Raw genomic sequence first — 61,895 nt, forward strand, 5'->3', positions numbered from 1 at the left:
AAAAACTCATAGACACAGACAATAGTTTAGTGGTTACCAGAGGGTCAGGGGAAGGAGGGTGGTATATGAAGGTAAAGGGGATCAAATATATGGTGATGGACAGAGAATTGGCTCTGGGTGGTGAACACACAATGTGAAATATATAGATGATGTAATACAGAATTGAACACCTAAAATCTATGTAACTTTACTAACAATTGTCATCCCCCCAAAAAAATCTCATTATCAATAAGGAAGTTGCATTTTTGTGCATTAAGAACAAATAAAGTTTCACACAAAAAGTAAAAAAGAAAAAAAAATTGTTATATGATATGTCCAAAATAAGCAAATCTATAGAGACAGAAAGTAGAATCATGGCTCACAGGGTTGTAGGGGCAGTGGAGGAGAGATGGAAAGTGATAGCTAATGGATCCACAGTTTCTTTTGGGGGTAATAAAACTGTTTAAAATTGACTGTGGTGTTGAGTGTACAACACTCTGAATATATTAAAAATATTGAATTGTGCAATTTAAATAGGTGAGTTGTTTACTATGTGAATTATCTCTCAATAAAGCTGTTATTTTTTTAATCTTGAAAAAAGCAAAACATTAAAAAGCTAAGCATCCAAGTTAAGAAGTTAGAAAAAGACCAACAGAATAAACCTCACAGTCGAATAATGAAAAATACAAGAGCTGAAATAGATAAAATAGAAAGCAAAAATACATTAGACATTATCAACACAGCCAAAAGTTGTTCCTTTAAATGGTATCATAAAAAAGGCAAACCTGTGGTGAGACTAATCAAGAAGAAACATTGTAAATAGACAATATTAGCAATGAACAAAAAGACATAATAATCAATATGCAGAGGTTTTAAAAGATAGAACACTATAATTAACTTTATAACAATGAATTTGAAAACATGGATGAGATGGATGGATTCCTTGAAAAATAGAACTTACCAAAACTGACTCAAAAAAGAAAAACTGACCAGAAAATCCAAAGGGTCGTGTCATGACTGAGGAAATTAAATCAGTAGTTTAAAAGTCCCTCTGCCCCACGAAACAGGCCCAGATTGAATAGATAATTCCAATCTTATACAAACTCTTCCAGAGAACAGAAAGAAGTAATATTATTTGATGCATTTTATGAGACTAGTACTACCCCTTTATAGCAAAACCAGACAAAGTCATTGTTGTTTTGTACACCTGAAACTAATTTTAAAATAGGGTTAAATTTTTAAAAATGTTTAATATAACAAGAAAGTACACATTCTCTTCCAAATCAAGTTGTTAGTATTGTATTCTTCTCCATTTTAATAAAGTTTATGGTCATCTCTTGGGAAAAAATTATACATAAGTCTCACTTATAAGCATAGATGTGAAAAATTTAAACAAACTACCAGCAAGTAGAATCCAGCAATGTATAAAAATAATGTCATGATCATGTGATGGAATGCAAAATTGCCTTAACATTTAAAAAAATCTATCAAAGCTTAACTCATACATTCTATTAGGTTGGTGCAAAAGTAATTGTGATTTAAAAGGTTAAAAATAATTGCAAAAACCACAATTACTTTTGCTCCAGCCTAATAACATTTATATGGGAGTATTAAGATTCAAAAAGAGCTGCATCAATCTTGAAAAATAAGAATAAAGAAGGGAGACTTATTCTACCAGATAATAACATATACTACAAAACCACATATATTAATCAGGATAACATTAGGCTATGCTGCAGTACCAAATGCACCCAAAATCTCAGTGAAATAAACCAAGTTTTATTTCTTGTTTCCACAAAATTTAATGATGGTTGAGCAGCTCTCCAGTCCTACATGCAGTTACTCAGTAATTCAGACTTCTTCCATCTTGTGGTTCCGCCATCTCAATATGTGGCCTTTTAAACTACCTTGGCCCAGAAGTCATTCACATTACTTTTCCTTACAGTACCTTGTCCAAATTTAGTCATATGGCCCCAATGTAAATGCAAGGCCAGCTGGGGAAGTAGAGAAATACAAAGATCATTTGGTGAGTACTAGCTTACCCTGCCATATTATAGTAATAAAAGTAATATGGAAGAGATAAATATATAAATGGAAAGGCTTAGATACAGACTTTACTAAGTAAAGAAACTTAATATACTATAAAATTCGCACCACAAATCAATGGAAAAAGAATGGACTATTTATTATATGGTATAGGGAAGACTGGCTCACTATTTGAAGACAAATAAAACTGCACCCCTGCTTAGCACCAAATATAAATCTGGACCCTGGAAAATGAAAGACCTAAATATGAAAGCTAAAGTTATAAAGTTAATAAAAGATAATGTAGGCGAATATCTTTGTGGCTTAGAATTGGACAATAATTTCTTAAGCAAAATCTCAGAAGTACATACCTAAGGCAAAAAAGATTAATAGATTTGATTACATAAAAAATTAAAATTTCTATTAGATAAAAGGCACTATGAACAAAGTTAATAGATGACAGAAAAAAGATATTTGCAATATCTTAAACTAACAAAGTATTGATATCTAACATATGCACAGTACTCCTGCAAATCCAAAAGAATAGGACAGGGACACATCACCCTATATTGGCAAGATATGTGGAAAGCATACTCAGAGAAGAAAACCAAAATGTTTAGAAATACATGAAGAAATGTTCAAACTCATTATTAATCAGATAATTACTAATTAAAACATAATTATAAGTGTATTTATACCTATTTGTCAATTAGAAAGCGGGGACATGCCAATTGTTAGTGAGGGTGCAAGGATATAGGAACTCTAATACACACAGATGATTACATTTTAGACTGAAGCTGCTATTCCAAAAAACAACCTGACAGTACTTAATCAAAGTAATTATACATATGCCTTATGACCAAACAATCCCATTTATTTTAAATACATTCCAGAACACTTCTCACGCAGGGTCCATAAGGGGACATGTATTAGGACTTTCAACACAGTGTTTGAAGTAGTAGGGAGTTGGAAGCAGTCTAGATTCCATTTCTAGGATAACAAAAAAGTAAATTTGAGTGGATGAACACTGTGGTACAACAGTTAGGAGATATAGGCTAGATGTACACTGAATAACATGTAACTTAAAAAAAAATACTGCTGAATGTGGGGAAAAAAAAGAGAACCACAGCACTATATCACTATCTAAATTAAAAATCCATGCATAAAAATAATGTAAATTTTAAAAGAACTCAGACAAACAAAAATATACATATCAAATATATTAGAATAGTTGCCTGTCGGGAGAAGGATAGAAGTGAGGAATAGCGATAAAAGGAAATAACGTAGTAAATGAACGAATAAAGAAAAGAGGAAAATATTTTGGTTTGACCAATGCAGATGGTATGATATGAAGAAATGAACATAGTTAGTATAATCCTCATCATTGCATAACAGGCTAAAACTGTTGTAACAAAAGACTCAAAAACAGTATAACGTTTTTTAAAGAATTCTTTCTCACTCACAAAAGAGTCTCCAGTTAATGTTCCAGGTCAACAGGTAGGTTCTGCTGCACATGACCATTGAGGGTCCCAGGTTCATTCCACCTTGCACTGAATTCTCTTCTAGGTATTCAAGAGATCCTGCATTCAGCTGGTGGATGGGAAAAAGAGTACACAGATCAGGCATGGAGATGTTTTATGAGGGAAAATCTGGAAGTGATATACATCATTTCTGACACAATTCACTGGCCAACACTCAGTCTTATGGCCACACTCATTCATAAGGGACACTGACCACTGACAAGGCACTCATCTAGTTGAGTGCCCAGAAGGAAGCTGACAGTATGGATATTGGAGAGCACTAACGGACTCTGCCACAATGGACAAAAGCTTTGTGGAGGAAATTATAAAATATTGTTAAAAGACATTAACCATCTAGTATGCTGGTCTCAGTACCTGACTATGAGCAACAATTTTCAAATGTTTTTATCCCCATTAATACCTTTCTCGGGGCTGCTTCCTTCCTCCACCTTTAATCCCACAGGCAGTAATATCTCCCATTTTCCCTGAAGCAATGCCCAAAAGGAGGAGGGGTAAGGCAGGGACTGAAGTAAGAGAGTGGGCAGGAGGTCAGTAATAGAGGCAGGGAGTAAACATGAGATTTGTACTCACTGCCTCATTTTCTGGTACTATTGCAGCCTTAAAAAATAAGCATCAGCATGCAATCATTTTTACCATCAGAAAAAAAAATGAAGTTATTTCACTGAAAAATTAACAAGGAATAAATTTAAAGAAAAATCTATCCTCTATCATAAAAATGTTTCCAACTTAAGAGGAAGGCTTCATTTCATGCAAGTGCATTAGTCCAGTTAAGTTTTATAATTGTATTTTTTTCTACATGAGAAGTGTTTATAAGCATGCTAAGGTATTTGATACGTTTTTAGACTGAATCTTTCTAAACAATGAGATTCAACTCTCAGCAAACGGAAAAGTTGTGAGGCCAAGGCAGCTGAGAGTGTGAGGGATGCAGAAATGGTTTCATCCTTCCTGTCCTGTCAAGAGGAAGGGAAGGTGGTGTCTCCTGATCCCCTCCTATATTCCAGAGCCTCTCATTCTTTGCATTTATGCACTTAAGTCTGTTGCTCACTCCAAAAATATGCACAAACGAGTGACTAAGGCAATGACCTGAGTAAATGCCTTTGGCCTCTTACATTCCTTTCCCAAATCCCAGTAGAGATAACTCAGCTCTAGCATAGAGCTCTGTTCTCACCAATGGAAACCAGAATGGGATCCCTCCTATACCCTGCAGCTGAGAATTTCCATGAAGCCTGTAGAAATGATTGCTGGGAGGGGAGAGTCCCCCAGACCTGCTTCTTATCTGTTTTTATTCATAGTGCCTGAGTAGAAGCATCCCTGGACCATGCTTGCTGCTTCCCACTTAGTCTGGGTGCAGACTGATGGGTCTCTCATCCCCAATCCCCAGGGAACCCAGGAGGAGCCTAGCCTGGCTGCAGGGTTACTGCCTGTGAGTCCACCCCCTCCCTGGTGGCCCCTCAGCCAGGCTTAGGCCAGTGTCCAAGGGAGTTTCACTCACTGACCATACTGATTAACCTAGAACAGGTGTTCTCTGGCCAAGTCTATAAATACCTGAAAAGTATATGTAAAGTTGTGTGTTGGAAGAAAAGGGAGGGTATATGTGGATTTTTTAGGAGAGAGAGGCTATAATTACCAATACATTCTTAATGGGAATGTGACACTCAAAGATATTAGGAGTCACTGGCCCAGAAAGTCTGTATTCTATTTGCTTTAAATAGGATGATTTTTATTCTTTTAATAATGAAATTAATATAGTCATTGTAAAAATATTCAAACAATGCAGAAATGTATTCATTTATTTATTTAATTAAGTCTTTATTGAGTGCTTATGCAAGGTACTAAGAATACAATTATGAGAAAACAGACTATGTCTTCACATTCATGAAGCACAGTGACTAGTAAGGGATATATATTAATCAAATAATCACACAAATGAATGTATAATTGTAATTCAAGTACAAAAAAGGAATGGAACACAGGTATAAAATAGTAGATAGCAGATTGTCAAGACACACTATGAGGGGATAGATAGAGGACAGGAAAAAATTCCCTAAGGAAGTGAAATTTGTGCTGAAATAAGGAAAAGTACAGCTAACTGGGCAAAGAAGACAAGGTAAGTATCTTGTAATCTCACTGCTACAGAATGCTATTGTGGTACATCCTTCCAGCTGTTTTATTATACATATACAAACATGTATGTGTGTATATATGTATGTATTTATGTGTAATTAGAATAATCTCAGTCCACAAACTCAAGTGTGTAGGACATCTAACTTTTATTTTCTATAGCATACTTCTAATTTCTATTTTGTCTTTTCATTCCATGGGGGTGTCTGAAACAGTATCTGTTTAAGATCTACTGCTTTCTCTATGGTTGTGTCTAAATTCAAGGATGCTTACAGAATGACTTAGAGCTGTTAGACGGAAGGAGTCTGTATTATTCTAGTATCATCGTTTTACATAATTCGCCCCTCTCATTCTTTCCTTGTGGCCCCTTCAGACATGGTGGCTCCCTATTTGCTTTTGTGTTATCCTTGAATAATCAAGATTTTTTTTCTGCTGCTTCCCTGTCATTGCTATGCTGGGATACAGAAAGCTTGGTAAGACCCCATACTGTCTGGCTGGAAGTAATATAAAACAGCCATCCTCCCAGATATCTCGTAAGAGGCATGACACAAGTCTCCTGCACAATCCAAAAAACCTATCTGAAGAACTTCCAGTCAATAACAGACTGAATTGACTTGGAAAGTTTCCCTCTTCCCAATTGAAACTCACAGAAATGGTAGAATGTGTACCCCCTGTAAAAATAGTGATATAGCTCATAATCATGTAATGGAAATCCCCAAGAAACAAAAAGGGAATGAACAACATTCTTTGAGCAGGAGATAAAGACAAACAGATAGATATTGGCTTTAGGGCTAGCGACCAAGATTTTAACTCAACGTGGAGGCAGGAGGCAATCCCTCTAGCAGTGGAAGATGGGAAGCTGGTACTGAGCTCCTGTCTAAATCCAGATCCCACAGAAGCATAACCAGTACATGAAACAATGACTAGACAACCCTTTCTCACAGCAAAGATACATGATGAGAAAACTTGTTTTTTATGTGAGATGGGTAGATACAGAGCCCTCTGGGAGCAATCAGAACACAGGCCAGCACCACCCATCGTTGTGAGGTCGAATTCACAGTTCTTACATGATAGAGAACCCAAAGGACATACAAGTTCTGACAATTAAGTTTGCGAACTTGTTGCAATGATGTTACTAACCTCTTTTGATATCAGAGGAATTATTCATTATAAATTTGTACCAACTGGACAGTTAACCATGTTTACTATTTGGAAGTGCTGAAAAGGCTGCATGAAAAAGTTAGACAACCTGAACTTTTCGCCAACAATTCGTGGCTCTTGCCTCATGATAATGCACCAGCTCATATGGCACTATCTGTGAGGGAGTTTTTAGCCAGTAAACAAATAACTGTATTGGAACACCCTCCCTACTCACCTGATCTGGGCCCAAATGACTTCTTTCTTTACCCAAAGATAAAGGAAATATTGAAAGAAAGACATTTTGATGGCATTCAGGACATCAAGGGTAATATGACAACAGCTCTGATAACCATTCCAGAAAAAGAGTTCCAAAATTGCTTTGAAGGGTGGACTAGTTGCTGGCATCAGTGCATAGCTTCCCAAGGGTAGAACTTCGAAGGTGACCATAGTGATATTCAGCAATGAGGTATGTAGCACTTTTTCTAGGATGAGTTTGCAAACTTAATTGTGTGACCTTGTAAACTAACATGAAAATTAATCTGGAACTGGTGAAGTGTGTATGGCCCTAGCAGAGGTAAACTCAAAGCAAGGAGATATGATATTCAAAGACAGATCTCAAAAACTCACCCAGAATGCAGCACAAAAAGATGAACTGCTACAAAATATGAATGAGAAGTTAGAAGACATGGCAGAAAGAGTGAAAACTATCAAAATATGCCTGGAAGAAGTTCTATAAACAGAGCCTAGAGAGAATGAGGAAAAGTAAATATTTGAAGAGATTGTGGCACAGAATTTTCAACTGAAACAAGACATGAATCCTCATATCAAACACACTGAATACCATAACTAGATGTATCTTAATGTAGAGCATCAACCATACCTAGTATGATATTTTCATGTGCTTGGTCTTTGGGAAGTCACAAAGTCCTTCCATGAACCTTTACTGAAGAAAAGAATGGGGACTTTGATAGATGATTGGATAAAGAAGATGTGGTATATATACACAGTGGAATACTATTCCGCCATAAGAAAAGATGAAATAGTGCCATTTGTGACAATATGGATGGATCTTGAGATTATAATGCTAAGCAAAATGAGTCAGACAGAAAAAGTAGAGAACGATATGATTTCACTGATATGTGGTATATAAACCGAAAACAACACAAAAGAACAAGACAAACAACTGAAAGAACAAAAACTCATAGACATATACAATAGTTTGGGGGTTACCAGTGGGTAAGGGGAGGAGCGGGGCTCTAGAAGAGGGTAAATAGGGTCTAACACATGGTGATGGAAAGAGAACTGACTCTGGGTGGTGAACACACAATGTATTACAGAATTGTACACCTGAAATCTATGTAACTTTACTAACAATTGTCGCCCCGATAAACTTTAATTTAAAGAAAAAAATATTAATAAATGTGAAGATCAAAAGAAAATATTAACAAATTATAAAACATATAAACAAATAGGACCCAGAAATTTGGCAAGAAAAAGCTATACCATGACCTAGTAGGGACTGATCCACAAAAACAAAAAATAGTCAAAATCAGGAATTCCACCAATATAATTCATTTTATAAAAACATTTAAGGAGAAAAGTACATTTCTGTCAATAGATACTGAAGAGCCATTAAGAAAAAATCAGCAGCTACCCCTAATAGATACCAACAGGAATAGAAGAGAATGACTTAAATATTGAAAGGGCTTTTTACCAACAGTCAACAGCAATCCTCATTCTAATCATGAAATGCCAAAGTCATTTCCACTAAAACCAGGAAAAAGTCAAAGTCATCCATGATCTCCATTTTTATTCAACAGCATTTTTGGAGATTCAAGCTCTTGCAGTGAGATATTAAATAAGCAAATAAACAAACAAATAAATAAATAAATAGTGTAAATGGGGAAAACTTAAAACTAAGTTCTATTTACAATTGATATGATTGTATTTGTATAAGGCACAAAGAACTATTTAAAAATTACAAAGTCAATAAGAAAATTAGAAGAGGTGGTAAGAAATAAGATAAACACAAAAATTTAATAGCTCTCCTTTATCTGAATTTTAGGGAGAATTACACTGTAAAAACTATATGCTAACATTCTTTTCTCTTTTTTTGCTTAAAAGGACATATATTACTGGTGAAAGGAGTATCATCTGTCATACTCATCTATGGAATGTTTTCATCAATTGCTACTTCAAGCAATTGTCACAGTCTCAATGTTCTGCTGGTATTTATTTCATTTTTTCCATTACATTATTTTATTTATTTGTACCCAAGTTTGTTTTATAAATTTAAATCTATATCTCTTCCAGATTTTTGATAAGAATATTACTTTATCCTGCAATTGTCCACCAAAATATCTTAATTCATAGTGCTCAAGCCTTCTATATCTGACAGTTCATTGCATGTTTCAAAAAGATCAGTTTCTTAACTTTGTTTCCAAGACACATATTACAATATATATTAATTCTACTGCTTGGAAGATTGAATTATCTAGCAGATTTTCAAACTCTCAAATACACTAATTAGTTCATTCATTGCTGTGTGTCCCAGAACAACATTAAGATCATTTTGAATGAAGGGCTGTCACACTCACTAAGTCACCTGCTAGACTGACTACCTTTTACAAATCGTGGCATTTTCAAAGCCCAAAGTGCATCATATTTATCCTTTTGATGCTTTAAATGTCTTCATAATAGACCCATAACACAATGAATTACTAGTATCACAATCCAATACTATTAATTATATCTTAAATAAAACAGGTTCTGTGACAACAATCCTCAGTGCATCATACCTCAAAGATAGCAAAAAAAGCAATAATGTTCCCATTTATACTGAAGAATAACATTTTGTACATAACCTATGACTAATATAATAATATATGAAAAGTTCTGGCAAAAAGTGGAGGAAAAGATGGCTTATTCAATTATTGGGGCTGGGGAAAAGAAGTAAAATTACATCTCTACTTCATAGCACACACAAAAGTATATACCAGAAGGATTACAGAGAGAGAGAGAAGGAGAGAGAGAGAGAGAGGGAGAGAGCTATTTTTAAAAGCTTGATGAAAATAATCTTGAAACCTTGGGGTAGAAAAAGCCTGCCTCAGCATGAACCAAAACCTAGAAGACCTAAAGAGAAAGGCTGAGTGATATGACTACCTAAAAATATAGATAATCTACAGGAAAAGATACAATGCCCAAAGTTCAATGAGGTAAGACATACATGGAAAGATTCACATGACATATTTTAAGTGAAAGAAAAGTTGTAAAACAGAACAATATATGGATTGTAAGTTCATTTTCTGATAAAAATATGAATATCATTTATGTTTGTACGAGGTGTGATCAAACAATATGATGAATGTTTAAATAAAAAAAATTATTACAGTAAAAGACACATTGACATTAATCCCCCTCAAAATACTCCCTCTCACTTGGAACACACTTATCCCATCGTTCTTGCCACTTTCTGAAACATTTCTGGAAGTCCTCTTTCGTGAGTGTCTTTAGTTGCACTGTTGTGGTTGCCTCGATGTTCTGAATCGTTTTGACTTTAGGGACACCCAGAAGTCACATGGTGCCAGATCCAGTGAATAAGGTGGATGAGGACACACCGTAATGTTTTTATTTGACATAAATTGCTGTATACCAGAAGTGATGTGTGACACGGAGCATTGTCATGATGGAGGATGATTTACAGCACACTTTGAAACATACCTTCTCTCAACCGTAGTTCACACCGACTGACTGCACTGAACAAGTTGAAACTTGTCACACACTGTTACTAAGGTTCGATGCACCGCTTCCTGTCTTGAAGATCCCTGCCTTTCCGTTGGATGGCACTCGGTAGCAGCATTCACCGTATTTTGTGATCACAATGGAAAGACTCCATGTCACACATCACTTCTGGTATGGCAATTTCTGTCAAATAAAAACATTATGGTGTGTCCTCATCCACCTCATTCACCAGATGTATCTGGCACCATGCAACGTCTGGCTCTTCCCTAGAGTCGAAATGACCATGAAAAGTAAACTTTTTGAATCAATTTAAGACACTAAGGCAGCCACAACAGCGCAACTAGACACTCATGAAAGAGGACTTCCACAGCTGTTTCAGAAAGTGGCAAAAATGCTGGGATAAGTGTGCTCTAAGTGAGGGGGAATATTTTGAAGAGGATTAATGGCGATGTGTCTTTTACTGTAATAATTTTTTTTTTAATTTAAACACTCACCGTATTTTTTTATCACACCTCATATATGCACATAACACATAACACTGGTGATAGTAGGTAACTGTAAAGATGGATGAAAAGAGAGCAGTTTTATGTTTTAATTTATATGTTCATCTGTTTTAATCTTTAATAGTCTTGAGCTACTTCTATGGCTTAAGAAAATACAATTAAAAAGATTAAAATAACTTCTCAAAGTACTGGTAACTCCCAAATCCATCTCAGATTGGTAGTTAAATGCCCAGTTGGATGCATAATCCTGTCCACGAATGCACAGGCTAAAATATGGCCTTCTTCTCCAGACACTAACTTTTCTCCTTTCTAAGTTGAAGCAAATATGTCTGGGACTGCTATCAGTTGTTTAAAAATAGGTGAAGAACAATACCAGGATGTTTCTAGTATCTTAATACTTTCTCAATTATAACCACATCCACCTAAACAAATGTGATTATATATGTGTACCAAATATATATAGACATTCCTAAGATATGACATTTATAACATAAAGGTTTAACCTTTATATAAGCATAAAATCAGCAATTAGATCTGGTCAAGATGGCAGAGTAGGTAAATGCTGTGCTTACCTCCTGTCATGACCATATCAAAATTACAACTAAACTACAGAACAACCATCATTGAGAATTGCCTGAAGTCTAGCTGAACCAAAGCACTACAACTAGGGACATATACAGAAGAAGCCACCTTGAACTGGTAGAAGGAGCAGACCTGGAACGGGCTGTTGCTACAACCACGTGTGACCATTAAAAATCAAGGGGAAGGTGGACGGTTTGCTCAGTGGTTAGAGCGCAGTGCTCATAACACCAAGGTCACTGGTTCAATTCCCACATAGGTCCATGAGCTGTGCCCTCCACAACTAAATTCAAAACAAAGACTTGACTTGGAGCTGAGCTGTGCCCCCCACAACTAGATTGAAAACAGTGACTTGACATGGAGCTGATGGGTCCTGGAAAAACACACAGCTCCCCAATATTCCCCAACAACAAACAAAAAATCAAGAGGAACATCTCAGTTGTGGAGGTCGCCCCACAGGAGCGAGGGGTCCCAGCCCCACACCAGGCTCCCCAGCCCAGGGTTTCAGTGACAGGAAGAGAAGTCCTTATAACTTCTGACTATGAAAACCAGTGGAGATTGTGATTGAGTGAGACTAGGGTGGCTGCAGTTCCAGGCGCTCCTCTTAAAGGGCTGGGGTTGGGCATGAACTTACTAATGGACTCACTTGCTCTGAGTTCTAGTGCTGGGCAGCAGCTTGAAACACACCAGGAACATACAGGGAAGAATTGAGTTGTCTGGCTCAGGGCAAGGGCTAGAGGGGGAGCTTTCTCTTGGACGGAGGAGCTAGAGGAAGCCATTGTTTCTTTGTTGTGTTCTCCCCCCTCCCTGCATACAGATGCAGGTGGCCACCATACCTGAGTCTCCATCAACCTGGTTAACACTGTTCAATCACCCTGATTCCCTAAGACCCTGCCGCACCCAACTTTCAGACCCAACCAAGCCACTTCCATTGGCTTTTCCATGTAAACAGCCTGTTTTGGCTCAAGCTGAGGATTTTCCTGCAATCTCTCAAAGGTTCACAAAACCCAAACAAGCAGCAGTTGGCTTCAGCATGTTCCATACCTCGGGCTGAGCAGCCCATAAGCCCGGCACCAGTGGCAGACAGCCTCGGTTTGTGGTTTGGCCTCTTGAGCCACCTCCAAGCCCAGCTTTGTGCCACATGCCAGATGTTGCTAGGCAGAGAACAGGCTGCAGCTGAACATGACCTGTAGTAAGGCCCCTCCAAGGAAGCCTTAAGACTAGCACACCCACTGACCAGCTATGGACTCAGCTGGTGCATCACCTGATCATCTCCAGAGAAGCCACATTCAAAGGGCACACTGGGCAGGCACCAGAGCCCTGATAAAGGGAATCCTGCTCTGTAGGGTCAGCCCCTGCCCAACAGCTCCTCCATGGTAGTCATGGCCAGTTCTCACAACCAATCAGTCTGAGGATCAATCCCTCCCATTGTTGTGCAAACAGCAACAAAGGCTCAACTACAAAAGGAGGGCACACACAACCTACACAAGAGACACACATAGAGTATATGGCTCAGGTGACCAGGAAGACTGTGCCACTGAGCCCCACAGCACAACTACTACATAGGGCCAATCTGCTAAGACCGGGAGGCATAGCAGCCCTACCTAATACATAGAAGCAAACACAGGGATGCAGCCAAAATGCAGAGACAACGAAACATGACCCAAATAAAAAAATAGAACAAAGTTCCAGAAAAAGAAATAAACAATGGAGACAAGCAATCTACCAGACGCAGAGTTCCAAACACTGGTTATAAGGATGCTCAATTATCTCAGGGAGAACTTCAACAAAGAGATAGGAAACATAAAAATAGAGATAGAAAACATGAAAAAGAACCTGTCAGAAATAAAGACTACAGTAACTGAAATGAAGAATACACTAGAAGGAATCAACAGTAGATTAGATGAAGCAGAGAATTGAATCAGCGATTTCAAGGATAAGGTAATAGAAAACAGCCAAACAGAACAGCAAGAAAAAAAAGAAAGAGAGAATCCAAAAAACGAGGATAGTTTAAGGGGTCTTGGGGACAATCAAGCATACCAACATTTGCATCATAGGAGTACCAGAAGGAGAAGAGAGAGCAAGGAATTAAAAACATATTTGAAAAAAATAATGACGGAAAACCTCCCTAACCTAGTGAAGGAAATAAATATAGAAGGCCAGGAAATGCAGATAGTCCCAAACAGGATGAATCCAAAGAGGCCCACACTAAGACACATCATAATCAAAGTACCAAAAGTGAAAGACAAAGAGAGAATCTAAAAGCAGCAAGAGAAAAGCACTTAGTTACCTACAAGGGCACTCCCATAAGACTGTCAGCTGATTGGTTTCTCAACAGAAACTTTGCAGGCCAGAAGGGATTGGCAGGAAATATTCAAAGTGATGAAAAGCAAGGACCTACAACTAAGATCACTTTACCCAGCGAAGCTATCATTTAAAATTGAAGGACAGATAAAGAGCTTCCCAGAAAAAAAAAAAAAAGTAAAGGAATTCATCTATACCAAACCAGTACTAAAAGGAATCTTAGAGGGACTTCTTTAAGGAAAAAAAAATCAAAAATATGAATAATAAAATGGCAATAACTACATATCTATCAACAATTACTTTCAATGTATATGGATTAAATGCCAATCAAAAGATAGGCTCGCTGAATGCATAAAAAAACAAGACCCTTACATATGCTACCTATAAGAGACTCACTTCAGATTGAAAGACACACACAGACTGAAAGTTAAAGAGATGGGAAAAAGATATTTCATGAAAATGGAAACAACAAAAAAGCTGTGGTAGCAAGACTTATACCAGACTAAATAGACTTTAAAAGAAAGGCTATAAGAAGAAACAAAGAAGGACCCAGTAATCCCACTTCAGGGTGTTTATCTGAAGAACCCCAAACACTACTTCGACGGGATGTGTGCATCCATGTGTTCATTGCAGCATTGTTTACAATGGCCAAGATGTGGTGGCAGCCTGGGTGTCTGTCAATGAAAGAATGGATAAAGAGGAGGTGGTACATATATGCAATGGAATATTTCTTGCCATGGATGGAAATCGTTTCTTGCCATCTGCAGTGGCATGGATGGACCTGAGGGTGTTGTGCTGAGTGGAGTATGTCAGATAAAGACTGATGCAGTATGATTTTGCTTATATGTGGAATCTAGAGAACAAAATGAACAAATGAAACAGAAACAAACTCATAGATACAGAGAACATTTTGATGGTTGCCAGACAGGAGGGCGTTTGGGTGGGTGGGCGACAAAGGGAAAGAGATTAAGAAGTAGAAATTGGTTGTTACAAAGTAGTCATGGGGATGTAGGGAGAGCATAAGGAATATAGTCAATAATATTGTAATAACTGTGGTGTTACATGGGTACTAGATTTATTAGGGTGATAGGTGGGAGGGAAGTTGGGGGGCAGGGTGAAAAAGGTGAAGGCATTAGGTACAAACTGATAATTACAAAATAGTCATGGGGATGTAAAGTAAAGCACAGGGAATATAGTCAATAATATGGTAATAACTATGTATAGCGTCAGGTGGTTACTAGACTAGTCAAGGGGATCCCTTCTTAAATTGTATAAATTGTCTAACCACTATACTGTACACCTGAAATGAATATAAATATTAAATATAAAAAATAAAAATAAGTGCAATTATCGTCTAAAAAAATTAAATCAACCAGAATTTATTGAACTTTCATAAATGACATGATACAGTTTTAATACTTCCAATTTTTGATTACAGATTACATGGACCAGCTTAACAAGAAGTGATGATTGATGAGATTTTATGATAACTGATAAAGAATCATTCTCTCAAACTCTATATGAAAGCTAATTGATAATACATCTTAATAGTCATAAAACAACCATACACTGATGCTCTGCCTCTGGCAAACGGGCAACTAGGCACACAAATGTATATTTGTGTCCAAGGAGAAATGTGCTCTAGCTCTTGAATACTAGTATTTTATTTCAGCAACAAGTCAATCCCCACAGCAAACATGGATGCACCAGGCTCTCCTACTTTGGTGGCACCAACATCTAGCTAAGTCAGATTGCCCTGAATTCCCAAGCAGTAAATGAACAACCTTCTGGTGATAATTTGGTTTCTCATGTAGACTGATCTTAGGGAGAGTGTTCTGAGCAGCCAACACTAAGACTCTGGTCTACACGATAATTATGTTTCTTATAATAACTTAAATTATCATTCTAGGTTTTTTGGTTTTCTTTCAAAAAAAAAGTACACCCATTTGATAGCATGTTATGTCCTCTGAGAACTTAGAAATGCTCAATAAATAGAAGGCTCTATGCTCAAACAAAGATTCTTGTATTACACCTACGCTTTCATTTCTAAAAATGTAAGTGGTCAACAGGGCCAGAGAGTTACACTTAGCCCACTCTCAATAGTGAATTGAATTACATTTGCATGAACCTGCCAGGATAAAGTTACCCCTCCAATATTGCTTCCTTCTCTCCTCCTCCCTTCTCTCCCCACCCCAGCCCTGTCCCCAAACACAACATTGCCCAGCCCTTAACACAATGGAGAGGGTCAAGTGTAGAGGTGTACCATTCTGAAAGTAAATATCCATTACTCTGCTTAATACCACTCTCAAGGCAGGGCAGACCAAAGTTCAGTGTCCTAGTTCAGCAGCCCAGGATGGCATCAAGATGGTCTGGTGTATAGGCAAGAAAGAGCCACAGTTTAAACAGAGAAAACGGGAAACTTTCATCTTGGGGTGTGATGTAAAGTGAAGGTTAAAATATAGCACTGAAAGTAGTCATAATCATTCTAAGAAAAGCCATTCTCAAGGAAACTTAGCAGAGAAATTAACCGGAGGCATATACAAAAATTTGCCTGAACCACATCAATTTGTTAAACCTACACTTGGATTTGTTTTTTAAGGCAAGTAAACTATGAATTAAAAAAAAAAGAAAAGAAAACCAGTTTCCTGAGTTTTGCAATAGTGTGTTTTGGGTGAGAACTATAAGAGAACTATACTTCATCTTTGTAAAATCGGCTTTGAATACATTTGACTGAAATAGACCCAGTTAAATTCCTATAACCATTAGATGAAAACAAGATCAAAATAGCAAGATATTCTCTGAGTTTCTTATTTCCTGGATTTCTCAGGAGCAGCCACCCTCTCTAAAGAGAGGACACTGCCTCTTCCCTCCTCCCATGAGCCTGCCACAGTCATGGCCACGATCCTAGAACGGTGCCTTCCCAAAATGATTGAGAGTGGCAACCTCCAATGTGAAAGCATCAGGATATCATAGTGTGGCTTGGCTGTCCTTGTGGCCTACATAAGCCAGGCAGTCACACATTTGTCTCACACAGCACTTCCCAAGTTCAGGTGATTTGGTTTTGAATAATACCAGTATGGGACATCAAAAGTGTGTGCTCATAGGGCTGTGCCATGCTCAGACTAGTTCCTTCTCAGTCTCTGTTCAACAAAAGTTCCAAAAAATCTTGGCATCCAGTCAGACCCAGGGACTGTATTACCAAGCAATCACAATTACTATTCTGTATTAAATTCCCACTGGCACATGACCTAGTGTCTTGGGAATGAAATGGTCACCCCAAAAGACAGAAATACAAAGAGACTACTGCCAATTATCTCCCAGAAGGAAGAAATAAAGACAGAAATGCGAGAGAGGGAGAGGGAACTAGAATGGGAAAGAAGGAAGGGAGGAGACGAGACCTGCAAGAGCAGGTAGATGCTGATCAGGCCTGTCCCCTGCCTCGTGGTGGCTTTTTATTACTCACCCCATGTATAAAGTCACCCCATGTATAAAGTCACTCAGCACCCCAAGTTCAACATAGCTTGATCTGAATATTTCTTGGATGTTCAAGCTACATATCTGTGTCAGGGAACAAGTTTGTTCTCATTGTCTCTGTTTTCTCAAGCATCTGCAATGAATATTATTTAGGAGAAAAATAGAAAAAATTTAAATCAGGCTCTGAAAATGTATCTACAATGTTGTCCAATTTTATGTATAGAATATATAAGTATATATAGTAAAAGTAACTGGAAGTGTATATACTGTTTCAATACTGTGCTTCTCTATCCAGCTGCCACAGTCCCTTACAGTTCTTTTTGCAGCCCTCCACTTAAACACTGCACCTTCTCTCTGGGGATCACATCCACTCCCATGTGCTCAGTTATCATTCATCCTCCGATGGCTCCCAAATCTTTATTTGCAGCCTTGTCTTCTCTGAGCCCCAGGTTGATACACATGATAACGGGGTGTCTCCATCTGGATGTCACACAGGTACCTCAAACTCAATTTGAAATGGATTAGCCTTCCTCTCCCAAATCTTTTTCTCCTAGTAATAGAGCAAGAAAAATGTTAGTTCCCTTTCCCCTCATCCCACCTTTAAAACTGGTGTCAAATGAGTCCCCAAATGTGCATGATTCAGTAGGGTCATCATACCTAACAACTTTAAGCCAACCAGTCCCTGGTTTGTTTGTTTGTTTTCTACTATAGAGAACATTAGAGTAAGTATATGGAAGCCTGGAGCTAAAACCACATCATAACTAAACAAAGGATTTTACACTTTCCTGGTCTCATATATGAAGCAGGACAGCACCTCCAAATGGACTTGGCGTATGTTGTGGGGCTGATGAGATAATCTCTGAGGAAATACTTTGAGTCCTTAGAAATAAGAAAACCTTATTCCTTTGAGAAATTATTTTAACAGTTGCCTTGCAAGAATGACAGAACTCTACACAGTAGTCAATTAATAAATGCTAACTTTTATTGTTATGATTTATTAAATTACACTGACACATGGCAGAATGCCCCAGGCAAAATGAAGTCAACCAAAAATACCATAAACCCTGCATTCTAGGGAATTAAGGGTGTTCACTTTTCTTAATTAACTGCTATGTGCCAGAACATTCTAACTATTTTGCATGTATTACTTCACTTAATCCTCTCGACAAGCCTCATCTTCACTCATCTATCATTTCAGAGAGGAAACTTCAACCCATCTCATTTTTAATCCATTTTTTTCTACTCAGTACATGCTCCAATCAATCATCTGCTTCATTCCCAACACTTTCTTTTTTAAGAAATTTTTCAAAAATCAATATTCATTTTAGATAAATAAGAACACATTGATGAATAAAAAATAAACATGTAAAGATCACTAATTATCCATCCACCCAAAGATAATCACTGTTACTATTTGGGTGTCTGTAATTCAGTTTTTAGTGTCTACTTAAATATATGCTTTATTATTAAAAAATAAATAAATAAAATGGAATCATACTATGAGCACCACTATCTAACTTACCTTTCTCATTTAACAATGCATGATGAGTATCTTTTCTGGGCAACATGGATTTGAATCAACATATTTGTCATATACTGTGTGAACATTTCTTAATTTTTTTAACCAATCCAGTGTGCTAGACACTTGTTTCCAATTTTCACTACTTTAGACAGTGCTGGGATGAACAGCCTTATAGATGGCCCTCCACAAAACTTGTGCTTCCAACAAGGCTTGAAAGGGTCCACTTTGCCACACTCTCATGGACACTGCACAGTAGGTAAGAGGGAATTTTATGTGAATTCCAAGTATTCTTTCCAGTCAAAAACATTCAGTGGCTCTTGGTGTTCAGTGGGATAATATTCAAACAGCTCTCCACAAACCGGTTTCACGCAGCTCTCCAAATTTATTTATTTCCATTCTTTACACTCTCCACTCTAAGCAGACAAGCCTCCTCAGTGTCATAGGAAGAAAGTTCCTACCTCCATGCCTTTCTACACCAGCCACGCCTCACTCCTTTCTCATGGAACTCCCTAATTCAGGACTCCTTTTAAATGGCCACTTCCTCCATGAATCTGTAGCTGACTACAGTATCCCAGAGAAGCCTTTGTTTCCTGTGCTCTGAGAAGGACCTTTTGACAATGAGCATACGTTCCAGATATCCTCAGTTATTTTGTTTGTATTGTTTCTTATCTCTCCAACTAGATTATAAACAGAAGGACAAGGATGGTTTCTTTCTTTCTTCTTTCTTTTTTTCCCAGCATTAACACACAACTTTATTAATGATACACAAATGAAATCAATGCAAATGACAGGAGGGAGCTTACTTAGGACCAATTGGTTCACTGTCACTTATGCAGAAGAAATAGTAAAAATATTTCAATCCAGATAGCGAGATAAAAAGCAACAAACATGTTTTCAGAACAGGTGGTGATATTCATTCATCCAGCTTAGACCTGAAGACCAACTCAGATAAATATCAGCATTGATGATACAATATGATATTCATTACTCAAGATTGGCAGCTGAAAGGATTCCTTTACCATATAAACAAGGTGGAGAAAAGGAATAGTTTACAATGTTGCTTCTAAACTACAAAATCAAGAAGTTATTCCTGGCTCTTTGGAAACATATGCTCAGCCACTTTGGCCATGAATTTTCCAACTTTTACTTTGACCAAAAAATCATGGTGACTTTCTATCCCCAGAATCTTATCAGCACACACTTGAAATTCTTTTAAAAAGGAAAAAAGTGAACCTTCGCTGAATTGATTCTGAATAGGCTCATTTTCTTCCCATTTAAAATTGTCATTTATGTTCTCAAATATGACCAGAAGTTTCAGAATAACCTCTTTGTTCTCCTTCTTATTAAAGAGAGAACCCAGTGAAGATGGTACTTGGGCCCTGAGCAGTTCTCTAGTCATGGCTGGATTTTCAGCCAAATTTGAAAGGAGTTTCAAAACCTGAAATTTGGTTTCTTCATTTCCCGCTGAAAATAAACGAAAAAAGTCTGAAATGGAATTAGCAAGCATGTGCTGATACTCATTAGTAACAGTCATATTCGTAAGCAATCTTAGTCCAGCCAGCTGCACAGATGAGTTCAAGCGAGAAGTAATTGTGTCATCACACACTTGATTCATGTATATTTTAAGCCTGCGCTGATTTTCAGCATTCACACTCAGGTTATTCAGGACAATTAAAGCCTTTTCCTTAACAATGGGATCCCGAGTATTGAGAATCTTTGCAACAATTGGGAGACCACCCAGATCACGAATAATATCTCTGTTAAATGCATAAGCAGCATTGTTACCCAGAGCAATTAAAGCTGCTTCAAGAATATAAGGCTTTTCAGACATCTCAACCAAGCAAAGAACTTTTTGCAGCTCTTGGGGGGACAAAATAGTATCATCTGAGTTGGGGGAAGCCCGTTTCTGAACAGCCCGACGAGCCCGGGTAGCCCTGGCCCTTGCCCTGGCCCTAGCTCTGGTCCCAGCTTCAGTCCCAATCCGGGCCCAAGGTGGGTACCATACTATACCCTTGTTCTCACTGTTGTCATCATCATCATCAGACCAGTCATTGTACCTGGCCCCAGGACAGCCTCCGACATCATCCACATCCCCAGGCCCACCCTCAGCCATTTTCTCTTTGTTCTGTTTTCTTCCCCAGGTCAGTCTATAAATGCAGTAGCAGGCACCAGCCCCAATCACCAGTCCCGCAGTCACCCAGCCTACTTTCCTGGCGTAGCCCATGCAATCGTCCCTGACAATAGCAGGGACCAAGGAACCGAGTAGTCACTCAGGCTAGGGAAGAGCTATGGGCCTGGGTGCAGGCCTGTGGAGGGTAATCGTCTTCAGCAGCTTCAAGGTCACAATAGCTGATACTGGAGGTGAACCTAGGGGTGGAGGAAGGAAATGGGGTTTGAGTTTCTCTTCTCTTTGTGTTGCCCCACGCAGGGAGTTGCACAGAGAGATAGGAGAGTAGTAAATGAGTACTTGATAGAAAATGTAGATTGTTGACAAACTCTATCCCCCTCATTCCACCCTCCACCTACCCTCTCCAGCCCACCCCCTCCCCAAGCCTAGATAAAGGCAATGGAGTCCATAGTCTCTACTGGGGCCTCAGCCAATCCAACCTTGGGTGTCCCCCTTGCACTAGGTGGCAACCTTGCACTAACTTCTTCCAGACAGGCAGTTTGCCCCTTCTTCCCTCCCCTGGAGGTTTGCCACACCCAACAATCCTTGTGATCTGCAGAGACCAGAGCCAGCGAGAACTGAGGGCTTGATAGACTGACTGTTCATTCCTTGCTTTCCTGATTCCCCATCTAGGTTGTTAGATTTTTTTCTTAATAACCTCTTTATGCCATCCAAAATATGCACAGGCCTGCCCCTTCCCTGTTAGGGAAATAAGGTAGGATTGGGTGAACCTGTCCAATCGCAGTGGATTTCCAACCCCTCCCCCATTCCAGGCAGCCCCCACGCCCACACCTACCTCTACTGGTCCCAGGAAACTTCCTCCCTTGCTTCAAGTGGTGCCACCTGCTACAGCAGACCTGCAGGATGACAGATCGAAAACATGAAGACTAAATACTTTTGAGAGAGAAGGATTATGAACAAACTACCTGATAGGTTTCCCTTCTGTCATTCTCCCCCACCCCCGTTCCCCCTACACACACACACACACACACACACACACACACACCCCGCACGCCATTTCGCCTCAGTCCCAAGAGTAAGATAAACACACTCAGACTCAGACCTAACCTATATTATTGTCATCTCTGGTTTCTCCCCACCCCCACCATCGCCCCTCTTAGGGTCCCCAGATGGTCTTACCCTCAAATCGACCTTCACTGATCAGGGTTAATTTCCTTCCTCTTCACTTGACTGGCGTAGTGTCGCAAACTATGGAAACACTGGCAACTGGGAGAGGATCGGACCCACTAAACACAGAGCCACGGTCAGGAAGACACAGCCACAGTCAGAAAGACTGGAAACAGCCGCTACCGAATGCTTGGTGGACGGACCGGTCCCCAGAACATGAAACTCTTTCCTAATTCGGAGGCCTAGCTGTCAAAGGTTTCCCACCCTTATTACCCTTCTCAGGGCTCTGCTGACACATCACGTTGCACGCCCCCTCCCCCATGTCCAGGCTTTCCCCGCCAGCAGTGCCCTAGAGGACTGGGGGCCAACACCCAGGCCACATCTCCCTTTCCGGATTACGGCCTCAGCTCGTAACAGATTCCCACCTCCCGGTTTCTGGGCTGCTCCCCAAACACCCCCTGCTCACCATTTCGCAGCATCAGAATGGGCTGCAGGCGGGACAGATGTCTTGTAAAGCCGGTGGCGAGTGGGAGAGACGACGGAGGCGCCTCAGGACCCGCGACGGTCTCCGCCCTACGCCCTCGAACACCCCCACCTTAAGGAATCTCCCAGGCACTGACCTGCAGGGATCCGGGACAGTTTCCTTCTCCTCCTCCTTCTTCCCTCTGCCTCAGGCTCGCTCGCCCTCAGGGCAATGGGGAGCTGGTACTCAGACGGGAACAACGACCAGAACAAGAAGGACTTCTGCACACGTCAGCTCTTGGTCACGTGAGAGCTACGTCATCCACCAACTCTGGTCCCCAATTTCCCCTCCCACCAGCAGTGCGGCAGAAGAGGACCCGCCCCCCTACATTCCCTCCCCCATACCAGGCCCTGTTACTCTTTCTTTGCTAATTCCATCAACCAGTTAGTTGTGTTTGCCTTCCTCCGATTACCGGAAAGGGAGAGAATCTTCCCTGGGGTTACTGGTCACTTGCACTTTTTGAAAAATTGCCTCTTCCTTCCCTAGGCTTCTGGGACCTCAACCTCTCCTTCCACCTCCCCTCCTCCCAGCTATTAATGTCTACCATTTCCTCTGAAATCTAGTCCCAGATTTGAAACGAGAAGGAAAAAAAAAGAAAGAAAGAAACATCAGAAAAGGAGACTTGGAGTATGAGTGTGGTTTTTACTTTTTAAATACTTTTTTTTGTTATTTTTGTTCTGCCGTCTCCTGCCCCCAGCCTGCATTCTTTTTATGAGAAAAGAAATTACTATAAAGTTGTTTTCATTTGAGAAAAAAAAAAGTTGGAATTGAAGAGTTAATTTGGGTGGATGGCCTCCAAAAGTCCCACATTTTCTCATTTATGGGGAATATTACATGCTTCGCTCAAAGCAATCTTAATGTCTTTTTGGGCCTAGCCCATAACACAACCCTGAATGAGCTAATCAGTGTGTCTGACAATGCATAGATCTAATTTAGGCCAGTCTTCTGAACAGGGAAGTCACAGACTTCTACTTACCTCAGTTAGCAAGGAAGAGGCATGGAGCCCTCAGAAACCAGTTACACACAAAAGGTTGAGTAGAAACCACAACTACATAGTGGATATCTGTTGGATAAGAAAGCATACATACTGACACAGTGAGTGGCATACAAAGAACATTATGAAATATATTTGGGTACAAATAGAAAACATTATCTTTAAATGAAATAGTTGTTAGAGAAACACTGAGACCAAGATAAAATTGGCTGAATTCGCATCTAGCAATTTAGTGCCAAACCATTTCACCAACAGTTTTGATGAACTCAGTGATTCACCTGTCAGCCACAACTGAACTTTTTTATAGAGGGAAAAGTAATAAAATAATGTCAAAACATGAGGTCTACAGTGGGACATTCCCTAACAGCTTGGATATAAGTTTATTATCTGAGTATAACTTTTTAAATCCTGAGACAATGTGGGAGCTAATTAAGAGACTTGACAATTTGGGAACAGACAAAACTCCAGTTAAATTCATAGCAATATAATTTCTGGGAGGCAGTACTTAGAAATGACTGAAATTTAGTAAACAGAAACCACATCAACTATATGATTCTGTGTTTAGAGAAAGAGCATGTGCAGTCAAGGGGGCTTATTTTAGCATGGGAATATCTGAAAAAGAAAGTCAGAGGAAAGTTTTGGTAGTTCCACCCAAGCACTGTCTGGAGGAGAGGGAATGGAACATTTAGCTTTTCTTGGCAAAGCCATCGTCATGATGTATAAGAGTACTTCAAGCTTCCTTAGCTGAAAGTCACTTCTTAAGGTGAACCAACGTCCTTGCTCTGATTGCAGGCTCACCAAGCAACTTTCTGAAGTCCTGACTTCCAAAGTAGTAGCTTGCCTACAGGAAAAGAATGGACTGGTAAAACTGACAGAAACCTCCAGTACCCCTGACAGATGTATTTCTCAGTGTAAATTATTCAGTTGTAACTCCTGTTAAGAGTTAGCTTCCCTTGTGGCCTACTTACAGGGAGAGAATTCAGAGATCCATGGGTTTGGGCATCCAGATCTAGATTTATGTACACATCTCTGTGAATGGGGGGGTCTTTCCTTGACAGAGGCATCTGCCCTCAGCTTAAGACAAAATCGGGGGTTGATCATGCAGCAAGAAGACAAGACCCTGAACTGTAGATGCAACTTTGTGGAATTCTGTCAGGGGTCCCAGGTAGCTTTTGCTTAGAAAACAACCTTGTGCATCACCTTTTCAAAACTATACCTCTCTAATGTTTAATTAATTTAAAAATTACAACTAAGATATGCTGTGGCAAATAGGCTCCCAGAAACTCAGTCACAGCTGGACAGTGGGTTAATATCCAAGCTAAAGGGCTCCTGCAAATCATCAACAACATCTGAAACAGTTTAAATTCTCTCTGGGAAACAAAAGGAAGCCCACTTTACATTTTATGTAACCCTGTCATCTTCCCCAGCAAGAGTGAGCATCGTACCCAAAATAAACCAACTCAATACTCTCTTACTAAAATTCAAATCTCAAACAGTGATTTAAAAACAGACCTGAAAATCAATAGAATTATGGCATCCTGAAGAGACTATCAATTCCTCCTACCTAGAGCCCTTTGAGCTGACCCTGGTCTTCAGGATCCCTTCATTGTTTAAGTTAACCAGGTTTGGTTTCTGTTGCTTGCAACCAAGCAAAATCAATTAATACGCAATACAAAAACAAATAACAAAGTACAAAAAATAATACAGCTTTTTAAGATAACAATCTTCTATGGTTTATTTTTTCTCACCCTCTACAATTCCATCAGTGTTAGCATCTGCTGGTCCTTTTTTGTTTTCAAATACTTTATAAATTACACATCACATATGACCACATACTGATTTAAGTCAAAAGGTTCCTTTTGATAGTGGCTTCCCATAGTCTTTTGCATACTCAGGAACTTTTAACAGGCTTGTCTGAGTAATTGCTTAAGGATTTTCCTTTTTTGCTTTTGAAATGGTATATCAGGCAAATAACATAACCTTAAATAAATATTTGTTGGTGAATGTATAATGGAGAGCAAAGTGGATTTTAAATGCTAATCCCCAGTGTCCTTGGTAAGAACTGTAGATCAAAAAGACAAAAAAAAAAAAAAAATAAGAGATTTGAAAGGGTAATCATTCCCACGGGGTTTAGGAAGTTTTAGAGAGAAAGAGAGTGGATTCAAACAGGAAAGGTCTGAAATACTGGAAAATGGTGGTCAGGGGTTATACATTGGACCAATAATTATAGAAAATATACCAAAGGGGGGAGGTTATTTTATACCAGCAAAGAGAGGTTAAGAGTGGAGTTTTTGTCCTTGCTTTGTTAAGCTTTACATACTCCTTAGTTCTTTTTCATGCGTATATTCAAAACAAAAGCCACTGATATAAGTACTTATCAGCCAGAAATTGAATGATGGAAAGTTGAATCATCAAGTTCTGTTAGTACGGCTTCATAAATAGGATTCACTTATCTAAGATAATAAAATAAAGGGTGAGAAAAAGAACAGCATAAGGCAATGATGGTGAAACAAATGAGGTAGGGGTTTAGAGAGATGGGGTATGATGGTTGAGTGAGTTTGGCCTATAAAAGTTTGAGGGAGACCAGAAAGTTGTAACATGTTCTTGACAAGGCACTCTGGGATCCCTGGCTCACCTCTTGAAAGGGCCTCCTTCCCACAGGGGCCTCTCACACCAGGAGATTTCTGCTGGGGTATCATATTTCAATGTTCTAAGAAAGAGGCCGCCTGGTCTCTATTTAGAATATGACTCCCCAGCAGGGACAGCTGGATGTCTGGGGACTAACTTCTTCATACTTTGTCCCTGAGTTCTGGGATTATTCTGAGGGGCTTGTATGGGTGGTGCAGTGAAATTGTAACAGAAGGCAGGGAATAAGGAGGACTCTTTCTACTGGCAACTGCTTGGGATCCTGTAAACTGCTTTTTGTGAGGAAAAAATGACATGGATCTCAGGGGTGTTGCAGTGATTTCCAGACACCCACACTCTTTCACCACTGTCTCCACTAGAAGATGCTGAACACTAGTTGCTGTTATGGTGACACAGCACATGAATGACAGAGACCGGAGATATCACACCAAGGTCATAATTAAATGAAAAGTCCATCTATTTAGTCTCATTTTCATCAATGGGATAATAGGGAATTCTCTAATTTCTAGATGATTTATGGGTTACACCATGAAACTTCAGAATAGATTTTAAATAAAGACCTTTGAATGAAAAGCAGGCTGATCTGTGAGGTTACTAATTTGTTAAGTGCATCTGAAGATGCATGACTCATCTGAATTTGGGGTCGGCATAAAGCCTGTGCTTTGAAGCCAGAATGAAAGCCATCCAGTAGTCTTCTGTGAAGACCTCAGCCTAATACTATGAGTTCAGCCAGGAAAAAGAAAGGGATAGTGGTTCACTTATCTAAAATGGTCATAATTAAAACACTGACCACCTCACTATAGATTCATGTTATCCATCAATTTATAAACCATATTGAAAGCACTCTGGTTTTGTTTGTAATGATATGTCTTTAAATTTTAATATGCTGTTTGAAAGCTGCTATTTCCTGTGCAGTCAGAAGAAAGCATTTTCAATGAAGCACAAATTAACTTAACCAAATCAATGAGGCCTCCTTATTAACTGGGAAATCTTGATAGATAGATAGATAGATAGATAGATAGATAGATAGATAGATAGATAGATGATAGATAGATAGATAGATAGATAGATAGATAGATAGATAGATGATAGATATAGATGTAGATATACATGAATTATTTTTTTCTCCCAGTGACATAGCTGTATTGTATTTTTTTTATTACAAAATAATGTTGCTTTAGTAAATAAAAAATGAAGGAAGGGAGAAATAGAACATAAATGTATCAAAAATATTAATGAAAACCTCACTACTACTTGGGCTTCCTTTTCCGCCCCCCCCACCAGCAATTTTGATACAGAGACTGGATGTGGGAAGGGGTCAGTTTCAGAGCCAAGGAAAGGATAAGACATTTTTCCAAGAAGTATAAGTAAACGGTAGACCCAGAAAAAGATACTGCCCCTTCCTGTAATTAGAGAAAGGCAAATTCAAACACAAGAGAGCCATGACCACTTCTTGTTTCTGCTATTGTTACAGAGGAAAAGAGTGACAGGGCCCAGTGTGATGGGGGGTGGGGGAGACCGGAGGTACGGGGCAGGCTGGCGCCTGCCGCACTGCTTATAGGAGTAGAAATTGGGGGCCAGAGCTCACTGGTGACGTCGTCGTCACGTGACCAAGAGCTGCCTAGAGCTGAAGTCCTGCTAGTCGCCTCTGTCTGGGTACCAGCCCCCTATTACTCTGCAGGCGTGTGAAGGAAGGAGAAAAGTAGCCCGGGACCGTGCAGGTCGGTGGGAGCGTGGGCTCTGCTTGGAGAGAGGTGGGGGTGGGAGAGGGCCAAGAGCGCCACGATCCAGGTTCAGGCCAACTGGGGCTGTGTCCCTTCTCACCTACTTTATAAATACCTCCCCCCCAATGCACATTTGAGTAGAGAACTGGTGGACTTCGGGCGGGGGCTGAGGGGAGTGAATGGTAACTGAGACTCCGGGGAAAGAAAGGGTCCACAACCAGGGCATTCGTGTCCCAAGTGCTGCTCCGTCTACCAAGCACTCCGTTCCTTCAGTCCCCTGTCTGCAGGTTTGTAGCTCTGTTGGCCCGTAGGTCGCTGTAAAAGTCGCGGCGAGGGAAGGAGCAAACTGCCTTGGGACCCTGCAGGTCAGTGTGAAGGAGGGATGGACTCTTGGGTGGGGGTGGCGGTGGGGTTGGTGGAGGAGAGAAGGCTGTGATCCTTGCGCGCCGGTCCGAGTCGCCCTCTCCCGGCCCCTTCTTTCTCCACATCCCCTCCCATTTCGGTGCAGGGAAAGGGGTGTGGCGGCCTTTGCTGGGGAAATGGCGGATGACGGGGCGGGGTGGGGGGGGCGCTTTAGGAAAGTCGGAAGGTGTGAGAAATATTTTCAACTCAAAGGCTGACAATTCTGAAAAACAAATACTGGAAGCAGTGTTCTCAGTGCTGACCTATTCACGACACTTTCACTTCACTGTCTGCTGTCTTTCCAGCTGTCCTTCTGCCAGGCTGTCTGTTCATCAGTCACCGTGGGAGGAGTTCTGACAACAGAAGACAAGGGAAGAAGAACGAATTTACCTGACTTTGATAGAGGTTGGTGGGAGAAACCATGAATCTTAGGGATGGGGGTGAGGTGGAGGAGGAGACTACATGAGGGTTAGCCTCTTCATGTCACCCTCCTGTCTATCATACCACAACCCTACCTCCTGCCCTTCTCTGTGGGGCCTGGAAGAGAAATGGTGGATCCTGAGTACAGATAAAGGATGACAGAAAAGAACAAAGAAATAGTTTCCTAATAACCCAAGTCTGTCAATCAGAACTCAAACTCCACTCTGCTGTCTGATGAAGCACAAACTCAGGCACAGCCCAAAGGCCTAATACTGTTGTTCACCCATAGATTCATCAAAAGACAGCTACAGGAGCCTGGGAGAGGCTGAAGACCACTACCCTCCACCATTACACACCCTGGCCCTAAGATTCTTCTTAAACAAGTGGAGAAACGCCTTCTCCCATCCTGCCTCTAGGCTGGCACGGACTTGAGCATGGGCCGGGCACGGGAAGTGGGTTGGATGGCTGCAGGACTGATGATTGGGGCTGGTGCTTGCTACTGTGTTTACAAACTAACCATAGGAAGAGATGACAGTGAGAAATTGGAGGAGGAGGAAGAGGAATGGGACTACAAGGAGCTGGATGAGGAGGAGCCCGAAATTTGGTTTGATTTCACAACTATGGCTCGGCCCTGGAGTGAGGATGGGGATTGGACTGAACCTGGGGCCCCCGGTGGCACTGAGGACAGGCCAGCAGGTGGGGGCAAGGCCAACCGAACACACCCAGTAACACAGCGTCCATTCCCCTATGAACATAAAAATACTTGGAGTGCAGAAAGCTTTAAAAATGTGATTTATGCTTTTGGCTTCTCCAGGTGTCCTTTCATTCAGGAAAAAATGTTGTTTGCCCAGCCCAAGGATGCCGGTTTTTCATTTAGCCACAATATCAATAGTCATTTGGCCAGCCTCTCCATTGTCGGAAACGCGATCCCCATCCGTGACCCCGCTGTTAAGAGGAAGGCTTTATGTGCCCTGGATAACGTGAATGCCAGTGTGGAAAATCAGGGCCAGATTAAGATGTACATCAGCGAAGTGTGTCGGGGGACTGTGTCACATTGCTGCAACTCATTTCTGCAGCAGGCCGGATTAAATTTGTTAATAAGCATGACAGTTATTAATAACATGCTTGCCAAGTCCGTTTCAGACTTGAAGTTGTTTCCTTTGATATCAGAGGGAAGTGGCCGTGCTGAGGTTCAGGTTTTGCAACCGTTGATGGGTTTGTCTGAAAAGCCAGTCTTGGCAGGAGAATTGCCGGGTGCCCAAATGCTGCTCTCATTCATGTCCCTCTTTATCAGGAACAGAAACATACAGGCTCCCCTGGACACCCTGGCCTCCTAAATGGCCATCTCGCACAGAATGGGACTGAGTGTGCCTAAAACTCGTTTGGTGAACACACAACTTGTTTTCTCATTCAAAGACTCTGCAGTGGGTGCTACAGAAGATCCAGTCTTAGCCGATCACCACATCATGGGGGGCAAGTTACACTTGCTAAATCGAGGACCACACTCTTATTGGCCAGGCAGGGGTTCCCACAGAGCTTTGAGTAACTTCTTGGTTTTGCAGTCTGCGGGCAATGCACATTGTAAATTACTCCCTTCTTCCTGTGGTAAAGGCTCATTTCAGCTGCCAGCTGTGGATAAAGAACATCATATTATAGCATCACGAAGGATGCCTTGCCTGTGGTGGTGTCCCTGTCCAAGCTCCATTTTGTGGAGACTAGACATGTATGGGAGCTTGTGCTGAAAATGCATTTCTTACTGCATAGGTTGAATTCTTTTTCACTTACTCTTCCCTCTACACGAGCTGATGGATGGTGACCCTATTCATCAAAAAAGTACACTACCCTTCTGTGTGCTGTACTGACAACCTCATTCACCCAAGTCTACATTTGTATGTATTATCAATAAACTTTTGTGCTTTGATTGGCAAAAACAAGACATGGTACTTGTCATTGAGTTTACAGTCTGCATGAAGAGAAAGGCAAAACTACACAATAAATGATAATTAACTGGGGCGTTTGTTCCCTGACAAATGCACGTTTATCAGGGCTCACAGGAGGCAAGGGTAGAGATGGGCTGCATTGTTCAGGATAAACCTCAAGAAGGGGTTGGGGGCTGGGGGCGAGTGGTGGGTGTCGAAGGGGGTTTGGTGGAATTAGGATGGAATGTTGGGAGGACTAAAAGAGACAACACCTGTGAGCAGGCAGCACAGTGCCTGTCACCTGGCACAAGAAGTCCCTCGATGAAGGTGTCCTTCCTTGACTGCTGTATACAGGGGAAAGTCAGTATCCTCGGGTTTGTCTACACATCCTTGGGGGCCACTGGCCAACCCATCCCTGCACCTTTAATGCCCGATTATAACAATAATGGTTGCCACTTGCTGAGTGCCTATTTTGTGTAGTTCTCTTCTGGGAAGCAGCTGTTAAATCTACGCGCAGCTCCCTCCCTTCCTTGGGACCCCAAGACCAAATTCCTGGCAGAGTGAGAAGGGTTGGTTGGCCTCTGATTCCACTGGGGGAACCTCCCTTCTGCCTTGTCCTTAGTAACTTCGGTGGGATCCAGGAAGGGAACCCCTGATGAACTCCCCGTGGGGTCGTAAGGCAGGCGCTGAGGGTGCTTGGAATGGCTGTGACTGTTCCATCCATCCTCCCCTCCATCCAAGCTCCCGTCACCCTTTGGAGGAAAGAAAGAGCCTAGCCCTGCCCACTGAACCCCTCCAGGGAAACAGGCAACTCATTGTGCCACCCCCTCTTAATATTTTCAGACCCTTTCCTGCATCACAAAAGCCGGGTTCCTGCATGTTTTTGATGTGTCCAGAAATAGTCCTCCTCCTCAAAGCCTTGGCCAACAGGTGGACAAGAAGCTTCCCTTGGGCAGAGCTGCTTCTGCGACTGGTGCCCTCTCCTGGTATCCTGGGATGTTGCTTTGGGCCACTGTGCCCCGGGCATCAGTGCTCGCTGAGTGCTCTGCCTCCTGACTGCTTTCCTCAATAGAGAGTGTAGTTTTATTTTATTATTTCTCCCTTCTCCAGGAGTTTGGGTTACAGTTCGGTTACAACTCTCCTGCTTGTACCCACTGCCCTACACTTCAGGCCGTCTAGCGGGCATGGGTGTCCACCAGGTCCCAGGGCCTTCTCTGGGGATCCTCCAACTTGCAGTGGGGACGCTACCTCTTCCCAGGTTCTGGCGCCTTGGACAGCCAGCATATGATTTGAGGTTGCTCAGTCCCCAGCAAGGTTCACCCCCCTGGGGCTTTTTTGCTGGCTCCGGGGCCCGGTCTTATTTCCTAAGAGCTCCTAATGTGACCATCCCTTTCTCCCAAGTGAGCCTCATGTGGGCTGGGCAGTCAGTTTTCCACGTAGGATTACCCTACACACAGCTCCTGCATCTACTTGCCCCAGTGTAGTCAGCTTGGCCCATGCTGTCTTCGGTGACACTTCACTGCTCAGTCTCTTTAATCTCAGCACAGAGGCAGAGGGTTTTCTCCTTCCTCCTGGCTCAGGGTCCCAAATTAACACATGCCTCCCTATTCCTCTGCACTCTGCCGAATTCCTCTTTGGGTCCTGCCTCAGGCAGTTGTCCCCCATCTCTGAGGCAGGCACTTGGTGCTTGCAGGCCACAACTGACTCCTAACACAGGGAGGGCCTCAGAGACCTTCTGCTGAGCAACTCTGTCACAGGGAAGCCTGCCGGCATTGAAACGTCTCCACAGTGTGATCTTGGCCCAACTCAAGAGCTTCCTCTCCATTTGCTGGCACTGCCCTCCGAAGACACTCCCTGTGTGTGGAAGCTCAGGCCTCTGGTCTGCCCTTCATTCCTTGGTGGGCTGCTGTGTCAGGGCAGGAACCCAGTTCCCAGTGGATTCTATCTATGGACGTGGAGGGGAGTCGGGAACATGCCTGCCAGTTAGGGTCTGATTAAGATATTCGGAGGCTATCAACACTGGAAAGACTAATAGTTGAGGTCAAAAGATACCATCTAAAGTAGACAAAGCTGGCAATAGGGTCTAAGTGTATTGAGTAGTACAAAGATAAACACAAAGAAATATAATTTAATCAGTTAAAATTGAGTGGATGAAAATAAGAAAGGGAGAAGGAAAGCAATATATGTATAAGCATTGAATCATAATTTGTAATATCAAGGAAAATGGGAGGGAAACCAAAATATCCACATACTGGGGGCTGACTAAATAATTATGGCATACGTATGCAATAAAATACGATTCAGCTATAAACTAAAAAGCAAAATTTTATGTAGTAATATCAAAGGATTATTAAGATTATTCTGAGTGTGTTAAAATAAATAAATAGATATATACATAAAATCTCTCTGAAATGTTGCTCAAAAAAGTGATAACATTGCCTCTGGTGAGAGAGAACTAGGTTGTGGTGACAGAGAACTGAAAGGGAGATTTTCAATTTATACCCTTTGTTATCTTTTGAATTTTGAACCACTAGAATGTTACTTATATTTTAATAAATTAAATTTAAATTTAAGATTAAATGTAAATAATTGGTTGACCTGTCTTTGCCAAACCTTGTGGCTATTGTGTTATATGATATGTGTTATGCAATATGCTTATGCTTTGTAGAGCTTCCTAACCCCACATACATCTGTCTTTCTTCTGGCCCCTCTGAGGACTCAGGCAAACATATAGGGTAGTGTCCTGATTGCCCACTCGGCCTCTGTATCCCTGTCTATTTTTAACCCTGATCTGGTGCACTCCCTTAAGCATGTATCAGGGATAATGTCATAAAAATATTTAACCAAACTACCTATCATCTCTCTTGTAAATAATTTTCTCATATTTCCCATTCACCATTAATGCTAAGTAATTAGCATTATAACCTCATACAAACAGAAGCAACCTACTGCCCGTATCTGGTTCAGGAAACTTAGAGTTCTCAAAGGTTATTTGTAAAACTCATGGCCATCAATTTAGAGTTTTCCTAAATTTTAAAAGTTCTCATTACATATCAGGAATCAGGCCTGGAACACTCTGAACATAGATTTTTGCTGCAAGCTGTAAGTACCATGATTCCCCGAAAATAAGACCTAGCCGGACCATCAGTTCTAATGTGTCTTTTGGAGCAAAATTAATATAAGACCTGGTATTATTATATTATATTATATTATATTATATTATACCCAGTGTTATGTTATGTTATATTATATAAGACCTGGTGTTATATTATATTATGTTATATTATATTATATTAAAGACCTGGTCTTATGTTATAGTAAAATAAGACCAGGTCTTATATTAATTTTTGCTCCAAAAGACACATTAGAGCTGATGGTTCAGCTATGTCTTATTTTTGGGGAAACACGGTAGTGAGAACTCAGGACCTAAAGGAAGTGTCCATCAGAGAGGAACTTTCTGGGGGGTGGGGGAGGAAGAAGAGCCAATCACATGTCTCCCAGCTCAAATCAATCCCTAGGTCAAAACTCTAGAGAGTATTAGAAATGATCAGACCAGTTATTGGAAAATCTCGGAACACTGGGGTTAGTTTCTTACTTTGCCAGGCACAAGCTCTGAAAAGTATGGGGTCCTACATGGGCCAGCCCAAGTGGCAGGGTAAGAAAGGCTGAGAGAGAAGGCTGGTGGGAATAATTCCCTATCACTTCCCTTACCTCCACATGCTCTTCCCAGTTGATAAAGTCACCAAATCCATCTACTACCCAAATTAAAAGCTTGGATATTGAAAAAGTACACAATTCTTGATTCATATTTACATAGTAACAATTGGTCTTTGTGAGATTGCAAATATTTATTCAGAGGGGGCTTGTGTGACATGGTTATTTGAAGTGGTTATTTGTGGCAATACCTTGAGCCATCAGACTGTCTTTCCTTCTTTCGAAATCATCCCATATCCAGATATCCAAGAACAAAGAACAATAGAACACTAATGGTTAGATTTAATGGAGACCTTGCCAGAGTTAAAGAAATATGATTGAATAAACCAGAAGAACCAGTTAGAACTACTCTATGGCCAGGTGAGAAGGAGAAAGAATATATAAAAGTAAAATGAAAGAAATAAAAAGGTCCATAGCGAGTTCTGAGAAAAGAGCATTTGTGGAATAGTAGGGCTTAGTATCTTGTCCTTTTCCCTTTCCCTCCTTTTTAGGAGTAATGATGGTGAGGCACTTGACCAACCCCCTGTTCCAAAAGCAGCAGAAAGCACAGATATGTCCAGTGTGCTGGCACATGGGATAAGGACAGCAGAGTCGTAGTAGTATAGTATTGTAGAAGAAGGTAAAGACCATGTCCATTCACAAAAGCAACAAAAAAGACAAATAAGTAGGAATAACCCTCACCACCCCCCCCATGTGAAAGATGGTTATGAAGAAAATATCACTAAGTGACGAAAGTATCTAAATAAATATGCCTAAATGGGAAGATTGTAGATGCCAATCCTTGCCAATTAATTCATAAGCTTAGTGTAATTTCAATCTATACATAAAAATAGATTTGGCAATAAATGACATTAATATGATTAATTATACATTTAGAGAAAATTAATGTTCAAAGTCTACCTCAGACCGAATATATATACACACACTAATAGTAGGTTAAAGGAGCTAACTCTAAAAAGGAAACTGTATTGATACAAGAAAGAAATAAGAGCAAATGTTTTATAATAACCATGGAGAGTGAAGCACTGTCCTAAGAAGTGAAATGAAAATATAACAGCACAACAGGAAAACATTGACTAAAACAGAAAACTTAAATTCCTGATTCATCAAATATACCACCAAAAACAAAATAAAGAAAATGATTGAGGGAAACCACTGCAAAATATGAGTTCAATATATGACAATAGCCATCTTACAAGTGTGGCTAATGGCTACCCTATGGAAAGCAAGTCTACACAGAGACAACAAATTTGCTTTTCTCTCTTTATCTCTCTAAGATAACTTTGGTGGGGGGAAAACTAGTCCCCAGTTTCCCATGGTGCTAAATAGTCAGCATGAGGGTTCCTAAGTTTCCTGTGGGCCAGGTTAAGCCCTGAGAAGGAACCTAGGGCAAAGGCCTGCTCACAAGCGCCAACACACGCCTCCCTGCCAACACACACACCACCTGCCATAGGCTACCCAGTGAGCTGAGGGTCTTGAGAAAGGAGAGGCTCCTGGGACAAAGGGGTGTGTCTCAGGAGGGACTTCAACACCAGGAAGCCACAGAGGGGATGTTTGGCTAGGTGCATGAGGATCCCAGAATGTGCCACCCTGTAGCATGAGAATGGAGTGGTAAATGGTGTTGGGTTATTTGGTTATCCATTTGGGAAAATAAGTAAAGTTGGATCACACCTTTCACCTTGCACAAAGGTAAATTCCAAGTAGATACTCGAGACAACCTTTTACGTGGAAAGGTGTAAAAGAATTAGGAATGCATATGGACACTCATTTTGTAATCGAGCGGTGGGGGACCCGGTCCTAAGCCACACACTAAAACAAGAGGCGATAAGGGAAAGTGAGATTCAGGGTGAACAAGAGGCTAAGAGCAATGAGCGGAGGGAAGTGACAGAGTGAGGTGACGCATGCAGCATGTGTAGCAGACAAGGGATTGTCTAATCCTCTGCAGGACTGTGCTGGACTCTGGTGCAGCACCCATCTGTATCCAAGACCAATCAGTGGCCCCTAGAAGGGAGCAGGGAGCCAGTCCTCCACACAGCCGTTAAACTCTTAGCCAAATGGTGCTATGGCAGCTTCGAGATTGACTTGGTGAGGGCTGTGCCTATCCGTGGGTGGCACTTCAGAGTGAGGAGATTGTGGTTGAAACTGCTTTGACAGTGGCACATAGGGCCATGGTGTGGATGCAGGGTTTGAGACTGGATGTATCAGCTGGGAAGCTGGATGTCTGCAACCTTGCCTGCACTCACGAGGGGAAGGTTGGATGTAAAACCACAGAATCCCCAGGAGACGTAACAGGCTGGGGAAGGCACGGGGAGTTAATGTGGTACCTACAGGCACCAAATGTAGATGTGATAATGAGATGAATAAGAAGAAAATCTGAGGCCCTTTCTGGAACCAGAAGGCAGTCTGTGGCAGCAGCTCCAGATTTACACAAGAGACAGCTTAGGCTGGGGCAGCCCCATTATGGCAGAGCACCTCCTTACAGAACGTGGCAAGCTCAAGCTTTGATGACCATGTCAAATGTTTACCACTGGGAAACCCGAAAGAATCGCTGTTGGTTGCAGCAGGCAGGTAGGCAAGTTTTGTGCTTGGTGGTCCTGGGCTATTTCATTCTGAAGTCAGTGCGGGAAGGAGCACCATAGTCTTTCCAGTGCTGATAGCCTCCGAATATCTTAATCAGACCCTAACTGACAGGCATGTTCCCGACTCTCCTCCACGTCCATAGATAGAATCCACTGGGAACTGGGTTCCTGCCCTGACACAGCAGCCCACCAAGGAATGAAGGGCAGACCAGAGGCCTGAGCTTCCACACACAGGGAGTGTCTTCGGGAGGGCAGTGCCAGCAAATGGAGAGGAAGCTCTTGAGTTGGGCCAAGATCACACTGTGGAGACGTTTCAATGCCGGCAGGCTTCCCTGTGACAGAGTTGCTCAGCAGAAGGTCTCTGAGGCCCTCCCTGTGTTAGGAGTCAGTTGTGGCCTGCAAGCACCAAGTGCCTGCCTCAGAGATGGGGGACAACTGCCTGAGGCAGGACCCAAAGAGGAATTCGGCAGAGTGCAGAGGAATAGGGAGGCATGTGTTAATTTGGGACCCTGAGCCAGGAGGAAGGAGAAAACCCTCTGCCTCTGTGCTGAGATTAAAGAGACTGAGCAGTGAAGTGTCACCGAAGACAGCATGGGCCAAGCTGACTACACTGGGGCAAGTAGATGCAGGAGCTGTGTGTAGGGTAATCCTACGTGGAAAACTGACTGCCCAGCCCACATGAGGCTCACTTGGGAGAAAGGGATGGTCACATTAGGAGCTCTTAGGAAATAAGACCGGGCCCCGGAGCCAGCAAAAAAGCCCCAGGGGGGTGAACCTTGCTGGGGACTGAGCAACCTCAAATCATATGCTGGCTGTCCAAGGCGCCAGAACCTGGGAAGAGGTAGCGTCCCCACTGCAAGTTGGAGGATCCCCAGAGAAGGCCCTGGGACCTGGTGGACACCCATGCCCGCTAGACGGCCTGAAGTGTAGGGCAGTGGGTACAAGCAGGAGAGTTGTAACCGAACTGTAACCCAAACTCCTGGAGAAGGGAGAAATAATAAAATAAAACTACACTCTCTATTGAGGAAAGCAGTCAGGAGGCAGAGCACTCAGCGAGCACTGATGCCCGGGGCACAGTGGCCCAAAGCAACATCCCAGGATACCAGGAGAGGGCACCAGTCGCAGAAGCAGCTCTGCCCAAGGGAAGCTTCTTGTCCACCTGTTGGCCAAGGCTTTGAGGAGGAGGACTATTTCTGGACACATCAAAAACATGCAGGAACCCGGCTTTTGTGATGCAGGAAAGGGTCTGAAAATATTAAGAGGGGGTGGCACAATGAGTTGCCTGTTTCCCTGGAGGGGTTCAGTGGGCAGGGCTAGGCTCTTTCTTTCCTCCAAAGGGTGACGGGAGCTTGGATGGAGGGGAGGATGGATGGAACAGTCACAGCCATTCCAAGCACCCTCAGCGCCTGCCTTACGACCCCACGGGGAGTTCATCAGGGGTTCCCTTCCTGGATCCCACCGAAGTTACTAAGGACAAGGCAGAAGGGAGGTTCCCCCAGTGGAATCAGAGGCCAACCAACCCTTCTCACTCTGCCAGGAATTTGGTCTTGGGGTCCCAAGGAAGGGAGGGAGCTGCGCGTAGATTTAACAGCTGCTTCCCAGAAGAGAACTACACAAAATAGGCACTCAGCAAGTGGCAACCATTATTGTTATAATCGGGCATTAAAGGTGCAGGGATGGGTTGGCCAGTGGCCCCCAAGGATGTGTAGACAAACCCGAGGATACTGACTTTCCCCTGTATACAGCAGTCAAGGAAGGACACCTTCATCGAGGGACTTCTTGTGCCAGGTGACAGGCACTGTGCTGCCTGCTCACAGGTGTTGTCTCTTTTAGTCCTCCCAACATTCCATCCTAATTCCACCAAACCCCCTTCGACACCCACCACTCGCCCCCAGCCCCCAACCCCTTCTTGAGGTTTATCCTGAACAATGCAGCCCATCTCTACCCTTGCCTCCTGTGAGCCCTGATAAACGTGCATTTGTCAGGGAACAAACGCCCCAGTTAATTATCATTTATTGTGTAGTTTTGCCTTTCTCTTCATGCAGACTGTAAACTCAATGACAAGTACCATGTCTTGTTTTTGCCAATCAAAGCACAAAAGTTTATTGATAATACATACAAATGTAGACTTGGGTGAATGAGGTTGTCAGTACAGCACACAGAAGGGTAGTGTACTTTTTTGATGAATAGGGTCACCATCCATCAGCTCGTGTAGAGGGAAGAGTAAGTGAAAAAGAATTCAACCTATGCAGTAAGAAATGCATTTTCAGCACAAGCTCCCATACATGTCTAGTCTCCACAAAATGGAGCTTGGACAGGGACACCACCACAGGCAAGGCATCCTTCGTGATGCTATAATATGATGTTCTTTATCCACAGCTGGCAGCTGAAATGAGCCTTTACCACAGGAAGAAGGGAGTAATTTACAATGTGCATTGCCCGCAGACTGCAAAACCAAGAAGTTACTCAAAGCTCTGTGGGAACCCCTGCCTGGCCAATAAGAGTGTGGTCCTCGATTTAGCAAGTGTAACTTGCCCCCCATGATGTGGTGATCGGCTAAGACTGGATCTTCTGTAGCACCCACTGCAGAGTCTTTGAATGAGAAAACAAGTTGTGTGTTCACCAAACGAGTTTTAGGCACACTCAGTCCCATTCTGTGCGAGATGGCCATTTAAGAGGCCAGGGTGTCCAGGGGAGCCTGTATGTTTCTGTTCCTGATAAAGAGGGACATGAATGAGAGCAGCATTTGGGCACCCGGCAATTCTCCTGCCAAGACTGGCTTTTCAGACAAACCCATCAACGGTTGCAAAACCTGAACCTCAGCACGGCCACTTCCCTCTGATATCAAAGGAAACAACTTCAAGTCTGAAACGGACTTGGCAAGCATGTTATTAATAACTGTCATGCTTATTAACAAATTTAATCCGGCCTGCTGCAGAAATGAGTTGCAGCAATGTGACACAGTCCCCCGACACACTTCGCTGATGTACATCTTAATCTGGCCCTGATTTTCCACACTGGCATTCACGTTATCCAGGGCACATAAAGCCTTCCTCTTAACAGCGGGGTCACGGATGGGGATCGCGTTTCCGACAATGGAGAGGCTGGCCAAATGACTATTGATATTGTGGCTAAATGAAAAACCGGCATCCTTGGGCTGGGCAAACAACATTTTTCCCTGAATGAAAGGACACCTGGGGAAGCCAAAAACACAAATCACATTTTTTATATCGCAAGCATCACCAAAAGTCATCATTTTAATTAGGGAAAATGTCTTCTTGTTTTGGCACCATGTTCTTTTGGGGGTCCTCAGTACCTATGCTTCACATCAGCCTCATCCCCAGGGCTTGGCTCTTCTTGGATCTTTAAATAAATTTCAGAGCCTTTCCTGTCCTCTCCCCTGTGTGAAGTTCACTCCTTCTCTGTTCTTTTTTTGCTGTTTGTACACTCCCCTGATAAGTGAGTGAACGCTAGCAACTTCTGGCCCTGACCTCCAGACGTGGTTTCACTAAATAAATAACTTGAGCATATTCAACATCTTTGACAAATCACAAAATGTTCCCACTCTTGAAAAAGCCATCTAGTTTTGATATTCTGGGAAGGAGATTTTTGGACCATTTTTTCCTGGACATGAACCGCACTAACTGCCATCCGACATGGTGCTAGGGGCAATGCAAACATATAGAACTTTGATCTCAGTCTTCGCAGATAGACATGTCAAAACTCAGGATGCAAGGGTATCAGTATCTCTCTTTCCTGATTTAGGGTCTTAATTTTCAAATGTTTCTCCTCCGGCTTTTACCTCCCTTAAGCTTATTCCCACTGTTTCCGTAGAGGTACATTTGAGTTTTCCAGCGCCAAGGTAAGAGGGGAGGAGAATACAAGCTGGGAGGAAGAGAAGCTGATTTGCTCCTAAACCCTGTATTCTGACTCAAACATCCTTATCTCCAACCCTTGTCTCCAGGATATCATAATGTATGAAGCAACTCCTTCCTTCCTTGACTAGATCTGTGCTTACAGGTAGACAGACAAGGAAGAATGGAGATTGGTAGATGTACATAAGTGCCCTCTCTCCAGAATGAGTAATCTAGTTTTCAAATATCTCCCACTTAGGCCTCAGGAGTCCCTTCCACCCTGCCCTCCAGCCACTTTACTACCTCTCCACTCCCCCCCAAATACCCACCTTTCCCATTCCCTTGCCCTCATCTACTCTCTTTACCTAACTCTCTCCCCCCAAATTCCCACTTTTCTGCTCTACCCCTAATTTCTGCCCCATAAATATTGAAGCTGCTTCCCCAGAGCCAAAAAGGATTGAGATACCATAAGAGTAGAAAAGCAGGTAATGGTTTCAGGCTTGCTTCTACCACCCCCTTGTGACAGGTTCAGGCCCCACATTTCCAGAAGAAATGTTCACTTTGTACTAAAAATCCTGTTAATTGGTCTTCCTCTTGAGTTGTGCCGCCCCCTATAGGCAGCAAGCAATCCAACAGATAAGGGTTGGTGAACATTTAGTGCTGGGTAGTAGGTACCACATAGTTCCTACCTTTTATTGATTCAGGACTCTGTCAAAGATTCTCACCTCTCACTCCCAGATCCCAGCCTCAGCTCTCCCCCTACGCCATGCAACATTTAGAAAACTAAAATGACTTAGTGGGTAGCCTGGGGGTGTAAGGAAAGCTGACTCTGCCCCTTCAGTTCTCTGTCCCCAACCCCACCCTGACTCCACCCTGAGAGCAATGTTCACTATCACACCAACTTGCACACAACCAGAGTAGTTTCTTCCTTCTTCACTCGACTACAAACACGTCACTTTAAGGTCAATAAGGGCCAATAGGGACCAAAAAGACCATCTGTCCACAATTTGTGGTCACCTGAGATAGATGTCACCAATGAGCCATGGTCCTCAATTTCCCTCCCACTAGCAGTGATGCAAGAGTACGCCAGCTTCTCTCCCTTCTCCTCAGCACACCAGATATGTCACTCATTTTTTTCTATGCCAATACTAGAAAACAAAAGAAAATGCATTTTCATTTTGCCAAAACTTGTCGTCCTCTGATTTCCAGGGGACCTATCTTCTCCTGGAGGAACTATTTCTATTTCTATTTCTTTGACTTCTCCTAGAGCAAAGGTAAACAGCCTATCTCTTTACTTCCCCTCCTCTCAGCTACTAATATCCATCATCTTTCTTGGACCCATGAAAAAGCAGATTTCATGAAATAAAGCCTAGAGAGAGAGAGATTTTTAAAATATTTATTTATTGTCTCTGCTCATTGTTCTTGGAATACTGGCTTTTAAAAAAAATATTTGGGCTCTTCAGTCAAGATAGCAGAGTAGGGACTCAGCATAGAAGTTTCCGTTTGTGAAAGAGTCACCTCAGCCTTCAAAGGGAGAACTAGAAAGCACTGACCAGAGGAGCTGAACAGCTAAGAGACTCATGGAAGGATTACTTGAAGGTGCGCTGATTGGGCGAGCAGGGGAAGAAGGAAGGGAGCGGAGTGAAAATGCATGGTCCCATGGCAGAATCCCAGCCGGTGGCGGCGGCAGCGGCAGCGGCGGCGGCTGCGGCGGCGAAAACCGCAGTGGCACCCGCAGTTCCAAAGAAGCACGGGAGCCCAGGGTGGAACAGAGAACACAAAAACCAGGAGGTGGGCTCTTTCCCTGAATCCCACAGCTGATCTCTCCCGCGGGGGGCAGCTAGTGGGCCCTAGGGTGGACAAAGAACACAGACTCCATACCCGGGCCCCTCCCACCCGCTCTTCCAAACCTACCCCCCACCCGTTCCAGAGACTTAAACTGGCGCCTGAACTGAGGAGTAGTATCAGATTACAGAGGAGCCGTAGTAGTGCTCAGGATCTGGGAAGACTGACAGGAAGCTCTGACCCACGGAAGAGGCTGTGAAGAGTGTCATTTTGGCTGGGCTAGGGGAGAAGAGACTTCTCCACCCCCAACCACCACCTTTTCTGGCCTGCGGGAAGAGGGTGACGCTCGGCTGGGCTGGGAGAGAGAAGACCCCTCCATCCCCAGCCCCCACCCTTTCTGGCCTGCCTAGGGAGGGGCAAGTGAAACTGCGGAGGCACTCCCAGGGATCAGAAGTAAGCCACAGACGCAGCTCTGGGCTTTCAGCAGCCCAGAAATCTCCCGCTTGCACCCCCCCATACACACACACACTGAAGTGCCCTAAGACTCAGGAGTACTGGACACGGGGCTGGTGGTGCCACTCTCAGTGTGCATATGTGCAGGCAAGAGCAGAAACTGCACTGACTTTGTAAAAACTATCATCCAGACCCCTCAGGCCCATGCATTTACATCTACAGTCCCAAAGTCACTCTGGGCACCAGGTGACCGGCTGTGCCTGTGCAATAAGCAGGGGGCTCTTTGCTACAGCACAGGACAACCTGGAGATTACTTGGTGGGCTTAAGCCAAGACTGGCGCTGCTTTTTGTTTTGCTTTGTTTTGTTTTGTTTTGCTTTGTCTTTACATCTTTGATATCTTTGCCTGTGTCGAGTGGGGGTTATCGGGTGTTTTTACATGTGAATGTATTTGATTTTTTTCTTTGGTGTTGTTGTTGTTGTGCTTGGTGATTTGCTTTCTTCTGAAATTGCCCTACCAGGGCCCAGCTTAAGAGGCACAAGATTCAACATACCCAGATGCCAACTCCAGACCAAACCAGAGTACTACCGGGTTTGACCTACAAGTGACACACCCAGAGGGAATTCTCTGCAGGCACTAGAGCCCATAGAGGCCAAACCACATTTAAGTGGTCAACCCTCACGCAGCAGAACGCCCTGTGGTGGGCAAAGCCAAGTCTCACAATGAGTCAGCCTAGGAGTTAACCCCACCTACTCACAAGCAAAAAGCAATTAAAGATTTTCTTGAACAGGACAATATACACAACACAAGAGTCACCCTTGGAGCACACACAGAGGAGAAGAACAAAGTAGTGCAAGTCAAATATAAAGGACACATACCACATTAGATAACCTAGCAGGAACTAAGAACTCTAGGGGATCTACCTAATACATCAAAGCAAACACAGAGAGTCAGCCAGAATGGGGAAACAAAGATACACGTTCCAAATAAAAGAACAGAAGAAACCTCCACAACTAGAACCAAATGAAGCAGAGGTAACCTACCTTTCAGAGACAGACTTCAGAACACTGGTGATAAGAATGTTTAAGGAGATTAGAGAAGACATAAAGAAGGATGTAGAAATCATAACAAACAACCAGTTAGAGCTAAAGAACACAATTACCGAAATTAAGAACTCACTTGAAGGAATTACCAGCAGGTTAGATGAAGCAGAGGATCGAATCAGCGACTTAGAAGACAAGGTAGCAGAGATCACCCAAACAGAACAACAGAAAAAAAAAATAAAAAACAAGGATGGTTTAAGAGACCTCTGGGATAACATCAAGTGCAACAACATGTGCATCATAGGAATACCAGAAGGTGAAGAGAGGAAACAAGGGATTGAAGAACATATTTGATATTTGAAGTAATAATGTCCGAAAACGTCCCCAACCTGATGAAGGAAACCAACATACAAGCCCAGGAAGTGCAGAGAGTTCCAACCAGGATAAACCCAAACAGGGCCACACCAAGACACATTATAGTTAAAATGGCAAAGCTTAAAGACAAAGAGAGAATCCTAAAAGCAGCAAGAGAAAGACAGAGGGTTACATACAAGGGAACTCCCATAAGACTATCAAATGACTTTTCTACAGAAACATTGAAGGCCAGGAGGTAATGGCAGGAGATACTCAAAGTGATGGAAAACAAAGGCCTACAACCTAGATTGCTTTATCCAGCAAGGCTATCATTTAAAGTTGATGGAGAGATAAAGATTTTCCCAGAAAAAAATAAGCTAAAGGAATTTATTACCACCAAGCCAGCATTGCAAGAAATACTAAAAGGACTTCTGTAAATAGAACAAAGACGAAAACAATCTAACTACAAATTTAAAAATGGCAATAGCTATGTACCTATCAATAATCACTTTAAATGTAAATGGATTAAATGCTCCAATCAAGAGACATAGGGTAGCTGAGTGGATAAGAAAGCAAGACCCTTGTATATGCTGTATACAAGAGACTCACCTCAGAACAAAAGACACACACAGGCTGAAAGTGAAGGGTTGGAGTAAGATATTTCATGCAAATGGAAATGAGAAAAAAGCTGGAGTTGCAATGCTTATATCTGACAAAATAGACTTTAAAATGAAGAACATATTAAAAGATAAAGATGGGCACTATATAATAATAAAAGGATCGATACGACAAGAGGACATAACCCTAGTAAACATCTATGCACCCAATATAGGAGCACTTAAATATATAAAACAGGTACTGACTGACATAAAGACAGAGATCAACAGTAACACTATCATAGTAGGGGACTTCAACACACCTCTGACAACAAGGGACAGGTCTCCCAGACAGAAAATCAATATGGAAACAACAGCCTTAAATGATACATTGGACCACTTGGATTTAATCGATATTTTCAGAGCATTTTACCCCAATGCTGCAAAATACACGTTTTTCTCAAGTGCACATGAAACATTTTCCAAGATCGACCATATGTTAGGCCACAAAACAAGTCTTGATAAATTTAAGAAAATTGAAATCATACCAATTGTCTTCTCTGATCACAGTGCTATGAAATTAGAAATGAACTACAGGAAAAAAACTGGAAGACACACCAATTCATGGAGGTTGAATAACTTATTACTAAATAATGAATGGGTCAAGCAGGAGATCAAGGAAGAAATCAAAAGATATCTCGAGAGAAACGGAAATGAAAACACGACGACCCAAAATCTATGGGATGCCGCGAAAGCAGTCCTAAGAGGAAAATTCATAGCTTTGCAGGCCTACCTAAAGAAACAAGAAACATCACTAATCAACAGTTTATCTTCACACTTAAGGGATTTGGAAAAAGAACACCAAAATAAGACCAAAGGGAGCACAAGGAAGGAGATAATAAAGATCAGAGCAGAAATAAATGAAATAGAAACCAGAAAAACAATACAAAAGATCAATGAATCCAAGAGTTGGTTCTTAGAGAAGATAAACAAAATTGACAAACCTTTAGCCAGACTCATTAAAAAAGAGAGAGAGAGGACCCAAACTAATAAAATCAGAAATGAAAGTGGAGAAGTGACCACAGACACCGCAGAAATACAAAAAAAATTAAGAAATTACTATGAGCAACTATATGCCAACAAATTTGACAATCTGGAAGAAATGGACAATTTTCTAGAGGCGTACAACCTTCCAAGGCTAACTCAAGAAGAAACAGAAAACCTGAATAGACTGATTACCACCACGGAAATTGAATCAGTAATCAACAATCTCCCAACAAACAAAAGCCCTGGACCAGATGGCTTTACAGGTGAATTTTACAAAACGTTCAAAAAAGAATTATCACCTATTCTCCTCAAGCTCTTCCAAAAAAATCCAGAAGGAGGGAAGACTCCCAAAAACTTTTTACGAAGCCACTATCACCCTGATTCCAAAATCAGACAAAGACACCACAAAAAAAGAAAACTATAAGCCGATATCTCTAATGAACATAGATGCAAAAATCCTCAACAAAATATTAGCGAACAGAATTCAGCAATACATTAAAAAGATCATACACCATGATCAAGTGGGATTCATCCCTGGTATGCAAGGGTGGTTCAACATCCGCAAATCAATTAATGTGATACACCACATTAACAAAATGAAAAATAAAAATCACATGATCATATCAATAGACGCAGAAAAAGCATTTGATAAAATCCAACAGCCATTTATGATAAAAACCCTTAAGAAAGTGGGAATCGAGGGATCATATCTCAACATAATAAAGGCCGTATATGACAAACCCACAGCTAGCATCATACTCAATGGGAAAAGCTAAAACCATTCCCCCTAAGATCAGGAACTAGGCAAGGTTGCCCACTATCTCCGCTTCTATTCAACATAGTGCTGGAAGTTCTAGCCCCAGCAATCAGACAAGAAAAAGAAATAAAAGGCATCCAAATTGGTAAGGAGGAAGTAAAATTATCGTTATATGCAGATGATATGATACTATATAGAGAGAACCCTAAAGACTCCACCAAGAAGCTATTAGAGCTGATATATGAATTTAGTAAAGTAGCAGGATACAAAATTAATATTCAGAAATCAGTTGCATTTGTATATATCAATAATAAAACATCAGAAGGAGAAATTACAAAAGCAATCACATTTACAATTGCTCCAAAGACTATAAAATACCTGGGAATAAATTTAACCAAAGAAGTAAAAGATCTGTACTCAGAAAATTATAAGACACTGAAGAAAGGAATGAAAGAAGATACAAATAGATGGAAACACATATCATGTTCATGGATAGGAAGAATTAATATAGTTAAAATGTCCATACTGCCTAAGGCAATATACATATTTAACGCAATTCCTATCAAACTACCAATGACGTTTTTCACAGAAATAGAACATATAATCCTAAAATTCATATGGGACCATAAAAGACCCTGAATAGCCTCAGCAATCTTGAGAAATAAGAACAAAGTGGGAGGTATAACAGTACCTGACTTCAAATTATACTACAAGGCTACAATAATCAAAACAGCATGGTACTAGCATAAAAACACACATTGATCAATGGAACAGAATAAAGAGTCCAGAAATAAATGCATGCCTATATGGCCATTTAATCTACGACAATGGAAGCAAGAATGTACGATGGGGTAAAGACAGTCTATTCAATAAATGGTGCTGGGAAACCTGGACAGACACATGCAAAAAAATGAAGTTGGACCACCTCCTTACACCATATACAAAAATAAATTGAAAATGGCTTAAAGACTTACATGTAAGATCTGAAACCATGAAATACCTAGAAGAAAATATAGATAGAAACGTCACAGACATTACCCGGAGTAAGATTTTTACTGATATATCCCCTCGCGCGAGGGAAGTAAGAGAAAAAATAAACATGTGGGATTACATCAAAGTAAAAAGTTTTTTCACAGCAAAGGAAACCATCAATAAAACAAAAAGGGATCCTACTGAACGGGAAAAGATATTTGCCAATGATATATCTGATAAGGGATTAATATCACAAATCTATAAAAAACTCACTCAACTCAACTCCAAAAAAACAAACGACCCAATTAAAAAATGGGCAGAGGACTTGAAGAGACATTTTTCTAAAAAGGACATACAGATGGCAAACAGACATATGAAGAAATGCTCAACCTCACTAACCATCAGAGAAATGCAAATAAAAACCACAATGAGATACCACCTCACCCCAGTCAAAATGGCTATCATCAATAAATCAACAAACAATAAGTGCTGGCGTGGATGTGGAGAAAAGGGAACGCTTGTGCACTGTTGGTGGGATTGCAGATTGGTGCAGCAGCCACTATGGAAAACAGTATGGAGGTATCTCAAAAATCTGAAAATGGAACTGCCTTAAGATCCAGCAATTCCACTCCTAGGTATCTATCTGGAGAAATCCAAAACTCCAATTCAAAAATCTTTATGCACTCCTATGTTTATTGCAGCACTATACACAATAGCTAAGACTTGGAAACAACCGAAATGCCCATCGGTAGATGACTGGATTGAGAAAATGTGGTACATTTATACAATGGAGTATTACGCAGCCATAAAGAAGAAAGAAATCTTACCATTTACAACATGGATGGACCTAGAGAACATTATGTTAAGTGAAATAAGTCAGACAGAGAAAGATAAGTACCACATGATCTCACTAATATGTGGAAAATAAAGAAAAGAATAAGTGAATGAACTAATCAGAAACAGTTTTGGAGACAAAGAGGAAAAACTGAGCGTTGCTAGATGGGCGGGGGGCTGGGGATAAGGGGGAAGGTGAGGGGATTAGAAAACAGTCAGTAACCACAAGATGGCCACGGGGTTTTGAAAATTAATCTGGGGAACGTAATCAATAATGTTGTAAAGATTTTGTAGGGTATCCGATGGACACGTGTCCCATTTGGGAGACCACCTCAGGGAAGATGTAGATGCCTGATCACTGCACTGTACACCTGAAGCTGAACAATAATGAATGCCAACTATAATATTATATATATATATATATATATATATATATATATATATATATATATGTATATATGTGTATGTATACCCTTACAAGAGGTGGAGTACAGCATTGGGAGTGGAGACAGTGGAAATGGGATGGCTCGGTGAGATGTCAGAGAGATAGTGGATGGGGGGAGGGAAATCCACAGTGTGAGGGATATAAATGATAAACGTCTAAGTATTACTTTGTCTTGTGCACCTGAAACTAATAAAAAAAAAAAAAAAACCTCATAGACAAAGACTATAGTTTAGTGGTTACCAGAGCATAAGGGGGTGGGGGATGGGAGATGAGGGTAAGGGGGATCAAACATATGGTGATGGAAGGAGAACTGACTGGGTGGTGAACACACAATGGGATTTATAGATGATGTAATACAGAATTGTACACCTGAAATCTACGTAATTTTACTAACAATTGTCACCCCAATAAATTTTTAAAAATTAAAAAAAAAAGCTCTTTGAAATTGTTAAGAAAATTTTTATACAGGCTGTGTATTAGACGATATTAAGACATTATTAAGTTTGTTGAAGGCATAATAGCACTGTTGTTCTTTTTTAAAGTCCTTTTTTTAAAATGCAAAAAAAAAAAAAAAGATAGAGTAGGTAAACACTGTGCTTGCCTCCTCTCATGACCAAATCAAAAATTACAAATAAACCATCCTGGAGAATAGCCTGATGATTAGCTGAACAGAAGTCCTACAATGAAGGAAACACAGATGAAGCCACTGAGACTGGTAGGAGAGGTGAAGATGCAGAATGTGCTGGTCCCAAACCTGGGTGTGGTGGTTAAAAATAGGGAGGGATATCTCAGCTGCAGAGGTCTCCCCTATGGAATGAGGGGTCCCAGTCCCACACCAGGCTCCCCAGCCCAGGGTTCCAGTGCCGAGAAGAGAAGTCCTCACAACCTCTGGCTGTGTAAACCAGCAGAAATTGTGGCTGAGTGAGACGGAGGGCTGCTGGAGTGCCAGGCATTCCTTTTAAAGGGCCCTGTGCACAGACTTACTCACTGATGGACTCACTTGCTCTCAGCTCCAGCGCTGGGACAGCAGCTCAAAAGGCCCCAAGGATATATGGGGGGAAACTGAATTGTCTGGCTGCAGGTTGAGGACTGGAGGGGAAGCTTTCTCCCATACAGAATCCATTATTTCTTTGTTGAGCCCCCTCCCCTTCCTGGCCCGTAGACCCAGGCAGCCACCATATCTGAGTCCCCCTCAACCTGGATAACACTCTTTGCCCCACTCTGGTGATTCCTTGAGACCCCGCCCCATCCAACTTGCAGGCCCATCCATGCCGCTTCCAATGACTTTTCCATACAAACAGCCTGTCTTGGCTCATGCTACAGACTTTCCTAAAATCTCTCAAAGGTTAATGAAACCCAAACAAGCAGTATCTGGCCTTTGCATGCCCCATAGCTTGTACTGAGCAGCCCCAAGCCTGGCACTAGTGGCAGCCGGCCTCAGTTGGCTGATTGGCTTCTCCCAGGCACCTCAAAGCCCAGTGTGGGAGTCTGGCATCTGAGGATTGCTTTGTAGCTCATGCCAGGTGGCCCCAGGCAGGGCACAGTCTGTGATCGAACTGGTCCTGCAGCAGAGCCCCTCCCAGGATGTCCCTGGTCCGGCATGTGAGCACCACCCCAAGCTAGAGCACCATACAACTGCATGCATGGGCACACCCAAAGGGCAGACTGGGCAGGCACCAGAGTCCTGCTGAAGCAAATTGTGCTTCACAGGGTCAACCCCTGCACAACAGCCCCTTCCTTGTAGTCACAGCCAGGCCTCACAACCAATCAGACCAAAGGTCAATCCCTTCCAGTGCCATGCAAATAACAATCAAGGCTAAGCTACAACAGGAGGACACACACAACCCACACAAGGAACACACCTGGAACACCTGGCTCAGGTAACCAAGGATACAGTGCTACTTGGCCCCCCAGGACACCTACTACATAAGGCCACTCTACAAAGACTGGGAGGCATAGCAACCTTACCTAATACATAGAAACAAACACATAGAGGCAGCCAAAATGGGGAGACAAAGAAACATGTCCCAAATAAAAGAGCAGAACAAAGATCCAGAAACAAACTAACTAACTAACTAAACTAAACAAAATGGAGACAAGGAATCAACCAAACGCAGAGTTCCAAACACTGGATATAAGGATGCTCAATTATATCAAGGAGAACTTCAACAAAGAGATAGGAAACATAAAAACGAAGATAGAAAACATAAAAAAGAATCAGTCAGAAATAAAGACTATAATAACAGAAATGAAGAATACATTCCAGAGAATCAACAGTAGATTAGATGAAGCACAGGATCAAATGTTCAATTTAGATGATAAGGTAGCAGAAAACAACTAATCAGAACAGCAAAAAGAAAAAAAGAATCCAAAAAATTGAGGAGAGTTTAAGGGACCTCTGGGACAACCTCAAGCATACCAACATTCACGTTATAGGGGTGCCAGAAGGAGAAGAGAGAGAGCAAGGAATTGAAAACCCATTTGAAGAAATAATGACACAAAACTTCCCTAACCTGGCAAAGGAAATATACAAGCTCAGGAAGCACAGAGAGTCCCAAACAAGATGAACCCAAAGAGGCCCACATCAAGATGCATCATAATTAAAATGCCAAAGATTAAAGACAAAGAGAGAATCTTAAAAGTAGCAAGAGAAAAGCAATTAGCTACCTACAAGAGAGCTCCCATAAGACTATCAGCTGATCTCTCAACAGAAACTTTGCAGGCCAGAAGGGATTGGCACAAAATATTCAACACGATGAAAAGCAAGGACCTGCAACCAATATTACTCTACCCAGCAAACCTGTCAGTTAGAATCAAATGACAGATAAAGAGCTTCCCAGACAAGGAAAAAAATAAAGGAGTTCATCATCACCAAACCAGTATTACAAGGAATTTTAGAGGGACTCTTTAAGATGGAAAAAAAAAAATCAGAAATACGAATAATGGCAATAATTACATACCAATCAACAATCACTTTCAATGTAAATGAATTAAATGCTCCAATGAAAAGTTAGGGGAGCTGAATGTATAAGAAAACCACACCCTTAGATATGCTGCTTACAAGAGACTCGCTTCAGATCGAAAGATACACATAGACTGTAAGTAAAGGGATGGAAAAATATATTTCATGAAAATGGAAACAAACAGAATAGAAAATGCTGGGGTGGCAATACTTATACCAGACAAAATAGACTTTAAAACAAAGACTATAACAAGAGACAAAAAAGACCTAGCAATCCCACTTCTGGGTATTTATCTGAACAAACCCAAAATGCTACTTCGAGGGGACATGCTCATCCATATGTTCATTGCAGCATTATTTACATAAGCCAAGATATGAACCCAACCTGGGTGTCCTTAAATGGATGAATGGATAAAAAACAGGTGGTACATATATACAATGGAATATTCTCAGCCATGAAAAAGAATAAAATCTTGCCATCTGCAACAACATGGATTGTCCTGAGTATAGTAAGTCAGACAGCAAAGGACAAATGTCATATGATTTCACTTAAAAGTGGAATCTAAAGAACAAAATAAATGAAACAGAAAAAAACTCATAGATACAGAGAACATTTTGATCGTTGCCAGATGAAAGGGGGTTGGGTGTAAGTGAAAAGGGGAAAAGGGTTGTTCCACAGTAGTCATGAAGATGTAGAGTATAGCATAAGGAATATAGTAAATAGTATTATAGTAACTATGTATGGTGTCAGATGGGTACTACATCTATTGAGATGAGAGATGGGAGGGGGTTTGAGGGCAGGGTGAAAAGGTGAAGGGATTAAGAAATACAAATTGTTACTTCAAATAGTCATGGGAATGTATTAGGATAGTGCAAAAGTAATTGCAGTTTAAAAGGTTAAAAATAATTGCAAAAACTGCAATTACTTTTGCACCAACTTAATATCCACATCTTGACAACTCATCTATCATATTAACACATCTCCCTTTTTGGTCTAAATATTTTTTCACTTAGTATGTGCTCCAAACAAATTTATATAAACCCTGTCCATTTTCCCATTCTATCACCTCCTTCATTTCCAGCCTAGCTTGCATCAAACATTTTTTTCCCAGCAATTACACAAAAATAATCAACATATATTAAAGATAAGAAAATATAGATGAGGGAAAAGATGAGAATATTAAATTCATGCATTATCCTATTACTCATAACTATTCTTATTTTGACATATAGTCTTTCAGAAGTTTTAATGCATGTAAATATTTTATATTTCTCAAAAATGAAATATACTATCTAGGGATACTGGCTTTTCCACTTAAGATTATATGCTGAATTTTTCAAAGTAAGTATAGATGCCCATCAACATTTCTAAGAGCTGCATAATGTTTCAATGTGTAGACATACTCTAATTTGTTTAGCCAAGTGCCTACTTTGAAACATTTGGGTCATTCAAAATTTTTCACTCTTCAAAATGATCTGAAGCCTTGTACAAGCTAATTATTTGATTATTTCCTCAGGATAAATTTCTACAAGTGGAATTACTGGGTCAAAGAGCATGCACATCTTAAAGGCTGCTAAAACATGTGTCCAAATGGGCCTTGCACCAGTGTATGCTCCCACCAGCACAGTTGGAGTGCCCCCCCCCCACACCCTCACCACACTCTGGCGTGGGAGAGAGGTGGATCTCCTCCAGTATGGATGCCAGCAGCCCTCTTGATGGTTCCATAAAGATCCTGGTCCAGCCGGCCTTATAAAAGAAATCTGATAGAAGTGCTAAAAATTATTCTTTCTTCTTATATTTTCTTATTTCCAAATAGTAACTAGTGTATTCACTTACATAGATACCAGAGTTGGCCAAGAAAGAGGATGTTTTCCTATCAAATGCCCTCAGGACTCTAAAATAAAACTGTCCCTCTCTGTATGCCCCCAGAATGGATTCCAACACTTCGTCATTCAAAGGGTCTCTCACTTCCTTCCTTACCATTCCCATGATCAGCAGTGAAATTTCACGCCTTTATCATCTTGCACTTGGACGATGGTAATAACTTCCTAACCGGTGTTCCAATCTCCAGTGGCCATCCCCAACTCTGACCCACCTTGCACACAAATCAGCTGTATCGTTTTCCTTTCATCCTGTCATTCCTGTGGTTACGAAAGGTTTTGGTGTCTTCCAGGGGTGGATGGAGTAATATGCAGGCACCTCAGTTTAGCAGTCAGGGATCTTCCATGAATGGGACTCACGCCAACTGCTGGACTGTATTTCCCATCACTCTCCTTCCCACACTTTGCACTCCAGGCAGGTCAGCCTCCTCTCTGGAGCAGAATTCCCACCTCCATGCCTTTCTTCCCACCACTCTTTGTTCCTCCAATGCCCTTGTGCCCTGTTTTTATCCCATCCTTCAAGGCCAGCTTACTTAAGTGCCCCTCCTCTGTAAAACTTTCTCTGAACACTGTTGCCTATAGAAATTTCTGCCATCTCTAAGCAATAGTAGGAATCAACTGGCCATGATCAGAGGCTCCTGGTTTTGTTAGTATCTTTTCATTTCCACACATCTTTCCTTCCCAAATAGATCATAAATTCAATAACATGATAAATTTGTTTTTGTTTGCTGGTTAAAACACACGGCTTTATTGATGAAACACAAGTCTAAGATTAACAAATGTAAACCAATACAAAAGTGTAGCTTATTCATTAGTTTGCTATCAGTTTAGGTAAATAGTAAAAATATCTCAATCTAGGTAGCAAGATGGAATCAGTAAGTGCTTTCTTTGTACAAGTTCTAGTATTCATTTGACATCCTTAAAGTGGTCCAGACTAAAACCAACCATCACAACCAGCATCACTGTTGATGATCTGTGATATTCATTATTCCAAAATAGCAGCTGAAAGTATCTCTTTGTCATATAAGCACAGTGAAAAAGAAATAATTTACAAAATGCACTATTCCCAAGTGCAAATTAAAAAAATACCTCATTATTGTTTGGGACAGACCCCCAATTAGAGTTTGGTCAATACTTTTAGGACTTTTACTTTCACAACCAGATCACTGTGATTTGCTAATGCTTTGATTTTCTTCACACACACACCAGATTCTTTAAATAAGAAAAAAAGTGAACTTCTGCTGAATTCTTTCCTGGATGATGCAAGCCCTTCATTTTTTATGTTGTCATTTATATTCTCAAATAGGGTTAGGATATTAAGAAGAATCTCTCTGTCCCATTCTTTATTAAAGAGGGAAATCAATTCTGATGGTACTTTACAACTGACCAGCTCTCTTGTCATGGCTGGGTTTTCAGTAAAGTTTATAATTAGTTTCATAATCTGAATCTTGGTGAAGTAATTTCCCAGGAATAACAAAGCAAAAAAGTCTGGAAAAGAATAGGAAAGCAAATGTTGGTAATGATTAGTCACAGTCATGTTAGTTAACAATCTTAGTCCAGCCATCTGCACAGCTGAGTCCAAGCGACAGATCATGGTGTCATCACACACTTGACTGATATATGTCTTAATCTTGCCCTGATTTTCAGCATTCACACTCAAGTTATTAAGGGCATTATAAGCCTTTTCCCTAATAATGGGATCTTTTGTTTTTATCAGTTTTGCAATAATTGGGAGACCACCCAGTTCCCGAATGGCATTTTGGTTAAATGAATATGCTGCGTTGTTACCCAGAGTGACCAAGGCTACTTCTTGAATAAAAGGATCATTTGTTCTTTCCAAGATATTAAGGACCTTTTGAAGGTCTGCAGTACCTAGAATATCATCAATTTTATAGGGAAAGTTGAACTTGCCCCTGCGAACAGGCCATGCTGTAGCTGGAGTCCTGGTGCTCTTAGCTCGGGTCCTTCCCTTGGACTTTCCACTTGCCTTGCTTCCAGCCCTAGCTCCACTCCTGGTGGGATGGCAGCCTCCACCTCTGCCTCCTGGGCAGGGTAAACTTGGTGCAAGGGTTCTGGTCCCAGATATGGTACCCAACCTGGCCCCTTTGCCAGCCTTTGCACTTGCCTGTTCCTTCAAGGTACTAAAAAGGGCCTTGGCCTTGGCTTCTAGGCTACCTCCACTCTGGGCCCATGAGTGGGCCTCCACCTTTACATCTGGACCACTCTTGAGTTCCACACCCACCTCAGCCTTGGCCTTTGAGTCACCCTGAAGTCTAGCTCCAGCCCCCATCCCAGCATTAGATCCTTTCCCAGTCTGGACCCCCGTCTCTGCAATATCACTAGATTCCTCCTCATCGTCATCATTATCTTCATCCCACATTTTCTCGCTCTCATCCCTTCCCCAAGTCAGTCTGTACACGCAGTAGCAAGCGCCAGCCCCGATCACCACACCAGCAGCCACACAGCCAGCTTCCCGAGTACGACCCATACTGGGGCAAATGTCTGAGCTGAATTCTTAACGGGCAGAGAGAGCTTGCTCTGGCCCAGAGGAGTGCTCCCACGTCAGGAGTGGAGTCTTTAGTTATAGCTGGCAGGCTCTGCAACAGCTGCAGATACAGTGGGACCTAGGAAAGAAGGAAAGATTTCAGGCTGCAGTCTCCTCCTTTGTACCTGTGCATGCAGACAGACTAAACTACGGACCAAAAACAGTCTGACTAGCAAACAGGCTGGGACATGGCAGGGACTGAGCTAGATCATTGATTCCTTTCTTCCATCAGCAAGGTAATTTTGAAAATTTTCCACACCTCCAGATTCTCCAACCTCATGTTCAACCACCTCACCCCAGTTCGTTCAATTTAAGGTATCTAATCAGTTCCCTACCTCTACTGCCCCTCCAGATGTCCTGGGGCCAGTGGCACCCCCACATACACCCCCACAGGTCCAGACAGTTTCTTTTCTTTCTTGCTGGGAAGTGCACTGTGTCCTGCAAGCCTGCATACAAAAGGGGTGGGGAGGAGGATGCTGAGAGCTCAAGGGACAGACGGATCTCACCAGGTACTGGACACACGCTCCTCTCCCAAATCCTTGGCCCTAGTACCGCATAGCCCAATATTTCCCATCTTCATTATTCTCCTCACCTCACAGCGCTGCGGTTTTGAAATTCATTATTTCCCCCTTACTCCTCCTTGGATCTCTTCTAATCCTCCACCCCACCCCCACCCCCGGAAAACCACTTCCTCCGAAGGTGACACCACACCCCATTCCCTCTAACAAAATCAATGGTAGTGCAGTGAGAGTGTTTAGAAGCTAGCCAGACTGGCGTAAAATGCACAAAGGTCTCCAACTCCACCCTTGCCTCCGCCACCCCCACCATCTCAGAGATACCAAGCCACTCCTCCCCCACCCATTATACTAACTTCCACTGCTCCGGAGGAATTTCCTTCCTCTCACATCTCCGTTTCCGCTTCCACTCTGGGACTGAGTGCTTGATGGACGGACCAATACCAAGGACACTGTACCCCGAAGAGTAATTTGGAGCAAGGTCCACCCTACCCCCACCCAGGACTCTCATGACACCCTCCTCCTCCCAGCCACTTCTTTCCCTGTCTTGTACCTGCAGAGAACTTTCTTTTGTAAGCTCCGAAATGGTGTAGAGAGGAGGGAAGGAAGGGGGATGCGAAGGAGGTCCACGGGCCTATTCGAGTTTGCAGTCTCCAGCATTCTCCACCCCAGGGGTCTCCAATAGTGCCAGCACCCTCACTCTGACCTACTTGTTTCTGGACAGTGTTCCTCTTCTTCCTGCTTTCGGGTCGGATTGGCCTTTTGGCGCAAGATCCGCAGACACTGACAGGCGACTAGGCAGAGGCGGATGGCTGGGCGGACAGAACAGCACTTCAGAGAGTCCCAATACCAGCTTTTCCGAATTCAAGGTCCTGGTGGTCGAACGGATTTTACCTTTTGGTCTCTCACCCTATCTCCACTTCTCAGGACTCCGCGGACATCAGTCCTCTTCCTACAAGGCGTCCACCCGCTCCCATCCCCTCCCCCCAACCCCTATCCCCCACTCTCAGCGGTCGGCCATTTTCCCAGCAAAAACCACACCCCTTTGGAACAACTGGAATGAGGGGAGGCGGGGCGAGGGACTACGGAAAACTAGAGGAGATAAAGACCAAAAGATTTCTTCGATCTCTCTCCCCAACGCAGTCCCACCCCCAATGACAACTTTTTTTTTGTAGGCGGTGTCACATCCTTTTGCCTACATAAAATAGCAGGGAAATAGCTGGAGAGTCATTGATGGGCCCAAGTTAAGGTAAGGACTTCAGCCATGCCCGCCCTTCTCGGGGCCACGGGGCAATCCCCCTTTTACACTGACATGCAGGGATTCAGGACAGATCCTCTGCTCCGAGTGGTACAGCGCTCTACTGAAAGACAAGCGGAATGACATAGGCGCAGCCCCCAAATTATGGCTTACTAGATGGACCAGCACACAGGGCAGGAATCCAAATAAACTGCTCTTCCTGATTCAAAGCCCTGGATGCCAAAGGTTTCTCCCCTCCTGATCTGGGGTCTCCCCTGGAATACAGCCCCCAGTGTCCACCGTTTTCGTTCTTGGAAGGACAGGAGATAATCCAAGTGTGTGGATAAAGAAGGCCTTATCCCTCTTCTGTCTCCACCCTCCACTACCTGCACTTCAGGGATCTCCCAGGCAGCGCCCATTCCACACACAGACCTGCTGGGATCCGGACAGTTTACCTCCTCCTCCTTCCCTGGCCACAGGCCCGCCCGCCCTTGGGGCAATAGGCAGATGGCAACCGGACCAAACGAAGACCAGGATTAGAAGGGCCTCTGCACACGTCGCTTCTACTCACGTGAGGGCCACGTCACTGATGAGCTCAGGACCCCAATTACCACTCCCACCAGCAGTGCGGCTGGAGCTGGCCCACCAATTTCCTTCCTCACCACATCAGGTCCTGCCACTCATTTTCCTCTGCCAATCCCAGAAATCGGGGATAGCTTCTCCTTGTGATTGGAATTTGCCTTTCTTTAGTTACAGGGAGAAATCACATCTGCTCCCATGTCCATTGGTCTTTTCTTCCTATTTGAGGAATAGTTTGTTTCCCTTATCCCTGTCCAACCGTGTCTCCCTTCACCATCCACAAGTCATGAAGGTACAGTATTTCCCCTGCATGCCTATAGGAAATGGGAGGAAAGATCTCACAAAAGGATACAGGTAGTGGGAGTGTCTTACGTCCTTAAACTTTTCTGTTCATTTTTTTAAAATCATAATACATTACTTTTAGATTGAGAAAATAAAATGCCATTAGAGTGAAGAAGAATTTAAGGGGGAGAGAAATACCCAAAACGTCTCATTAATTTCATTATATTTATTTATAACACAAAGAAAATGTTTCTACTGGTTATAGCCAAATAAAAACTTTCAAAAAATACTGACCTGTTTTAATATTTATAACTGGAATTTTTCACCTGATTTATGTATTAGTCCTCAAAGAGATGTCTAGTCATTTAATCTTGGCCATTTTTTGCAAATGATCTATTACATTTTTTGCTTTTGAATTAACTTGCAATTTGATAAAATAAAAGCAACATAATCCAGTTTTGTTTGTTTTTAAAACGACATGTATTTAATGTCCCAAAGTCTTGGTTAACTGCTGTGTGAACCTCTTCTTATTTGATGGCTGTTCTGCCCCTGGATTAGATTCAAGTCTACTAAAGTAGAGGCAGCTGAGTGTGAAAGGGATGTAGAAACGGTCCCATCCTCTCTGCCTTGTCCAGAGGGGAGGAAGGAAGGTGCTGCCCCTCTACCCCCTCCCATATGCCAAAGCCTCTCATCGCCTGCAGTCAGGCACCTGACTTGTTGGCTCACTCCAAAGGTATACATGGACGGGTGACCAAGGTGGTAAATGCCACCTTTAGTCACGTGACTAACCTGAATAGGTACCTGTGGCTTCTTCCCTCCCTCTATCCTCCCAATTCCAAAAGAGGTAACTCAGGGATGCGTAGAAGGGTTTGCTGTTCCCACCTACCCCATGCAGCTGTGGGTTTCCATGAAGCCTGGAGAAGTGATAGCTGGGGGAAGCACCCAGGTCCACCTGCTCTACCCTCATCCACGGTGCCCAAGTTAACATTGCTCCTAACACTGTTTGTGGCTACCACCTGGCTTGAGAGGTGCAGCCTGGTGCAGCCACCTCTGGCCTGCTCACCATAGGGCACCCAGGGAGAACCTAGCCTTGCTGCAGGATCAGGGCCTGAAGCCCGCTTTGGTGCCCCCTCAGCTCAGCACTGGGGATGCCCAGGCCCAAGGGACTCTCCCCCTAACCATACTTGCTTAATTTAGAGTAGGCGTTCTCAATTGGCCACCTCTGTGCTCTAACTTAAGTTGTACGAAAGTTATGCACGTATATATGTTCATTTTAGTAAGGAAAGGAGTCATAGCTCTCATCAAGCATCTATGACTTAAAAAAATAGCTAAGAACTACTAGCCTAGGAAGAAAAAAAAAGATATATTCCCTCAATAGAAATGAATCTCTCAGTGTCTCTCTCTCTCTCTCTCTCTCTCTCTCTCTCTCTCTCTCTCTCTCTCTCTGGTTATACACATTCCTTATTTTTTTAAATGTGCAAACAATGCAGAAATGTATAAAGTAAACGTGAAAGTGCCCTACAAAGCCTCTCCCACCACCAACCCATTTTAACAATTTCCACCTTTTTTCATGCAAATACAAAAGTCCATGTATGCATATGTGTCAAGTTCCAAGTTGAACAAGTTTACAAAACAAAATGGTTGACATTTAGTAACATAAAGTGCAATGAATAAGCACTTTAACTTGAGAACTGACATCTTTAAAAATTGTCTATCCATGTCGACATTTATGATATTCAATAAATTTTGTTTCTTCAGATAAGTCATACCCCTTACTTCTTCAGTTTTTTCCTAGGTATTTTATTCTTTTGTTGCTTATGGGGATGACATTTCTTTTATGAGTATATTTTCTACTAGGTTATTGTTTGTCTAAGGAAAAATATTTATGATGTTTTTAGTGACCTTTCTTAATTTTTCTAATAGTTTTTCAGTTGATACCTTTGGTTTTCCTAGGTATGCATACCTAATCATCTGCAAATGATATTTTATTTCTTTTTTCCAATACTTATGTCTTTTATTCTTTCACTTTCTGGATGTACTGCATCGACCAGAACTATGTTGAAAAATAGTAGTGATTGAGGGCCTCCTGATCTTGTTCTTGAAGTAAATGGGAACACCCTTACTATTTCACCAGTTAGTGTGACATTTGGTGTTTGTTTCTGATATGTTCATCTGTGTTTGTGTGATTGGGGGTGGGGGGTTGTCTAAAAGCTGCACTTTCAGAACCCTTTAGATAAGACTGAGAAAAATTCAGTTGTCCACATCATAATATTAGGAGTGGGGGGTGATGAGAGAGTTGCCATAAGTCCTATGCTGGTTGTGAATATATTGGTGAGCAAAAACAGACACTGACTGCTCTCATAGTGGAAACAAGACCTTAATGAAATAATCACACATACATACAAACTGAGAAAAATACTGTGAAGGAAAAGAACACTGTTAATATAGTAAAAGAAGTGACAGAGTCGGGGGATCAAGAAAGTTCAAGGAAGGCTTCCTTGAGAGGAGAGAGGGAGTGAAATTTTGAGCTGAGATAAAGGAAAGCAGGTGTTAACCAGGAAAAGAGAGAAGCAGAAAATAAAAATTCACCCTTCTGATAACGACCATGAT

At 41.9% G+C, this 61,895-nt stretch overlaps 4 protein-coding genes across 8 annotated transcripts; 1 reads left to right on the forward strand and 3 right to left on the reverse strand.

The window, feature by feature from the left end:
* Window positions 1-19,659: 19,659 nt before the first annotated feature.
* ARMCX3 (armadillo repeat containing X-linked 3) lies at window positions 19,660-22,998 on the reverse strand. Of its 2 annotated transcripts, none has more exons than XM_033103966.1 (4): window positions 22,845-22,998; window positions 22,237-22,323; window positions 21,893-21,953; window positions 19,660-21,296 (listed from the first exon to the last, which is right to left on the reverse strand). In XM_033103966.1, the coding sequence occupies exon 4, from the start codon at window positions 21,151-21,153 to the stop codon at window positions 20,014-20,016; it is 1,140 nt and encodes a 379-aa protein (XP_032959857.1). In that variant the 5' UTR covers window positions 21,154-21,296; window positions 21,893-21,953; window positions 22,237-22,323; window positions 22,845-22,998; the 3' UTR covers window positions 19,660-20,013. The 2 variants fall into 2 exon arrangements, with proteins under 2 accessions (XP_032959857.1, XP_032959846.1); XM_033103955.1 differs by having other exon boundaries at window positions 22,237-22,343.
* A 4,949-nt stretch (window positions 22,999-27,947) lies between these two features.
* ARMCX6 (armadillo repeat containing X-linked 6) lies at window positions 27,948-30,867 on the forward strand. Its single transcript, XM_033103982.1, has 4 exons — window positions 27,948-28,108; window positions 28,385-28,476; window positions 28,819-28,918; window positions 29,223-30,867. Exon 4 carries the CDS (start codon window positions 29,368-29,370, stop codon window positions 30,268-30,270), a length of 903 nt encoding a protein of 300 aa, XP_032959873.1. The 5' UTR covers window positions 27,948-28,108; window positions 28,385-28,476; window positions 28,819-28,918; window positions 29,223-29,367; the 3' UTR covers window positions 30,271-30,867.
* Window positions 30,868-39,219: 8,352 nt separating this feature from the next.
* On the reverse strand, window positions 39,220-40,398 carry LOC117038250 (protein ARMCX6-like). Its single transcript, XM_033135090.1, has one exon. The coding sequence runs from the start codon at window positions 40,396-40,398 to the stop codon at window positions 39,817-39,819; it is 582 nt and encodes a 193-aa protein (XP_032990981.1). The 3' UTR covers window positions 39,220-39,816.
* Window positions 40,399-54,836: 14,438 nt separating this feature from the next.
* On the reverse strand, window positions 54,837-58,991 carry ARMCX1 (armadillo repeat containing X-linked 1). Of its 4 annotated transcripts, none has more exons than XM_033103995.1 (4): window positions 58,857-58,991; window positions 57,898-58,059; window positions 57,008-57,118; window positions 54,837-56,751 (listed from the first exon to the last, which is right to left on the reverse strand). In XM_033103995.1, exon 4 carries the CDS (start codon window positions 56,613-56,615, stop codon window positions 55,245-55,247), a length of 1,371 nt encoding a protein of 456 aa, XP_032959886.1. In that variant the 5' UTR covers window positions 56,616-56,751; window positions 57,008-57,118; window positions 57,898-58,059; window positions 58,857-58,991; the 3' UTR covers window positions 54,837-55,244. The 4 variants fall into 4 exon arrangements, with proteins under 4 accessions (XP_032959886.1, XP_032959896.1, XP_032959899.1 ...); XM_033104005.1 differs by having other exon boundaries at window positions 57,741-58,059; XM_033104008.1 differs by having other exon boundaries at window positions 58,880-58,978.
* Window positions 58,992-61,895: the final 2,904 nt, after the last annotated feature.

Source organism: Rhinolophus ferrumequinum, chromosome X (assembly GCF_004115265.2).
Source record: "Rhinolophus ferrumequinum isolate MPI-CBG mRhiFer1 chromosome X, mRhiFer1_v1.p, whole genome shotgun sequence".
NCBI classification, from domain to species: Eukaryota; Metazoa; Chordata; class Mammalia; order Chiroptera; family Rhinolophidae; genus Rhinolophus; species Rhinolophus ferrumequinum.

Coding starts and splice junctions, on each gene's coding strand:
- ARMCX3 (XM_033103966.1), bottom strand. CDS start 21,153: ATGGGCTACGCCAGGAAAGTAGGCTGGGTGACTGCGGGACTGGTGATT.
- ARMCX6 (XM_033103982.1), top strand. CDS start 29,368: ATGGGCCGGGCACGGGAAGTGGGTTGGATGGCTGCAGGACTGATGATT.
- LOC117038250 (XM_033135090.1), bottom strand. CDS start 40,398: ATGACTTTTGGTGATGCTTGCGATATAAAAAATGTGATTTGTGTTTTT.
- ARMCX1 (XM_033104009.1), bottom strand. CDS start 56,615: ATGGGTCGTACTCGGGAAGCTGGCTGTGTGGCTGCTGGTGTGGTGATC.